The 66,500-nt window shown below is 54.7% G+C and overlaps 15 protein-coding genes and 2 non-coding genes across 17 annotated transcripts in view; 7 read left to right on the top strand and 10 right to left on the bottom strand.

Moving 5' to 3' along the window:
- The window catches only part of N656DRAFT_715855 (P-loop containing nucleoside triphosphate hydrolase protein), a gene marked incomplete at both ends in the record, with an annotated part of 2,571 nt that extends 609 nt beyond the window's left edge, over nucleotides 1-1,962 (bottom strand). Inside the window, 5 exons of the mRNA XM_064812085.1 lie at nucleotides 1-1,042; nucleotides 1,098-1,290; nucleotides 1,355-1,558; nucleotides 1,635-1,809; nucleotides 1,873-1,962. The exon at nucleotides 1-1,042 is cut by the window's left edge and continues 609 nt beyond it. Of these exons, the coding sequence (XP_064667161.1) occupies nucleotides 1-1,042; nucleotides 1,098-1,290; nucleotides 1,355-1,558; nucleotides 1,635-1,809; nucleotides 1,873-1,962 (1,704 nt within the window). The remainder of the gene's footprint in view (nucleotides 1,043-1,097; nucleotides 1,291-1,354; nucleotides 1,559-1,634; nucleotides 1,810-1,872) is intronic.
- Nucleotides 1,963-2,574: 612 nt separating this feature from the next.
- On the top strand, nucleotides 2,575-3,418 carry N656DRAFT_686027 (uncharacterized protein; the record flags this gene model as incomplete). Its single annotated transcript, XM_064810618.1, has 2 exons — nucleotides 2,575-2,659; nucleotides 2,715-3,418. Coding segments are annotated over 2 exons (789 nt in total), but the record flags the coding sequence as incomplete, so codon positions are not given.
- Nucleotides 3,419-3,696: 278 nt separating this feature from the next.
- Nucleotides 3,697-5,541, bottom strand: N656DRAFT_800817 (general substrate transporter; the record flags this gene model as incomplete). Its single annotated transcript, XM_064818048.1, has 4 exons — nucleotides 3,697-4,409; nucleotides 4,468-4,740; nucleotides 4,804-5,373; nucleotides 5,427-5,541. The coding sequence occupies 4 exons, from the start codon at nucleotides 5,539-5,541 to the stop codon at nucleotides 3,697-3,699; spliced, it is 1,671 nt and encodes a 556-aa protein (XP_064667159.1).
- A 1,154-nt stretch (nucleotides 5,542-6,695) lies between these two features.
- On the bottom strand, nucleotides 6,696-6,769 carry N656DRAFT_t118. The gene has a single exon. It is a non-coding gene; the product is annotated as a tRNA-Val (tRNA).
- A 1,094-nt stretch (nucleotides 6,770-7,863) lies between these two features.
- N656DRAFT_759242 (uncharacterized protein) lies at nucleotides 7,864-9,007 on the bottom strand (the record flags this gene model as incomplete). The annotated part of the gene is made up of 3 exons (XM_064813190.1): nucleotides 8,394-9,007; nucleotides 7,991-8,324; nucleotides 7,864-7,954 (listed from the first exon to the last, which is right to left on the bottom strand). The coding sequence occupies exons 1-3, from the start codon at nucleotides 8,683-8,685 to the stop codon at nucleotides 7,864-7,866; spliced, it is 717 nt and encodes a 238-aa protein (XP_064667158.1). The 5' UTR covers nucleotides 8,686-9,007.
- Nucleotides 9,008-14,770: 5,763 nt separating this feature from the next.
- On the bottom strand, nucleotides 14,771-16,287 carry N656DRAFT_791745 (P-loop containing nucleoside triphosphate hydrolase protein; the record flags this gene model as incomplete). The annotated part of the gene is made up of 6 exons (XM_064817013.1): nucleotides 14,771-15,106; nucleotides 15,156-15,478; nucleotides 15,537-15,812; nucleotides 15,872-15,924; nucleotides 15,972-16,167; nucleotides 16,230-16,287. 6 exons carry the CDS (start codon nucleotides 16,285-16,287, stop codon nucleotides 14,771-14,773), a joined length of 1,242 nt encoding a protein of 413 aa, XP_064667157.1.
- Nucleotides 16,288-16,582: 295 nt separating this feature from the next.
- On the bottom strand, nucleotides 16,583-16,673 carry N656DRAFT_t117. The gene has a single exon. It is a non-coding gene; the product is annotated as a tRNA-Phe (tRNA).
- A 4,777-nt stretch (nucleotides 16,674-21,450) lies between these two features.
- Nucleotides 21,451-23,620, top strand: N656DRAFT_791744 (uncharacterized protein; the record flags this gene model as incomplete). Its single annotated transcript, XM_064817012.1, has 2 exons — nucleotides 21,451-21,465; nucleotides 22,376-23,620. The coding sequence occupies 2 exons, from the start codon at nucleotides 21,451-21,453 to the stop codon at nucleotides 23,618-23,620; spliced, it is 1,260 nt and encodes a 419-aa protein (XP_064667156.1).
- A 5,408-nt stretch (nucleotides 23,621-29,028) lies between these two features.
- Nucleotides 29,029-29,816, top strand: N656DRAFT_328176 (uncharacterized protein). Its single transcript, XM_064809259.1, has 2 exons — nucleotides 29,029-29,134; nucleotides 29,191-29,816. Exons 1-2 carry the CDS (start codon nucleotides 29,131-29,133, stop codon nucleotides 29,766-29,768), a joined length of 582 nt encoding a protein of 193 aa, XP_064667155.1. The 5' UTR covers nucleotides 29,029-29,130; the 3' UTR covers nucleotides 29,769-29,816.
- A 4,516-nt stretch (nucleotides 29,817-34,332) lies between these two features.
- On the top strand, nucleotides 34,333-36,610 carry N656DRAFT_782817 (Bromodomain-containing protein). Its single transcript, XM_064815831.1, has 4 exons — nucleotides 34,333-34,625; nucleotides 34,750-34,891; nucleotides 34,963-35,831; nucleotides 35,898-36,610. The coding sequence occupies exons 2-4, from the start codon at nucleotides 34,755-34,757 to the stop codon at nucleotides 36,209-36,211; spliced, it is 1,320 nt and encodes a 439-aa protein (XP_064667154.1). The 5' UTR covers nucleotides 34,333-34,625; nucleotides 34,750-34,754; the 3' UTR covers nucleotides 36,212-36,610.
- Nucleotides 36,611-36,625: 15 nt separating this feature from the next.
- Nucleotides 36,626-37,451, bottom strand: N656DRAFT_715647 (TIM21-domain-containing protein; the record flags this gene model as incomplete). Its single annotated transcript, XM_064812063.1, has 3 exons — nucleotides 36,626-36,820; nucleotides 36,874-36,928; nucleotides 36,991-37,451. 3 exons carry the CDS (start codon nucleotides 37,449-37,451, stop codon nucleotides 36,626-36,628), a joined length of 711 nt encoding a protein of 236 aa, XP_064667153.1.
- A 441-nt stretch (nucleotides 37,452-37,892) lies between these two features.
- N656DRAFT_791741 (ArfGap-domain-containing protein) lies at nucleotides 37,893-39,658 on the top strand (the record flags this gene model as incomplete). Its single annotated transcript, XM_064817011.1, has 5 exons — nucleotides 37,893-37,964; nucleotides 38,055-38,190; nucleotides 38,257-38,440; nucleotides 38,492-39,222; nucleotides 39,297-39,658. 5 exons carry the CDS (start codon nucleotides 37,893-37,895, stop codon nucleotides 39,656-39,658), a joined length of 1,485 nt encoding a protein of 494 aa, XP_064667152.1.
- A 327-nt stretch (nucleotides 39,659-39,985) lies between these two features.
- On the bottom strand, nucleotides 39,986-41,881 carry N656DRAFT_737630 (uncharacterized protein; the record flags this gene model as incomplete). Its single annotated transcript, XM_064812750.1, has 2 exons — nucleotides 39,986-41,707; nucleotides 41,786-41,881. The coding sequence occupies 2 exons, from the start codon at nucleotides 41,879-41,881 to the stop codon at nucleotides 40,271-40,273; spliced, it is 1,533 nt and encodes a 510-aa protein (XP_064667151.1). The 3' UTR covers nucleotides 39,986-40,270.
- Nucleotides 41,882-46,186: 4,305 nt separating this feature from the next.
- N656DRAFT_782812 (uncharacterized protein) lies at nucleotides 46,187-46,881 on the top strand. Its single transcript, XM_064815830.1, has one exon. The coding sequence runs from the start codon at nucleotides 46,222-46,224 to the stop codon at nucleotides 46,576-46,578; it is 357 nt and encodes a 118-aa protein (XP_064667150.1). The 5' UTR covers nucleotides 46,187-46,221; the 3' UTR covers nucleotides 46,579-46,881.
- A 6,961-nt stretch (nucleotides 46,882-53,842) lies between these two features.
- Nucleotides 53,843-55,629, top strand: N656DRAFT_715665 (p53-like transcription factor; the record flags this gene model as incomplete). The annotated part of the gene is made up of 2 exons (XM_064812065.1): nucleotides 53,843-54,033; nucleotides 54,114-55,629. Coding segments are annotated over 2 exons (1,707 nt in total), but the record flags the coding sequence as incomplete, so codon positions are not given.
- A 2,750-nt stretch (nucleotides 55,630-58,379) lies between these two features.
- On the bottom strand, nucleotides 58,380-59,139 carry N656DRAFT_327088 (uncharacterized protein). The gene has a single exon (XM_064809258.1). It carries the CDS (start codon nucleotides 58,965-58,967, stop codon nucleotides 58,416-58,418), a length of 552 nt encoding a protein of 183 aa, XP_064667148.1. The 5' UTR covers nucleotides 58,968-59,139; the 3' UTR covers nucleotides 58,380-58,415.
- A 5,041-nt stretch (nucleotides 59,140-64,180) lies between these two features.
- Nucleotides 64,181-66,204, bottom strand: N656DRAFT_782797 (Dihydropteroate synthase). The gene is made up of 3 exons (XM_064815829.1): nucleotides 65,689-66,204; nucleotides 65,415-65,623; nucleotides 64,181-65,357 (listed from the first exon to the last, which is right to left on the bottom strand). Exons 1-3 carry the CDS (start codon nucleotides 66,118-66,120, stop codon nucleotides 64,364-64,366), a joined length of 1,635 nt encoding a protein of 544 aa, XP_064667147.1. The 5' UTR covers nucleotides 66,121-66,204; the 3' UTR covers nucleotides 64,181-64,363.
- Between the last annotated feature and the right edge of the window lie 296 nt (nucleotides 66,205-66,500).

Genomic DNA, 66,500 nt, shown 5'->3' with positions numbered 1-66,500 from the left:
GTAGTAGCCTAGCTTCAGGCGCGGGTGGTGGGTGATGGTGCCGTGTTGCAACACACCGGGGGTGGTGTTGGATGGGTTGACGAGGAGGCGGATCAGGGTGGATTTGCCGGCGCCGTTGAGGCCCAGGATGCCGATGCGATCGCCTGGTGACACGGTTAGAGTCACGTCTTGCAGGACCGGCGGCGGTTGGGGTTTTGGGCTTCGATGGCGGTGGTGATAGCTAAAGGTCACCCCCTCGAGGGAGATCAGCGAGCCTGGGAAGCGCAAGTCGGACGGGTCGGGAAGGGAGAGAGTTACGGGCCGCTCGTCGTGCGGTACCTCGATCTCGGCGCGCGTGGCGTAGTGGTAGCCGGCTAGATCGCGGTTCAGCTTGAAACGCCCGCCCTTTTCGTTGACTTGCATGCCCATGCGGTCGTCCAGGCGCTTCTGGCGGCTCTTGGCCTGCCGGATCTTGTTTAGGTCGTCCTTCTTGCGGCCCTGGGCCAGGTTCTGCCGGATCGTCTCCTGCATGTGCGCCTTTTGCTTGTCCTGGGCTTCCTTCATCTTGGTGAGGTGCACCTTCTTCTCGGCCTGGGCCGACTCGTAGGTGGGGAGGTCGCCGTGGAAGTAGGTCAGCGTCTTGTCCTTGAGGATAAGCAGGTCGGTGCACACGGAGCTGGCGAACTCGCGGTCGTGCGAGACGACAATGAGGGTGGGCGGCGCTGCGGAGTCCTCGAGGCTTTGGAGATGGCGCTGTAGCCAGATGATGCCGAGCAGGTCGAGAAAGTTGGTCGGCTCGTCCAGAATCAGAATATCAGTTTCTTGGAGCAGGGCCGTTGCGAGAGAGCTGCGCATGCGCCAGCCCCCTGAGAGGCTCCGCGCAGGCTTGGACATGGAGGCTTCGGTGAAGCCGAGACCCGCCAGGATCTTCTTGGCTTGCGACTCGGTATCGGCGATCCGTGATGGCTCGACTTGAAGTTGAAGATCGGCCAGCATGTCAACTGCTTCTTGGATTTCTGTCTGGAGCGTCTCAGCCGAGATGTCCTCTGCTGCCTGCTCTTTCCTAGATGGGGAATCAGTCAGCATGTGGCAGTCAGGGGTAGCCGGGATATTCGTACAGCGAGGCCGACTGAGCAACCAGTTTCTCGTACTCAACCAGTGCTTTCCGGGCCTGCAATCCTCGTGCGCCGCTCCGCAACCTGGCGTCCTTGTCGAGAATGAAGAGCCGTTTTTGCATCCTCTCATGGCGCAATTTCCGCAGTGCTTGAAGCGCGGCATAGGGCTCGGTGCTGCTTACCCCCGCGGAGAGCACTGGTCCAAGTTAGATATTGTTTTACTTTGTACATATTAATACAAGACACTCGCAAACACTCACACTCGATTTCCTGCTCCAGCTCGCTCTTGGCTGTCGCTTTGTCGACGACATCCTCGAGAACGGTTGGGCCGCCTCGACCTGAGGAGCCATCGGCGGGGAGGTCATCCGAGTTGGCATCACTCAGGTCGGTCTGCTGCAAGATAGACACACGGGTCTCTTCGGGAATTCCGGGTATCAATTTTTCGGCGATGGCTTTGAGGAGGGCTTCAATGTGTGAAATGATGAAGGTCAACAGGGCGCTTCCGGATTCATGGTTGATGATCCAAACAAAACAACTCACTGGACTTCCCCGATCCGTTCCGCCCTACCAATGCATACCTGCTGCCGGCCTTGAGACGCAGCTTGGCATTGTTCAATATCTCGGTGCCTTCGGCCGCAGCCTTTCCCTTGCCCTTTCCCTTTCCAGTTGCGGCGGCTCTAGATGTGACGGTAATGTTGAGACCCTCAATGTCCAGCTGAAGCAGGTCAATCATCAACGCATATCCCAAGATTTCCAGATCCTTGGTTTGCAGTCTCACCTCGCGGTAGTTTGGACTTTCAATGTGGAAGCGGGTCTGCTTACACGACACCAGGATGGTCGAAACGGACTCGGCGGCGATGGACGTCATTGAGCTCGCACTTGGCAGTATACTAACTTGGCGTTGTCGTGCACCAATTGACGAAGCAGCAGTTACACTGTTACAGTAGTCGTGAAAACGCCAACAACGCCGTCTTGCTGTCTCTCCTTCCCAAGGCTAACTCTACAACAAACAGTCAGAGACATTGCAGGTCTTTTATCCATCCAAGCTGGTGGGATCTGAGCAACCTGCGCCATCAAGAGTATGCAATCGTATTCCTCGCATTTTGGCAGTCACGATGTGTTAGCACCGTGTAGCTGCTTCTTCATTTGGGCAGTGGAATAATGATCAATTGCCCAGAACGGCCGTTGCTTTTCCGGGTGAGTCACGCCGAGTTACTGTACGGAGTACCTCCGTACGGGGGCGTTTAATCCCACTTCGAGTTACAGTACCGTGCTGATGTTGGGCTTTTGAAGTGAAAAACGGCAGGTTCAACCCCGCTAAAAAAGAAAGGTGACCTTAGGTACCGGTACTCACATGTGATTGAGCTTCGACCACATTTCCAGCTCAACCTGTTCCACCTCGAATCCCATGTCAACGATGGCAGCGTCGAAATCATCTCCCCCATCAAGCTCTTCCTTGGCTACTTCAGTAGCATCACAGGATGAACCGACCGTACAATTCACCAATATCAAAGAGCTCTTCCAGGCAATCGATCGCGTTTCTGGTGATCATCTCGTCGTTACAGGTACAGGAACATCTGCTTGATTTTTCAATAGGTATGCTGAATACTAATTTATTAGGTGTTTCGCATGCCGCATATCAAGAAATCGGACGAAAACGAACCCCTCGCAAATTTCGCTTTCATTACCGCGCCAACATAGGCATCTTGATCGTAACAGTTCCAACTCGGATACACGAAGCACTCCACAGGGGGATTTACAACGCCTTGCTATTTGAGCTTTCCCGAAGAGGGATAGAGAGCAGTTGGTGTGATATTGGCGCTTCAACCTATCGAGGCAGAGGAAATGACAGAGACGATCGTGGGGAAGCCGACTCTGCTGGCGATCCTGACCCGGAGCGTGCCTCTCTCGGCGGTTGGCCCACACTTGTTGCTGAGGCTGGATTCTCTCAGTCTTTAACCCGGTTACGCGCGCGGAAAGATTGGTGGTTCTCGGCGTCCGATCATCAGGTTAAGATTGTTCTTCTGGTCAAGTTTGGTCACCAAGATCGTCCCGAGATCTTGATCGAGAAGTGGGAAGAAGAACCACGAGATGATCGACCAGGCGTTACAACAACACGATTTGCTGCTGTCCTACAGTCTCGATTACGGCAGTCTATCACTATTACCCGGGACACGGCTATGAACATGGTATCGTACCAAGTTGCTAGAGGCCCCTTGGTCCTATCATTCAGGTTGTTGTTCCTCCGAAATCCAAGCATCCAAGAGGGTGGGGATATCATTATTACGTTTCCTCAGTTGGTGGAATATGCACGTCGTACTTGGTGGCAGCTCGTTCCGGAGTAGGCGAGATTGTTGGCCAATCAAAAATCGGCATACATGCTCGACATCGACACGAAGATTTCACCCACCCCTCGTCTTTGCAACACAAAAGTTACAACCCCTGATTGGACCTGGAAATTCGCTGCTTGACAACGTCACTCGGCCTGTGTATTGTACTTGTACATGAGCCCGGCTCCCCTTACTGCAAGATTCTGCACATCACAGCATACAGTACTACGAAGTACTGTACTGTACATCCAAATAGTTTTACGGCATTGACGCTACCACGTCGCATCTCCTGTCACGGCCAAGAGGGACTTCCGGTCGCTAGACGGCCTTCTCCGGACCCGGCCCATCTGGGCTGCAAACGTTCTTGTCGGCTTCCAGCGGCCTGACTGGCGCGGCGTCGTCTCCTCCAGCATCTTGTCGATCTGCTCGAGTGACAGGCCCTTCATCTCGGGCACCAAGAAGTAGGCAAATAGCAACGAGAGACTGCAGAGCGAGCCCCAGATGAAGAAGATGCCCGGCCCCAGATTGGCCGATCCTGCCTCGCGGCCCACCATGTACGGAGTGATGGTGGCCATGATGCAGTTCCAGAACCAGTTGGACGCCGTCGAGATGCCCACCCCGCGCGACCGTATTGGCAGCGGGAAGCACTCGCCCACAATCACCCACCCGACAGGGCCCCACGTCGCTGCAAAGAAGAAGATGTAGATGCATATGAAGGCGATCATGGCCTTGACAGACTCGTCATTGTGCGCCGCCGCTCGCCCCGCCGTGACACCGACCATGGCAACCACGAGTTGGCTGGCAATCATACCAACCGCTCCCCAAATTAGCAGCGGCCGTCGTCCCAGACGCTCGATGGCAAAGAACGAGAAAGGTGTCGACAGGACATTGACGAGCGTCATGACGAGTGAGATAAAGAACGGGTTGGGGACGGTGCCGAGTTCTTGTAAAAAGGTGGTCCCGAAGTAAAAGATGAAGTTGATTCCTTTTGGTTCCCTTCAGGTAAGCCGGGGAAGGGGCATAGGGCCACTCAAACCACTAACCTGTGAGTTGTTGCATCATTTGCAAGCCCGCGCCGAGAAGCGTCCGGCGGAGATTGCAGTTCCCCTTGCGAAGGCGCCCCTGAAAACAAGCCATCCATGACCCAACCCAACTGGTCCGAGGAACAATCTGCATCTCGTACTCATGGCTCGCCACGATCTCGGCGAGTTCGTCTTTGATGTAGTCGGAATCGAGCGTCTGACCTCTAAGTAGCGACAGGGCGTGTGCTGCCGCGTCCAGCTCGCCTTTCATGACATGGAAACGGGGAGACTCGGCTACAGATTGGCACCATGATAAGCCCTGAGGTCGATGCATTCGAGGGGATTGGGTCAACCTACGCAAGATAACCAAACCAACGCCCAACACCGGAGCCCACAGGAATTGGACGCCAATGGGGATGCGGTATGAGCCCGTATCGTTGCGGTTCGCCGTGGCATACACGACGCAGTGGGCCAGCAGGATGCCGAGCGTGATGAAGAACTGGTAGCCCGATATCAGCGCGCCACGGACCTTCCTGGGCGCCACCTCGGCCATGTACAGGATGATGGTGGCAGAAATGAAGCCGACGCCGACCCCTGAGACCAGACGGCCCAGCACAAAAAGCGCCAACTGATTCGTTGATATCATCTCGAGTATACAGCCGATCGTGAAGACAAGACAGCCAATGATGATGGACGGGCGGCGTCCGATTAGGTCGGCGATATCTCCAGCAATGAGCGCCCCGAGAAAGGTGCCGCAGGACAAGTTCGACGTGATGAGAGCCTTGGTCGACGACGGCAGGCCGAATGCGGCACGGTCGACACCAACCGGCTGTCCGGCTTCGTAGTCATACTGCAGGCCGGTGTATAGGGTGATGAAGTAGGGCATGCCTAGCACGCCAGACATCCAGCTGGTATCGTATCCAAAGACTGGAGACGGTCAGCGTATCCATGTATATGCCCTCCGAGCATTACACACTCACATATTCCACCAAACGCGGCAAAGGCGCAGAGTAGGAACGCCTTGAAGGTCACGGGCGCTTCTGTCCTCGACAAATCGGCTGTGCCCGACACTGGATAAACCGAAGAACCAGCCATCATCCCCTACTCGAAGGCTAACACAAGCGGATCTCAAATATGATTGATAAGGGCGACTTTCTGGCGGTTCTGAAAGAAGAGCTGTGAGGGCAAGAAAAGGATAAGAGGGAGGACAGGAGGAGCCTTGTATAACTGGGAGAAGCTTCGGCGTTCTAGAACGTACAACAGAGCAGGGTTCCTCTCAATGCACAGTCTACGACTCTACGTGATCTGCACATGGTGGGTAATGGAAGGATAAAACCCCGAATCGAACGCTACTTCAATGAACTTCATACATAATGCTAACGGTTATGCAGCAGCCGAATCTGGTACTGGACTCTTAGCCATGAATCCATCATGGGGGCGGCCTGCAAAACCGTTGAAATGCGCCCTTGAGCGGCCAGGGGTATAGTATGGTACAAACCAAATATGGAAAGAGATGTTCGCCGATTGCAATCAAAATGGAAGGAAAAAGAATGGGATACTCCGTCGACTCTACTTTAGCAGGGAGCAAACATCGTCACTCAACCCCTCGAAACCAGCTTGTAGAGACTTCATACGAAGCATCCTGGCAGTTCTTGATTTGACGGAACAACTCTGAGGCTCGGGCAGCTCGTGTTTGGGTCAATGTCCCCAGGATAAATAGGATTTTTCTAATCACAACAGTTTCCACTGACAAGATGGCAGCATAATTCCCGCCCATTGACTGCAAACACCGCCATTCTGCATGTTCTTCTGTGAAGGAGACTGCATATTCTGCACGATAGAGTCGTTGACATATTCGACATGGCCTGACTATGCAATAAGCACTCTATAACAGCAAAAGTCAAAATCCATGTGAAGACCCGGAACGTGAGACTTCCTTGGCGCCCCTCTGTCCCTAGCAACGTTTGCCGGCCGTTATGCATCCCGGCCTCAAACCCGACCCGTCACTAACCCCCCGGGCTCCCGCGACCTCCGTCCCGCCGGGCCCTGCCCTCGGCTTCTGCTATGGACCTGTTGACACCTCGTAACACAACATCGAGCAAACATTGCACGTGTGCAAAGTACAGAGTAAGGAGCCTCCAACACTACAGTAACACCTCCAGGTTTGCCCAACCCGGCTAGAAGGACTTTATGCAACAAAAAATAACCCAACTTTGTGACAAGAATGCCAGGGCAAAATATAACATTCATGATTTCGTCCAGGTTCGAACTGGAGACCTTCAGTGTGTTAGACTGACGTGATAACCAACTACACCACGAAACCCATGCATTGATTACCTAGCAAATTACTACAATACTATAGCATTAGAACATTGGAGCAAGCACTTACAAGTTCGGCTCTCGTAACTGTCGCCGCAGCAGAGATATCTATTTTTTAAGAGAGAAGAGTGAACACGGTGCTACCACTTGGAAGGAGAAAGTGAGTAAGAGGAAGAAGAATAGACTTGTATAGTCGACGGGGCTGCGAGAAGTAAACATGTGCCACGAATCCCAGGCAGCGGCAGCCGGCAGCAGAAAACGTTCTACGTTGCCAGATGACACGGTTAGGTGCTGACCATGTCCTACTCTGTATACCTCAGGGATGAGTCTAGTGGTGCGTTGATTAGTCCCATCCGGAATGCCAATGCCCACACAGACCCAACTCTCATTCAAAACCTCCTTGACACAACTGTGCGGAATCTTGCATGACAATATCCCAAGGCAAACATGGCCATGTACTAGTACGTTCTCGCCGGCATCGGTCAAGTTAATGAGTAATTGGGAGCATCTGCGATAGTCTGTTTAAACGTGAGTTACTGGTGATAGGAACTTGCTGTGCTCCTTCTGTCCATCGCGGGGAGGTCTGACGATCGACGAGATGCTATCACCCAGTACCACTTCACGTCAAGACTTCCACAAAATGTGCAAAGTGGGTATGATATTGTGCCTGCCTATTAAAACCAAGAAGCCAACCTCCCGTCTCCATAGAATAAAACGCACACAACGCAGAAAAGCACCAAAGCCCGAGCGTCTCGTCTCGGTAGAGTATCAAGTCGAAGCAGATTTAAATAAACAGCCGGCTGATGGACAACAGCAAAGCCCCTTCCACCCTCCCTCATCTTGATTCGCATGCCAGCCATATGTCGGTCATTTGTCCACTCCGAAATCCCAGAGATAGCGGCCCGGCCCGGAGCGTAGCGGGGTGGCAACAACACTCCCCAACTCTGCACAAAAAGAAAAGGGTGGGTTAAGGGTAGATTATGCTTGTTTGTGCGCAGGGGACTGTCCTGTCCAGTCGTCTCTCATGTCTCGTAAAACGTAGCTGTACCCTCGGGGAGGTCCCCGCCTCAAGAGCAAATCTACGCAATTATGAGGCCTTTAGAGAAGCGCGGCAAGACCGGCTGCCAGGAGGATAAACGCGCTTGCGGGTCCGACAACGCTAGCGGCGCCGGTCGGAAGAGCGGTGCCGCTCCCGCTGCCGCTGCCCGGGCCGCTGTTGGTCGACGTCGGAGCGGGGGGCGCGCCAACCGAAACGGTCGTCCCGTTGGTAGGGGCAAAGCCGGAGCTACCGCCAGTCGGCTTGGCGGTGGTCTTGACGCTGGAGGTGGTGGTGGTGCTGTTCTTGGAGACGACCTCGCTGGTGATGCTTGTGGTCGTGGATGGCTGGCTGGTGCTGGAAGGGCTGGCCGAGGTGGAGGTCGCGGGCGGAGGAGTCTGCGACACCAGTTTACCGGGAATGCTGTAGGCGGCGGCGCAAGCGACCAGGTCCATGCCCTCGGGGCAGCACCATGTCTCGTTCTGTTCGTCGGATGTGCAGTAGTAGCCGGCTTCGCAAGAGGCTGGGAGGGGTGGTCAGCAACCGCAAGAAAGCCGGACTTTAGACCCTGTCTTGGGATGTTTCCACGTACCGCCAGACTTGTTTGGGCAGCAAATCTCTCCGGCATTCGGGTTAAAGCAGTGGATTTCGCTGTCGCTAGAAGAGCATGTCTGATAGCCCGCGCCGCAAGCCTCCTCACAGGTGCTGCCGCTGTTGCAATTGGCCTGCTCAGGTTGGTATCCCGGGGTGTCTTGACGACGCATCACACCGAACAGCTCGCGGACCGACATCTTCATTGCATGGGGCTGATAAGGCAATCGCTCGGCAGCGACGTTTGCCGCGAGGGCGAGAACCGCCATTGCGGTAAATGATTTGGCAAGCATCTTGGTCGATTGATTGAAGCTCAGTCAATTGAAACGAGACGCGCGAGGTCGGTCGGTGTATTTGCGACAGGAACGGGCAAAATGGTGCAAAGCGCAACGGCTGTAGAGCTGAAGTTGCCGGGTATCGCAGGAGAAACGAATGGAACGAGCGCAAGACTCTGTTAATGAGCGACTGGTTGTTCCGGGTGAAGAGGAATGGAGGCCGGATGGGAGCGGAGGAGAGGAAGGGAGAAATGAGGGTGGTAAAATCGGGCACGAGGATCTTGGGGGGATATATGGGGGCGGAGGAGGTCTCGTCCCAGCCAATATCTGCGCCTGGGGTACATTTCATGCAGGCCAAGCAACCCAAGCAGCCACTCGTTGTCTCCTTAATTTTAGCGACTGACGCCGCTCTGGGCGCACGGCGCGGTACCTGCGTCGTTCCTGACCGACCTGCAACCAATAACCTGCCGTATCTCCTCTCTCCAACAAACCCAAACCAAACAGGCTCCTCCAATCGCCAGCACGCCACCGAAGCCTAACAAACGTGGAATGCTCGTTGTCGACAACAGGTGCTGATTCGGGATGCTGTCGATGTCTGACGTGGGCTCCTTCAGTTTGCCAATGCCATGCATTCGGGCCAGGACTTCTTTTCGGAAGCCCCCTAACCTAACGTTACTTGGGATCGAATCAGATGGCGTGTGAACACTGAACACTAACTTTTAGACCCGGATGTGCGAAATGAGCCAAGCATCTCAGTCTGGGCATTTCGTGCAGCGATCCCAGCTTGAAAAGATCGACAGCACCAATCACTCAGAGAACCGCCCACGGCAAATAACTGTCAACAAACAATTTCTACTGACAAGCAATACCATACTGCACGATAGGACCGGTATGTACAGACAGCACATCTGTTAGCACTGCCTCTGCCGCGTTGAAGCGGCGTCAGAGACACAATCGAGTTATCGACTGGCTCCGTGGCTCGCATTGTGGCTGCGAATTCAAAAACCGACGGGAGTGCAAGTTCATCTAAGTTACATGGTCCGTGCTTTCGAGGCGGATGCAGACCCACCAACTCCAAGATCAAAAGGCCATCCGTTCAAATCGGACGGCCGTCATGAAGACAGGACCTTTTTTTGCCGTTGTTGTGGGGCCAGTTTTGGCGAGGAAACCCGCCTGCTCTACGCATGAGGATGGGTTAACAGAATGAGGTACAGCATACGCACTCGACGGACAACCTCTCTAGATATGACGACTCGGGACCGCGGGCAATAATACCGTGATTCCCTTAACGATGGAACCTGTCCACGGTCTACGTTGGGCTTGGACGACCCAGTTCAGCGTCTTCTGCTTTAAGATCTCTCGGCGTTCCTGTACCCACCGTCCTGCCGGCTCTAACTGCTTATAGCTAACCTTTCCAGGAATGGCATCATTGGCAGCGAGGGTCGACTCAAAGTCAATCCGGGGCCAAGACAAGTTAGACAACGGTCAACCTTGCCCTGTACCCGAGCGAGAAGCGTTGGGTACATCAGCCTACGACCTGATATAAGCACCACCCTCAATTACCCTCTGAACACTGAAACTTGAACTGCTCGTCTCCATTTCTTCTCCATGCCCTGGATACAAGCCGTGTATCTGAGCCTCTTATCAAGTTTACAGTACATTGCTTCAAATCCGTCTTGTTCCAGTCTATGTACATACCTAGAAGTCTGTGGCGCCGAACCCGTCTCAATAAGCTAACTTGGAGACTAGGTACTCTTGCTTGCCGCTCTCGCATGGTTTCCGAAGCATGAGGTGACAATATCATATCTCCCGACTATGAGGCCAAGAAATCCATAGCTACCTATATATAGGTACTACAAGACGTGACCAGGGAGATATTGAAGTTTCGCTCTGGAGTTTCCAGTCTAGCGAGTCTCTATCAGCTGGACACAGGCCCCTCTAGAAAAGGGCACAGGCGAATTCATAAGAAGAGGTCCCATTCTTTGAGAAGGAATCCCAGGAGCTGTCTAATACTATTGATAGAGACAGTACAGGTATGTACATACATTCGGTTCACACGCTACTAAGGCACTATGTTAAGCCACGAAGCTGAGCATGACCGCACCGTGACAGTTACGGTTCAAGTTGTTCTCACTTCTCTTCCAGTCATTTTCCTAGCTGGAACGTGATTTGACCCGAGTCAGCCAACGATGCTAGTATCCCTGTTCCCCTGAGGCTTGAACACCGAGGGATTCGCAGCCCTTGGCCAAGAAAACTATCATCAATTCAGTTGTATCATGCTCAACTTCCAATTCAGCACACTTCCATACCACTAGTCTCATTTCAATGACAGAGAGATTGTATAATATGCATTCATAGATTCAAAACCACCTGGCAAATCTCTAGGGATACATGTTGCGTTTTAGTCACTCTGTATTCTCCTGGTCTCTTATTATATGGACGGAACGGCACTGTCCCTCAGTAGAATCTGTCGCCCGTTCTTAAGTTAGCTTCGTAGAGGTACGTAAGTAAGGTACCCACGTAGTTTGTCACGGTACGGGCCGTGTGCTGATAGAAAACGGCAGAAATACGAGTACCGTCCACAATTACAGTTCTATTTCCAAGCAACTCATTCATCGTTTACGCTCTATAGAGGGGAATTACTTACGCTCTCTACATGTGATTGCCATACCCAGATATGTTAAATAGCCCCTCTTCTTTTAGAATTCCAGCCTGGAAACCTTGGACGCTGGGCTCTGGCCAGGTTTAGTCTAGGTTTAGTCTAGGGTCAATATCTGAGCATCCAACACCAACTCTTGTGTCACGGCCTATCATGAAGTTGAGTAGGTTTACACATGTTGTCAACTGTAATGAGGGGCTAGTAACTGGATTTGTCTGGAACTGGTACTTTCAAAGTACTGAAGTAAAACCATTAGCCCCTAAGGCAAGGAGACTTATGGGCAACGGCGGCAGTTTCCTCGTTGCCATTTTGTTTCGGCTCTTTTCAGTTTCGAACCCTTTCTCCTAGCTGTTGTGGCCCTTTCCCTAGGCTCACTATTGGACTGTGCCACTGTGATTTGTTTCCACAGCTTGATGCCATAGAGACTGTATGTGCTGCCAGACACGCTCCTACTTCCACTATCATCAACTGTTGGAATAACTCCAACGATATCCAGATGGAAGAGATTCATACAATCAAACGGCTTAAACAGCGAAACAACCACAAGAGTGTAGAAACCGACGCTGGCACTATCACATAGAATTAGAAGAAAACTATGATGATGTCCTAGTTGCCCATATGCATGTACTTCAAATACATCATTCGCAGGCCTTGTTTAAGCTGTGGCTCAGACTCAGCCCGGATATCGAACAACTTGAACTCTTGAGAGTATGCTCCTCTAGTCCATCGACCACCTTAGGTAGGTATGTTTACTTCCCGGTTTGATCTTACCAGCGGCGAGGGTATCCTCGGCAGTGTTGCCTCAATCACATTTACAATAGAGACTCGACTTCCAATAACGGTTATTCCCTTAAAGCGCGATTTCATTTGAGGCTTCAAATGCATAGGTACCTATCACAGCACTGCAGAGACACAACACAAGCCCCTAAGACACATTCCCCTTATTACATTGAACCAGTTTTCTCTGAGCTCCTAGCCAATTAGGGCATTGTAGAAGTGATATACTGTCTGGGGGTTTCTGGTGCTTCCATACGGATCAGTCTGTATTTCTTGTGCGAGTGTTTGGCCCCCCTGAGGCCTGATGATGGTGAAGTATCTCAAGCCCCGTTACTCATACCACGCGTAACCTGAGTGATAGCGACCTCAAAAGCACATTAAGGTTCGGGCCCGGCCTGCCCGTAACTGTGACACAAGCTTCATCAACATGGCGGCTTGAAACCGCTACACAACTATATGTTGCTACACAGTCATTGCGGGAACAGCGTAGTAGCGACGGGAGTATTCGCATTCAACGCAAACTCGCCCAGGCATGTCCTAGGTATCTGGCTCTGCCTTGCGCAAACAACAGGCAGTTACAGGGACCAATGAACAAGCGGCCCCTTGCCCGAGGCGGCTGGCTCTGGCAAGGTGCCTGTCATAAGGTGAAACGTAGCCAATACAGCAACCTACCACAGGCAACGCAACTGAAAATGACCTTATTACTGGTAACACTTCAAGGAACAAGAACATCATGTTTTGTCTAAGCTCATTAGGTAGCCTTCATAATCTCCCCCTCCCTGTTCGTTCCTTGACCTAGCTGGTTCTACTGCAGCATAGCATTACAGCATTGCGGCAATCGAGCCGGATGGGAGCGGGGTTTGGAACAGGGTAGATATCATGGATTAGAATGGGAAGGCAAACGGAGGAAGGAAAATAAAATAAGAAAAAAAAATAAAAATAAAGGAAAGAAAGTAAAAAGGGGTTAAAAGGGGCAAACGCACTTAGAACCCGCCAGATCAAAACCAAACATTGTACACCGCCTCCGCGAGTTGCCCTACTCAAAGGTAGTATTTATTATCACCAAGTAGTAGTACACTACTACGTCTAAGGAAATCTGCCAGCATAATCTGACGACCTGGGGCCTCCCAGGTACAACCATCATTCGATCTTCTGGCCTCCACGTGGGGTAAATGGTTCGACTCTGGGAGGATTGAGTCGACACATGTAGTCGGCTCCGCCCGTTGGTACATTGCTGTACAGAGGGTCGGATGCATAACATGTGCTTATACTTCGTAGCTGTGTGCGGTTCAAGAAAGCGTTCAAGCTGCTACCACGCAACCCCGCCTGGGGTACGAGGGTCACATACAGTCATACACCATCACCCGAGTTTTACCACAGTCAAATCTCGAACGTTCCAGATGCACTCGGATCGACGGGGATATGGTGGTATCTGCAGTTGGCAGTTTCGAGCTGTGCAATTCCCCGGCCTTTCTCGAGGCTATGTTCACCCATGGGGCTCCAACCAACTCTGGTCAACGCCTAGATGGATACTACGGGCCTTTGTACCGCGACAGGAAAGGGGGTGTGTTACTGGGGTGTACTTTTGAGCGGTGTGGTGGTGTGGTGGGACTCATAGGGGAAGAAGGCCTGCATATCCGCTGCAGATCATCTATGCACGCGAACGATCCGGGTCGAAACGTTTCAATGGCTGCCGCTTCCGACATGCGGGCATGGCGGGTCCGCGATAGGACGAAATCCTTCGAGACGAACCATGATCTGTACGTTATTCAAGGTATCGGCTGTTGGATGGAGGATCCCGCCCGCCCGAGTAGTGTAAACAGACGGCATTGATCTCGATCTCGCTTCGAGAGACAGATCGATGGCGCACGACTGCCCCAGAAAGAAAGTCTGCCGTTCGGCCGTCGGCCGTACCGCCGCACTCCTACCTTGCATTCATACCCTTCTTAAACCTCGATTGTAGGCTGAACCGGCTTGATGTTCACCGGCTGCAGTTCCCACCCAACTGGGCGAGTCTATCTGCGCATCAATAACGATTTTCCCGGATTGCTGCAGCTGTCGTGACGAATCTTTCCGCACCCTCATCTAAAACTCCGATTGATTGTCATTGCATCCGTTCCGCGGGCGGGAGCTAGCTCAATCTGGGTTGGCATACCACCATGGAGATCAACGGCGCCGAGAAGGCCTTCAGAATGTCAGTCTGCAGTGTTACCCCACCCTCCATATGATATTGGCACCCCATGGCTAAACTCTCATAGTTACGCCCATCTGCTCTGTTCGCGACCCTTATGCAGACGCAGATGCTCGCATTGCGACAGTGATCGGACTTTCGAAGGGATATCCTTCGCCTGCTACCGAGCGTTACAGATCGAGAAACTCGGCGCATGTGCTCTTCTCAGAGATGCCTGACGGACGCGTCCGGACCGAAGACTAGCGGCTAGAGAGAATTTTAACGCTGATAGCTTGCTGCACAACTATCTGGCGCTCGAACAACTCACTTATCCCGACAGCTACCGAGCGGCCTGCGACTGGTTCAAAGCGCGTATCCGACCGCCTTCGCAGTCACGAACGGCAGACGAGCCGCCTCTGAGCAGTGATTGCGAACTGGTTACTAACGTAGATAGTCGGGAGATGCCGTTGTCGCTGCGCCAAACACTCCAACCTTAATCAGAGCGTCTCAGACCCCGGCCCATCAGGTGTAACTTGTCCTGCCTCGTCATCAGATACTCGGCTCTCGGCGTCATGGGGACCGGCAGCATCTTCTTCGCCGACAGGGTCTTCGTCGCTCTGGGAATGCGGGACGAGCAGGAGGTCCTCGCTCCCTTGCCATTGCGATGGCATTGGCGGAATCGCGTCCTCGTCATCGTCCCAACCGTAATCCTCGTCGTCGCTATCAGCAATCTCAAAATCGGTATCCCCAAGCTTTCGCTTCTGTGCAGGGGTTGTTGAGAGCGCCCTGGAAGGTTGGGTATTATCGTAGTCCACAGACATCAAGCCGTACTTCTGTCAGTTAGCAGTGAGCGTCTTAGACTAGAACTCCATCACCAGTTACCTCTTCCACCGTGAAAGCACAGGCGCTGTTCACCGTTGTAGGCACGGCCTTTCCGTTCAACTTCTGGATTCCAGCAAAGTGCAAGCCGCGGGTCTCGATGCCATCCAGGAGCCAGTCACGGAACAAGACAAGCCTAGTCGATATCCCCTGATCCCAAATGCTGGCGTTGATTGCGGGGATCAGGGTTGCACCGCGTTCAGCCTGCATCTTTGTGGCGCATTGCGTGAGAACTACAACGGCTAGATCTCGCATAGCCGCAAGCTTCTGAAGACTGCTGACAATGTACTGGAGCACTTGAAGCCTCCGCGCGGACGATGAAGGCCCTTGATGTCCAGGTCAGGCTCGTCCTGCGGGCCGGTTCTGGAACAAGCTGCGGCATACCTTTATTGCCCTTGGCATCCATGACGACCCTTGTTTCGGGCAACTTGGGGAATGCATAATTCACGAGGGCAGACAGCGAGTCGACGACTAGAAGTGCGGTCCCAGGCGGGGTGCACAAGGCGGTAGGCCTGCACAACAGCGCGATCAAGTACGGCAAGCTGGGACATGTGTAATGGGTGAAGGCCTTCAGTTGATCGAGACCCTGATCATCGACGCTGTCCAGACTCGCCCCCGCAACGGCGCGCAGGCGGTTAATGGGCACTCGGTGGAATCCATCTACATCCTGTAAGCAGCACGCCGCATGAGAAGCCACAATGTAAACGGATAAAACGGACCTACCCAGACAACGCCCCGGCCTTCAGCGATGCAATTTGCAGCAAGCTGGATTCTGGACGAGTTAGCAATGTTCGGGCAGCCGGGTCTGAACATGCATACCCGAACGCCGTCTTTCCGACACCCGGAGGACCCCAAATTTCCGTGACATGGCCCCTCTGGATACCGCCTTGATGGGCAGTGCCCAGCTCTGACTGCAGCGATGCATCAAGGGCCGTAAGCCCGGTGGAGATGAAATTGCACTCGTTGCCTTCAAAATCTCGCAGAGCCTCTGCAGCCGACACGGTAGGGAGACGGTCTGGGGTTGTCAGGTCGGTCCAGAACCGAGTCAATTGTGAGACACGAAGGAACAGGACGCACGTGTTGTCGAGAGATCAAAGCTTGAGACGTCGTGACCATGGATTGCATGATAGTCCATCACGCCTTGCTTTATTAGTTCAGGTTCCAGGCGCCGGCGAATTCTTCAGGGTTCTGGCGCGTTGTTGGTCGCAGCTGTAGGTTGATCGAGGGACGGCCCGGGATGTTTGAAGGGGCGGAAACTGCGACTGAGGACAGCCTTATCTTATCTTGGACCCTTCTTACACTTCTTCAAAAGCGCCAGCTCGGAACACAAGCCAAATGAAAACTAACCTATGCATATCTCTAAAAACGGGGAAAAGGAATCCAGGCGGTAACTTAGGGCAACAAAGTAGGGTCAAAAATTCCAAAAAAAATGCGGTTTGTGTGGATCGAACACACGACCTTCAGATTGATTGCCCGAAGTTTGACTTCAGTCTGACGCTCTCCCAACTGAGCTAAACCCGCTTGCTAAATTTAGGCTCAAAACCGTGATATATGTAGGGGTCCGAAAATACGGTGACCGTCGCGGCCGTTACTGTATGTACACAAACTCAGATAGACAGAACACAGAGAAAGAGACACCAACCATACAGGGCGCTGCCATAGGTAAGGGAACTTCATCTTAGCTACCTTACCTACCTACCTAACTACCTGCAGGAGCGACTTTCTATGTATGTATCCTACGACCAAGTGAAGCCACCAATTTCACATGCAAATTCAACCCCACCTTCCCCGCCAGCACTGTTAAGCTGCCAGCTCCCGCAACCCTCCTCGCACATGATGTCATAGACATATTCAACCGACGAAGGACCTTCTGCTTTTCAATGGCAAAACATTTCTCTTTCTGTATAATGTGTACCGTAGTAGGTTTCGATTTCACGGGCGGTCAGGCAAGCTGCTCAACGGAACGCAGATGTGCAGGGTCATCATGATCGCAAACTGCGCAAAGTACCATTAGGACTGAACTTGGCCGGGTCAGTGATGCGCGCCAACCGCGTTCCTCGCTGATATCATTGCGGCAGCACCGGTATCCACCAACTTGCTATCTTTCTCAAACAACACGCTATGCCCTCTGGCCAGACTAACATGCGCTAGCATCACTACGAAAACGGAGAGCAGGCTAAAAGAAGATTTCGCGATTCACATTGGGCAATATATCGCGCCCTTGCATTCCCGGCTTCTTGCTCTTCGTCCTGGATCGGCCGACCATCAGAAGCTTATGTGATCAGAGCCTTGTGTGATCATGGCCAGCCGCCTTGTCTGTCCGTCTGGGGACATTTCCTAGACTGCCGATGCCTAGGGCCCCAGCCACCACAGTTCATGGGAGTGGAAGAGAGCGGACTGGAAATATACCAGCATACGCTAGATTCCGAGGGTTAAGCTTTCCCGCAGAGGATATTCTCCCTCTCAAGACTGCGGTCAATGGTCATAGGGTTGTGGGATACGCGGACACGAGGGACACAAGGAGGCTCATCAGGGCCGGCACGATGGCTTCTCGGGGTGCCGACGGAGATTAACCTCTTCCGTTAAGGGAAAATGGGAGTTTTCTACCAACGCTGTCCACTCTGCATTTGGATCTGTCCCATGTGATAGGAGGGGTAGTTCCTGGTCGCCCGTGCATTTCGGCACTCAAACGTAACACTGGGGGCTGATCAGACTACGTGGGGGGTCGGCAACCTTGAGGGACTCCCTTTTGAAGGCTGATGGTGACTGCGGCCAAAGGGTTTGCAACACCGAGCACACGTTTTCGGTGCGCCTGGTTTGGACCTGTCAGAGAATTTTCCGGGCCATCACCAAGAATGACGTGCCCAGACTTGTTAGACCCGACAGTCTCGGTTTTCTAGGCCGAGGGAAATGCCCCCGCCTGTCCGGACCACGGGAGCCCCATGGCAGGGGTTTGGCCGAAAAATTCCCGCTGCGTTCCTGACCTGATGATTGTTGTTCAATGTTACGGTGTTGAGGCAAGATCCGTGCCCTCCCCTGAAGCGCACAGTCTTCCATTGCTACGATCTCGAGAACCGGGCTGCACGGAATTCTGATGCGCAGAGTTGACGAAGAGCTCCATTCACGAGCTTCCAGGATGAGATTTTTGAGGATCCGATCAATCTGGGCGCAGGCCCTGTCGCCCACCGGGGACAGGGCGACCAATGACGACGGCCAAACCGCACCACTGCAGATGTCACGATAATTTTTTGCCTTCTGTCAAGGCTCAAACACCAAAGAGGGCACATCTCTTACCGGGTTTTCCTCTCTTCTCTCCCCCCTTTTTTATGCTTCGCGTTTGCGTTCGTACCCCAGGGTGGATCTCGGCCTTTCTGTGGATCGCGGCAGTTCCCGAATTTTGGAATCTGCGCCAAAAATGACTCGCGAGGGTCGGTGGGCATTCACCTCGCGCTTCGGGCTCTGTTCGGCGAGAGGACGAAACATAAAATTCTGTGCCTGAGAAGCATGCTTGTGCCTTGTCCGTGCCTTCGTGTCAACTACACATCGAGTAAAAGTTTGGTAGTGCAGAGTACAAACAAACTACAATTGCATAGCGGCATCCTCATCCGAAATTTTTTCTTGGCTCCCCACGTGTTGAAAACATCGGTCGGGAGGCGCCCAACGCCCCGGATCTGGAGACCTAGACCTACCTAGGTCCCTAATCTGAGCACAGAAGGAGTTTCGACAGTATGTACATACGTGTAAAACTGAAGTACGCAAGTACATACATAAGGTGCTTACACACAGAGCACCACGCTGATAACCACGGTCTCGCCCTAACCCGACGCTATCTGAGTCAGCCCGTCGGCTGTATACGGCGTGCAGGGTACGGGCGTTGGCACTTCGGCCCGGTTCAGGCGTCTTATCCTCACATCCGTGGAGTATTCTGGGGAGTTCGACCGAGTGAAAAAATCTCCAGCATATCTGGCCTCTGGACATATAGCATGGATCAAAGGGTCGCCTGCCAAAACATGATGAGCAGATTGTAACCTGGAACTAGAAATGGCGCGTGAAAATCCTCTTGACTTGTAACGGCAACGTAGGGCTCAAAGCGGGGCAAACCTTTGCTGAACCCGTTTTGTGGATCATGTTCAAGCCTCACAGTGTCTGATCATCTGATGAGAGGAACGGTGGGATGAAGGTCAGCCGGTAGCAGTCGCAGGACAATATTTGAAGACAAATACCAGAATATGTAGAGGGCTCCCGGTTTATCCTCAGGTATTCAATCCCAGAGATGGAAGACGTGTTCTCAGTTTTCGACGCTGCTGAAAGTGGTGGCCCCGCCGTCAACCCCCACGCCCACAACAGGTGAGAAATGCGGGTGAAGCGACAGGCGATGGGTACCCACGGTTGTTCGACAGTGTCAGGCGAGGGTCAGGGAGGCTACCACAGTACATCACGATACCACGCTCTGATATGCGACAGAGGGACAACCCCTGGTGAATCGGGGGCGGCAACCGAGTCGATGCTCGGCGGCCAACCGACTTCCTCATTTTGGCGCGCTTATCTCTGGTTTGGCAGGATGAAGACTAGCGTAGGTACCCCGGATTCTGGACAACGTGAGAATCCGGAGAGAGCTTGCCGCAGCTCATCCGCCTCATCCATTGATTGAGCAGGAGTGTGTTGTTGGAAACGCCACATAATGCTTATTGCTGCCTGCAACCCACGTAAAAACCGCAGCAGTCAGTGATGACGGGCTGCCTAGTGAAAGGCCGTCATCCCCAATGCATTTTCGGAGCCCCAGAGCATCACGTTTTGTTGTTGAGTGGACGTCAGCCGACGGTGGGCAAGCCAGTAGGTTCTGTGACCTCCCCGGTCCCCACACTCCGCACTTTGTGTTTTCGACCCTTTCTTATCTCTGCTTGGCCCACCCCCCATCCCCGAGATTGCTGGAAGCACGTCTTCGGCTCTTCTGATAGCGGAAGCAGCAGCAACAGAGATAGTGTAAATATTGCATCTGAGTGTACATACAGTACAATACATCAAGTAGATATCGTTGTTTGACATCAATAGGCCCGAGTCAAAATGAACTGGCTACCTTTAGTGTAATTTCTGCATTGTAGCGAGGCATGCAGGACGCCGGCCCCGGATCCGGATCCGTTCCGACGGTCCCGGCTCCCTGGCATACTCGGCATTGCGTGATCGGACGGGTTTGTTGCCACTTGGTTGCGCGTCGAAGTGTACAGTTATACAGTACAATACCTTAGTCAAAGGGAGGCCGGGCTGGGCCGTTTAGCGCAGCCAGTTCAAGCCTTTTCCCCAGGAGGTGATTGCATGTGCAAGCTGCCTTATGCATCCCCAGATGTGCGCTGCTTGGTCTCCCTTTGACTGACTACCTATTACGGATAGTGGAAAACTATGAAAAGGTCCGGCTAGCCCCGGTTAGCATGTCTGGTCTCTTTAGTCTGCGGTCACATTGCTCTGGGTAGTGAGTACTGTGTACTCCGTAGTGCCATGCTATATAATCGCGAGAGGCCCGTTATCATCGCCAAGCTTTGGGTATCAGCTCTGGGGCACGAGCTTCAGCTTCTCCAAGGCGTCAGAAAGGAAATTCCAAGACGCAACAAAGAAAAGCCCAAGATGCGGGTGAACCCAACCATTTTCGTACTCCGTAGACCGAATCTCAGCCACCACAACCCACACCGCCCAAGCTCTGTGGAATCGGCCTCATCCATACCAATTTTTATGCATCGTGTTGGCGAATGGTAATGTCACAGCATTACTTCACTAGTGTCTTTCCTTTAAGGCCTCTCATATTCATAAGCGGATGGCCAGAAGGCGAGACGATATGACGCTCTCACCGGGTAGAGCAGCCAAGGTGTGTATGCGGGTTTGAAGGACGAACACTCATGAAGGGCATCGACGTTGATTCCGAGCCAGCAAAAGTTTACACACACCAAGGTAGGTAGATACTATGTGCGCATTGCACACCTCGGGTAATGTATGCTAGTCATTGCGTGAGGACCTTCTCGGCTTCGCACAGAGACATGGCAAGAGCGCTTGCGCAAAGTATCTCGAACGAGTTTTCACCTACATCCTACCTAAGCGGACTTTTCCCTCGTCCCCTACATCCTGTGTACACGCTGGGTAAGTAGCATGGTATTTGTATGTATGTACAGTTCACAAGGCCAGCTACTTGGTTGTGTTCAAATTTACATTTACCTCAAAGCATTGCACAAGTTCTCACAACACCCTACAGGTTGCCGGACAAGCTCGACATCTGGTTGTCTAATGGCTCCCCGTGTCGGCCCCGACCACCATGTCTCGACGAGATGTTAAGCCGGCCGGAAAAGCAATGCAAATTTCCATATAGTACCCGCCTACCAAAACAACGCCACCGCAGAGCCTTGCCGAGCCCGCTTCACAAGGTGCACACCGGCCATATCTACAACAACCCGTCCCGGTGGAGGGGACGGCTGCAGAAAGCTGCAGGGCAATGAAATAGGTGGTTTGCGGCTGGAGGGCACCTAGGGATAGATGTATGTGTATGTACTGTACATACATAAGGTACAGTACCTACCTGAACTCTAGACAGCGGCTGAGAAGCGGTACCTTTTCGGCCAGGTACTGCTGACATGGGGCGTTCCTCTTGCTTTTCCTTCTCTCTTTTTTTTTCTTTTTCCCGAGATTTTCCTCCCCTGGCTTTTTCAGGCGGGTCTCCCTGTCACTTGCTTGCTCCCGAACACCCACTGGACCCGCGCCCCTGCCGTACAATCCCCACACCACACCCATCCCTGCCCAAGTCCTAACACACCCCCCTAAATGTCCAGCCCGCCCCCCATTTAAAACCAGTGCCGCCTCCTCCAAACCGACGCTTCCAGTTTCTGTTACTTCCCCATGCTACTTTAAGAGCTTCCCCAACAACGCCAAACCCCAGATCCCAGTGCTTAGATACGCGACTCCCCGCACTTCCACGAGACCCGACAGTCCAACGTCCAGTCAAGGAAGCTCGCACCAAGTCTCCGCACAACACAGACTTCACCTCACCGCCGCCCATCGAGCAGGAAAGGTCTACCAGCGGGGACAAAACAGCTCCCCGGTGACATTCGATCTCCCTTTGGCCGCTGCATGCATTGTGTGCAGCACGACTGGAGAGCATAAGGACAACATCAGGCAGACCCGGTGTGCCAGGTGGCAGTGTCAGGATCTCCGATTGGGAGGGCGGTCACATGCAACGCGCAAAGTCCGCAGTGGACTTTTCCAGCCTGCTGAACCCAGAGGTTGCGGCGGAAAGGGATCAGGTTTCGCCGCGGCAACAGCAACAGCAACAGAAACAGAACCAGCCATCGTCACCCGAAGGCGACATGGCCGCTGTCGGCCTTCTTCGCCCGAACGGGCCTCTGCCAGCGGGATCACAACCCGCCGACCCACCTACAGAGCTTCCGCGGCCGTACAAGTGTACCATGTGCGACAAGGCATTTCACCGGCTAGAGCACCAGACTCGGCACATCCGGACGCACACCGGAGAGAAGCCCCATGCCTGCACGTTTCCCGGCTGCAGCAAGCGCTTTTCACGCTCTGACGAGCTGACGCGGCACTCGAGGATACACAACAACCCCAACTCTAGGAGAGGCAACAAAAGCCACCCGCAACACGCTGGCATGATCCACCGGCTGCAGCCCGACGTTATGGCGCCGCCCCCGGCGCCCAAAGTCATCCGCTCGGCGCCTCCTACCGCCATGTCGTCTCCGAACGTGTCGCCTCCGCACTACAGCTCTTACGGGCTCCCTCCACCATTGATCCTCAACAGCCCGTACAACCGCAGTTCCCTCGGCAGCCAAAGCGGGCCGGACATGCTGACAAGAGCCGCCGTGCAGGCGGAACGGGATAGCATGCCTGGTCCCCACCATTATCCCCCAGCAAGGCAGCATCCTCTCTACGTCGCCAGTCTGCATTCGTCGCGAAGCCACCTGCCAGGCCTCGGGGCGTACCACATGTCGCGCTCGCACTCGCACGACGACCATGACGACCACTATGCCCACACGTACAGGCAGCCAAAGAGATCACGACCCAACTCACCTAATTCGACAGCCCCTTCGTCCCCCACATTTTCCCACAACTCACTGTCCCCTACCCCGGACCACACACCGCTCGCCACGCCAGCCCATTCTCCCCGTCTCCGGCCATACAGCGGCTGCGAACTGCCCCCATTCCGCAACCTCTCCCTTGGACCTGCCCCAGCGCTGGCGCCGCTCGAGCCTCAGCCAGAGGGCCAGCTGTCGCTTAACGCACCTCCCCAACCGGCCCCCAGGAGCAACGGCATCTCGCTCACCGACATCATCAGCCAGCCCGACAGCACGCAGCGGAAGTTGCCGGTTCCTAAAGTTGCCGTCCACGACCTACTGGGCCCGAGTGATGGGTACGTGGCGAGTGGCCGAAGCTCATCGTCGAACAGCATCGCGGGAGGGGACCTATACGACAGGCTGTGAAGACTTGCGCCGTGTCTTATTTTTTCCCCATCTCGGAGGTCTGCACCACCAGCCTTCGCCATCATGACTTGACGACAACTACCAGGGCTATAGAAGGACATATCTGGCGTTTGGCGATCTTGCCTTTCTATGTTTCAATCTTCCTGATCTTTAATACCGGGTTTGAAGCGTTGGACGGTGCACTAGCAAAGGGGAATTCTCGGTTTTTGGGCTGTGAAAGGATATAGACCTCGCCACTTTTTTTTTCTGTTTTTGGACGGATAGACTCTTCTCAATCACAAATCCCACCGACTATACCGGCGCCACGAAAACGACAACTATTTCCTTTGTTCAAACTTGGTGTTTCGGGAGACCCCCAATACTTTTCCTTGTTTCTACGGTTTGGGAAAAAGCGGACAGGATCTGATAGATGGAAGGCGGATATCTGAACACGGCGGCGAAGGATAGGACCTTTAAGTGTGGGCAAATCTCCATTTCCTATTACCTCCTTCTCCGTTCATTCGGACATGTAATCTTGGGCTGTCTGGCCTCATTTTCTTCTTGTCTAGGCCATCCGTGGCACGGTAGAGCAGACTGTGTGTCCACAATTCAACAGCTCTTGACAAGGCGACGTCGAGATATCCTGATACCTTACAGGTGTCCACTCTTAATCCCAGCCATTTCACCCCAGTGCAAGAACCTATGCGAAAGCACCAGCAGGGAATGTACACAACCCGAATAGAACCGAACCGTCGCATTGTGAAAACTCCCCACCTTGTTTCAATTCTCCACGTTTCACCAGACCGTGGCCTGCAGTTGTACAGAGATGGTGGGCCGCGGGGAAGTAGATCGGCGGCCGATGTTGGGCCAACTGGCGGCGTATGGTTTACGTTAGGTTAACGAAGGATTTCTTTCTTTTACTTTCTTTCCCCCTACTGGTCCCGGGCACGATACACGCAATGCGAGGTAACACGAGGCCACACAAGGCAACTAGGCACAAGCAGACGTTTTGTTCTTTGCCCTTCTCCTAATCTTGCGTCTTCCTATCCCTGAAAATACGATACATACCACTACCAGTGCAACGGCCTTGGTACACATGGTGCTTAGTCAAAGTCCCGCTCGCTTCGGCGATCTTACCTCTCGCTATCTTTCCCTCTTTTTCGTGTCTATGTCGCATAGCTGCTAGCTCGTGTTTCTAGTTTAGTTTGGGTTGCGTATGCGTGGGGAAAGGGGTGTGGCATTCCGTTATCTGGGGAGGGTCACCGCCGGCAAGATTCCCGGCATGCGGGTGGGCAATACAATGCCATTACAGTACCACTTTGCACCATTCACCTCTCACCGATTTTGAAAAGGGGAAGGATTCCTTCTGGTTACCTTCTAGTGCGGTTGCAAGCATGCGCCTACACCACGCAAGCTGACGGCTGGGGCGGCGTCGCCGTATGGGCTGGCAGTGGATGCAACGCTGGCCTCACGACAGCACGCCATTGCCGTTGGTGCGGATCAGGACGATTGTGTGCATGACATGTATTGACTGTATCGTACACGGTCTCGCCGATATACCTGTGAGTAGACGGGATAAGTAGAGCCTGGCGTGTTTGTGTATGATACATTGGAAATGTAGATGGGATTCTAAACCTCAGGTAAGTTACAGCTAGCATGCCGGTCAGGCTGTGCAGTCCTACAGCACTGATGATTGTGTGAATGGTGTCAACAGCCTACTGGTCAGTCATGTTGACGCCCTGCCCATCTCTGGAGCCGCACTGCCTCGAGGTCAGGCATTGAGCGAGAGAGAAAACGCCAGCTGTCATGCTTGACAGCACGATGCGCAGAGCGGAAAACAACCCCTTTGGAACATTTCGAGTGGAGTCATTTCTCCCATCACCGTAAAAGTGGGTGCACCATCGATCAGTGAATCCAGTGCTGATGGAAGACGTTTCTGGTTGCCTGTTGGCTCAGCCTCCTTGCCGCGAATAACGTCGCGCGGCCAAGGATGTTGGAATTGCCTCCAACAGCACCAGAGACAGCGTAGCAGCGCCGCAACTCGGGATGAACGAGAACCACGAAGGGCGCCTTGGCCCTTGGCCGCGACGTGTTGTGGGGAGGGTGGAATGGTATCACGTCAGCGTTTGACCCGTTGTTTCCGTAATGCCCTGCTCCCATTTTTAGTGTGCAAAACTGCCCCAGGAAAATCCTCCGCCGGCTGCAGTCCAACCGAATTGTGGGGGTTACCTAGTCTGGGGAGAGCGATGCCGGCGAGGCTTGATAAACGAGATCGGCGAGAGGCGCCGAGCGATTCCAGGTTCCTTATCAGCGATTCTTTCGATCCTCGCGAGTCCGAGTTCTCTTGCTCCGATATCTAATATGGTAGCTAATTGTACCTCCATACCTTTATTATCACTATTCCAGTTACCATCGCCCGTTGACCCTGTCAGGCGGCCTTGTGCTACTCGACTTGTTTATTGTACGCCCTGGTCAAAGGAAGGCCGTTTGTAAATTTGTGCCTGGCTCGAGCCTGGCAACCTGGAGCCTGAGGTGCTGGCGCAGAAGGCTCCAAACAGCAACCGCGTATCGCGCCACGAGGAAGCCGGCTGGATCAGCCTGGGTGCAGACGCGGCCGCCAGTGGTGCCAAAACCAAGGTACGCCCTATAGGACTGCACCGATTCTCTTTCACGCGCAGGCACTCACATCATTTTACCTCACCGCAACTTCGGGTGATGGAGACACATAACACGGCACGGGCTACTAGTATGCTTTACTAGGTAGCTAGACAGCAAGAGCCAATGCCATGTCTCGTTACGGGGTGATGCAATCGGTAACTTCAGACATCCCATGATTTTCCCATACAGACTGCCCTGAACATGTTTCGGCAGCCAATGAGACTCGCACTGGGGTTTCTGCCGATCCCAGAAGGAGCTGATTTCTCTGATGACCCAGCAGCTGCAAGCACTCCTAGCGTACCGTAGCACGGCTGCGGTTTCCCCACGGCAGGTCTGCACAAGAACCACTCGCGTCTTGATCAACGTCAATCACAAACACGAACTACAATAGTCCTACGGGCCCCGGCCGACTTATTGGGCTGCTGGAGTCAGTGAGAAACCTTGCAAAGCGTCCTGACGGTAATGATGGGATCCAGTAATACATACTAGAGTTCGGGCCCGGCTCATGGGGCCTCAAAGACCCCTGAGCAGCCCACCCCCGCAAACGCCAGACCGAGATTTTCCAAAGCTCACTCAAGCCATAGGGTGTACCGGAAATGGATGGGATCCTTCTTTTGCGCGCCCTTCCGGAGTGAGACGTAACAAGGGGCTCATCCAGATGATGGATGGAGCCGAGAATTGAGCTCGTTTTCTTTTGGGACGTGGGGGGATTTACGTGTAAACGCTCTCGCACTGCTATCAGAACCAACTAACCAAGAATTAGAAGACAGGACATCAGCCGGGCGCAATTGCTTTGCCCTGGCTTATCTCAAAACCGGGTGCTATTCTCGGACTCAACCTTGTAAACACACTGAACTACTGGAAGCTCGATATAGGTTGGCACAAGGTACGTTGACTCGCATCACCGCCAATGAGTGTCACCTTTCCTTAGTGTATCCGTAGGTAGGTGCCATCCATGATCTAACCGGATGATAGCCCCCTGTCGTCCCCGAATTGTTGCGCCATCCGAAGTTTGGCTGGGCTTCCCGTGTGGAGCCGACCCCCACGCCCCATGGGGTTCCGAAGCTTAATGCCAACCCTGGCCAAGCCGCTGGGCAAGCCACAAGGCGCCATATGGCACCCTGTGCACATCATCCCTTTTGGACCATTCGAGGAGAGTTTATGACATACCGGTACATATAACTTCGTGTATGTACAGAATATACGGAGGATGGGGCCAAATGTATTTGGCAGCTTCATGCTGGTGCCAAGCCTGTCAACGTGTGAGAAGCCAGAGGAAGAGAGACGCACTGTATTTTGCATGGGGATAGCGTTCCCTCGCAAATCCCAGACTTAAGTGGGTGCTGAAGTGGGCACTGATGTGGCCCTGTAATTCGCCCTATTAGTGGGCTTGCCTACTGGATTACAGTGGCCAATGTAGGTGGCTTGGTGGGACTGTGCCAACATTACTGTGTTGAGAGCTTGGCAGTCTTGGCAAGGGGAATCTGCCAAATACTTTTGGCCCCATCCTCCGTACACACATACAGTATGCCGCCCTTCTCAATTGACCATTGAGCGATAGTCTAGCAATTCGATAGAAATCGAGACTCGCTTGAGGCTGGGTGCAATTTAAACAGCACCCGGGGTAAGCATTACCGTACTGCACGTTACAGAGAGACTCAATGTAGCTTCGTGGAGTGTCTCTGGAGCTTGCATGTTCGCGGCTCCTTCCTTCCAGGTTGGGCAGCAGCCAATTTCAAGGTTTGGCAAGCTTACGGGTCCTTGGAACTTGAGTCCTTGATGAATAAGGAGACATTCAGGCTTCTTCTACACTAGACATGCACTCAAATCTCTTCCCTCGATAGCCTTAATCATTGTCAGCCACTCTACCAGCCGCTATTAGGCGGCTATCCGTTCCCGAGTCTGGTATCTGTTTCCAGTAACTTATCGGAAGCTGTCGGGACAGCTAGTCTGGCATCTAGCGCCATGGCACACCATCAAGCCGCTAATTTCTGGAAGAGAGGGGTTTGCCGACATATTGCGATTCGGCCATGTTCTAGATCGATTGGCCTTCAGCCTCTCCTACATCCCCCTGTTTTCAGGCACGTGGGCTGGCTTTAACCTAACTTCCAACCTAAGTAGGTACTCAGGTTTTCCTCTGAGCTCCATCTCCAAGACGTTCAGCAGGGAGGCTCTCGCTTCTGCCCTGATAGCGCTATCTTGGGCGGATGTGGGGTGAGTCGCGAAGCCCCTTGAAGTTTGATATTAATTGATTGATTGACTGCGCGCCGAGAACTGCACTGGATGGACGGGCGCTTCTGCAACCCGGCTGCGGGCTGGGTCGTGGGGTTTCAGGCTATATTGCATGGCAGCTACTAGTTACCACTGAATGCCAACATATGGTCCTCACCAGCAACAACCACGAGAGCAGTGAAATCGATCTGGCTGGCTTCGCGACGCATCTCTTTAGGTTTTTACGGACGGTCCTCCCGCTGCTCGAACCGGGAATCGCATCGAGAGATGACTTCAACGGCCAGAACATATTCGCCCAGTGTCTTGGCTTGCTTGGCCATATAGACTCCTGCCAAAGGGAGACTGCTTCAGAGGAGAATCACCGCACAAGCATTGCGACTATTCGTCTCCCAAGCGTGGCACAAGTTCTCAACTGCCTGTCCGGGCGCCGGTTATGATGGGCTGTGCCGAAGCGGCCTTGGTCAACGCATCTAGCCGTCAATCTGGCCGCCATGGAGGAGTCATTTGACAAAAATGACACTTGGAAGCTTTCTCAGGATTCAATGATCGGGCTAAGAGACTGGCGCACCACAGAAGAGCAAAGGCCAGCGCGAGAGGACCCCTAATAAATTCGGCCATTGTCAGTCAGGTTGGCAGGGTTTATGGGTAAAACCCCTTTCCCTGCAACCGGAGAGCCGGGACGCGAGTTGCTGACACAATAGATTGGCTTTTCCCGAGCCCGCTGTCAGCTCTTATCTCTTCTACTCTAGCGCAATCTATTCCTCCTGCTCAGCAACTTCTGCGGACGTCTTTGTTATCTGCTCCTGACGTCAACTCGGAGGTGGCCCCGGGACTATTCATAGCTTGCTTTTGGTCGCCAATTCCAAGACATCCGACCGACCAACAGCTGAACTTAAGTTATCCACAAGGGTGCCCCTTGGCGGCATCGGGACCTCCTTCCGCCGGGCTCGACGTATCTTGGCCCAACGCCGAGCCGAGGAGAGCAATGGCCCGCAAGCTCCCGTCTTCCCTCACCTGCCACCGGGGGAAACCTGCAGCACCGGCACAACGTGTACTGAGATACCACTCCCTGGACGACGCCCTGTTCTGTCTGGCATCCAGTCTAGAACTACTTTCCCTCATAAGAAGCAGTTTGGTGGTTAACATCGAATTGGGGCATCGCCTCATGCGGAGCGTACGACCAGCCTGGTTCGCTGTACACCTGATCCTGTTGTCAACGAAGGTCGGACACGGGGCCAATCTACGACATTTGCGTTTGCTACTCTATACCCTTACATGACGGGAAGTGTCAAAACTGGACACCTTTGCAGCTTTGCAAGCCGATCTTCTTCAGGCACTTCGGTTAACTGCACGTTCGTCTCCTTCGTATTAACCTCTACTTCGCCGCTGCCGATGCTTGTGACAATGCCGGAAGAAGTGTAGAGGACTTCGGTCTGCCTGCCACAAAACCACCCTTGAGCGAATCCCCGTGCGGCTCGTCTGGATCCTGCGACAATTGAGCAGTTCTCGACTCATCTTGACCGTGAGACGGTAATACCCGCTGGAGAAGCGCCGTGGGGAGAAATCGAGAAGCGGATGCGCCCAGCAGACGCGTGCCGAGCCGTTTCGTATGCAGCCAGGGCTCGAGACCCGCGTCCATATCGGCCGCGTCTATCGTCCTCTCATAGGCACTGCTGCCCGCATAGGCGAGGACGGCTCGCATCCCCTTTTGGATGCCTTGCATACACCGAATGATGATCGGTGAGCGTCACTTTTTTTCTTTTCTGAACTGTTCAATACGTTGGCCGAGTCTGGGCTCAACTTAGTGCTGGTCCGTCTTCGTTATCTGGCATGTTGCCTCCACTCAAACTTTGGTTAAGATGGCCGGAATATGCACGAGTTTGCCCTTAACGTCTAGATTGTTGTGGCCATTTGTTCAGGAACCACTCAGGCAGACTGCCGTGGAGTCTCGGGCCGAGAGGGGAGTTTTCGGCTGCGCCCAGACAGTCGCATTGTGGGCTCGAACCAACGGTTCTCGTCCTGTCCTGTTGCAGTGGATGAGCACTTCATCCGCCCAGGCATTGTATAGCTCGGGGTTCAATTGTGCCTACGTATCGGGACCTTTTCCCGAGATACAGTTACATTGAAGGATCGATTTGCTCCTCGCTGACGGCGGGCCCCCTCCGCTCTTCTTGCCAGGTATTCCGCTTTCATGTCTGAGTGGCGGTGTTAGTGGTGAAGATGATAATGATGAAGCGTTCAGTTGAGTGTGCGATGGGACTTCCGTGACAGGAAACCTCCCCTTTTCCTTATCCTGCCCTGAAGTCCCATACATTCTTGTTTATCGTCGCCATCGTCATACACCATCCAAGCCGGTATCTATATGCGCGTCGTAAGCCGCATGGGCACGCCTCGTTGCCGAGAGTCGGCATCGATTACCGCCTCGACGGCCGTACAGCCGCTTATTTGCATGTGCCGTTTTGGCAGGCCCATCTAGCCACTCGCTTCCGCTCAGGCCGTCCGCCCGTCCATGCTTTGGTAAGGTTAAGTGTTCCCATGGACACCTCCCCTTACCCCCTGATTCATCCACAGTGGACAAGCCGCGGAAGACAATTCGGCCCGTGGTAAAGCACCCCAGTCCTCTTGGTCGGGTTCAAACCCGTTCATTCCCTTCCTTCACCACGGTGTGTCTCACCGGAGGGGACGGGCTCTCGGGGGGAATTCGTGTCCGACTAGGCAAGGCGGAATTGGCCTGCAGGTTAATGTAAAAGACCATGTAATTTAGTGAGAGGTCGAGACCGTGTGATACTCCAACCACTCGTCACATCTTCGAAGGAAGTCTCGGAGCAAAGCTGCCTTAATGAAGTGAATACTCGGTATGCTGCACGCATATTGACGATTTGCGGACCTGCAGGATCGAAGATCGGTAATGTCTTCGTCCTACCAGGAGGTAGAGTAGGCACGGGAAGAAATGATATCTGCCATCAAGCAGACACATGGTAAACAATTCCAGAAAACCTGCTTTGTGTGTTCGGTGAGGAGGAATGGACGGCACGGTGTGTGCTTTCCCCTCATCTGCATCACCTTGTCCTCTGCCTTTGGTTCTAATTCTCCGGCTCCTGGTTGCGCTTTGCAGTACGATTGCTGTGTCGTCATGTGGCTCTGACTTCTTTTGCTCCTGTTGCGTTGCAGGATTCTGACACTCCCCCCTTGCCTCTCTGCCATCAGCCATCACCCCTCCATTTTCGCCCGTTTTGTCCGATTCACGTTGGATTCATAGGGGCAGGGCTGCGCTAAGACTAGGACGTTGGGCTTGGTAAGTGCCCAGCGTCGGAACGGGGCGAGGACTCTGCTTTCCGCGGTGCAACGGTCCCGGATTTGCCCATGTATGTTGGTGCAAAGCAATGCTATAACGCGGGATCGCCTCCTCGTCTCCTTCTAGTGTGTTCTTCGGTTTGCCTTTCTGCCGGTAGACGGTCGAGACAAGTTGAGGTCGGGGGCATCAAGCCACGGTTCGGGCGAGGAACCCTGCTCGAGGTCACTAGTACTGTCGATACTTTCAATGCGATCATCTCTCCGAATAGTGTCTGATGCTCTAGACTAGACGGACGCCCCCCTTCCTCCGGGCCGAGAAACGACCAGGAGGGAGCTTGCTCGGCTAGGCTTGCGGAGGCGCTTCGATTTCGGGAGCTTTTGGTTCCTTTGCTTTCGATCCCGTCCTGCCTCCCCGTCTACTCACCTCGCTCGGGCTTGATGGCTGGTCGTGCGTGCGACTGGCCGACTGCCTAGACGGGGGGCACGGGAGGTCGAAGCACAGTGCCGTCAGAGCAAGCCCCTGAGGCTCTCTGCTAACCTGAGAGCTTGACGTCCGTTGTCTCGCGCGAGGGCAGAGAGAGCCGCGGGGTGAGGAGGTTTCCTATCCTGGCGTTCGAACCTTTGCGTGGCGAGGAGGGAGTCGATGAAGGGGGCAAGGAACCTGCTTGGGCACCGAAGAGACAGCACTGACACCAATGGACCTCTCCACGAGAATGTTGCGCGGAACGGTCAGCCGGGTTGAGCATCACAAGCTCTTTATCCCGACCAGGTGGAGAGTGTGGTAAAGGAACCCCTGACTTCAGAGTCATTGTTTACCACCCGCGGACGAAACTGATATAGAATCAAGCAATTCAACCCGCTCTGGTCTCCGAGGTCATTCAGACCATGCGTTGACCCTCCGTGAGGTGTGTAGTTCGGTATACTGCTGCAGCGCTCCAGGTCAACCTCTACGTCCTATGAAGCGGTAGCTGAATGTCCCTCGACATCCCTACAGACCCGATGACCGTGAGGCGGCCCTGCTGCACGGGCGATGTTCGAGTCGACCGAAGCTACACATGGCTGTTGTTTCCACGATGTCCATCATGATTGTGCCCACTGAAACTATCCCATGCCTGATTGCTGGAGGATTCGCATCAATGAAGCGGGCGGCAATGGTGCGCTACAAGGAGAGGAGGGCCTTGTAGTCCGTCTTGACAATCTCAATGGCTGATACTTTCCAATATCCTTGGACAGCAGGCCATTCAGCTAACTGTCGGATATAACAATGTGGACGAAACGGGTACAGTGATCCTCGGCAAACCTATCCTCATTGTCCGCTGGATACTTTCGAGGAGGGAGCGCGATCCGCAAGTTGACTATGGCCTTTGCCTGCTGCGTCACCTTGGTCTAGTCGAGCTCGAAACTTTCTCGATGACACAGAAGCGTGTTGAAGGCCATGTCATGACCCGCGGGTGTAGATCCTTCTTCAGCCAGCCCTTCGAAGTTCGAACGCTATGAGTTTGCTGCTTTTGCTAAGAACGAGTAGAAGGGGACGTATGCTCGTAGAACTGGGCCGACGGACTCGTTGACGAGAAGCAGGTGAGGTGATAGTGATTCAGAGATCCTTTCATTAGGTAACCGTAGTTTGCTAAGCATCATTATCTCAGGATCGGCCCGAGACGTTTCTGACGCCGAAGCCCAGCGCCCTCGACGTCGTATCCAGTGGTGCAATCCTCGCTGTAATGTCCGACGGGCAGACGTCGATTGCTTTGCGAGCCAGCACCGAAACGCAAGTTTGCCAGCTCCTGACGGAAGGCGCAGGTATCGTCTGGTATGCCATGCGTGCCTTGTATTTGGCAAGTAAAAAGGTAGTCTGTTCTGTTAAGAGGGGTAGTAGAGCGAGGAACTTTTGTATGTAAAATTTGCTCCGCACTAACAGCAGGTACATGTTACTGGTCTTGCAGGTTGCTGATGGCGCAGGTGTCTCAAAGGACATGAACTACCTTAGCTGTGGCCGCTCTGCTCTTCAGAGGTTGAGAACAGCGATCACCCTGCCCTTATCTCGACTCGGCACAGCTCAATGAGATCCAAATAGATCGGCTTTATTCAAATCATGGCTGGCGATTAGGGGATCGCAACTCTTCGCCATGGTTGAAGAGGCTTCGCGCAATTTATCATGATGGATATGCGAAGACAAAACTCGCGAGTGGGGAGCAAACGCTGAGATGAGTCCGTCGAGCATCAGGATTCAGGAATGCCAGGAATGGAAGCTAAATTAAGAACAATGGAGCAAACGAACACCAGTGAGCCGGTTGCACGTACAATTATGGCATTGCATTTTCCCTCTGTTATATTTGACTTTGATTAGAGCTGTAGGAGCCAAATATCGCTCATTGGCAGGGCGGAAAGGGGTGAGGTCGAGAACTCGAAACGACGTCCGACGGGTCGTACAGTACGGAGTACTGTACTAATAATCCTGCCGCAAGAGCCCCGCACTGTGCGCAAGCGTTACGGTTGGGTCCCGGTGCCAAGCCCTCACAGAATCAACCACAGCAAGTGCCCTGACCTGAATCTCATTCGCCAATCTCAGTACGACATTCAGACCTCACCACCATTCATTGTCACCGCGAGTCGCGGTTAGCCATTTGGGTTGTCTCCAGTAATCTCATACACACGCTCTTTCCAATTCTGATGAACTCTCACTTCCCGGATCGGCTAGTGACATTTGTTTCCCTCTCCGTGCTGTGAACGGAAACTGCAAGAGTCTAAACCCTAATGCCAGCGTATGAGCGTGGAGCGGTGCCAAGTTCGGCATACCACTAAGTCGTCTCACGGCCACCTGTCAATCTGAATAAGCAAAGTGGTATGCTTCACTCCCGCTTGTTTTGGTTGGTTTGTTATGATGATGATTTATCATTGGGATGAGTAGAGGTGAACAGCTGGCTCATCAGGCAACAACCCATGGCTAACAGCCCGCTTTCTACCAGACAAGATGGCCGATGAGCCAGAAGCCCAGCCAAATGGTGTCAGCGAGACCAACGACACTAGCGAATCCAACAATATCGAATCCGTCAACGACACCATGGTAGAAGCGACTGGCCCGGTGAAAAGCCCGCCATTTTCCTGGCTGTGAGTTACCAAAATATAAAAAGGACCAAGAGTAGGACCCAAAAAGCAGAATCAGGGCTCACACGACTTAGACAACCGCATCCCATTTTTGTCATTGCCCTAGTCGGCCCAGAAGAAACACCGTTCGGTATCCAGAAAGACTTCCTATGCTCCAAGTCGACGTATTACAACAAATACTTTAGCGAAAACCCCAATGAGGGCTCGATTGAGAATCTTGTGAGGCTACCAGACACACCCGTGGAAGTATTCGCCTACGCCCAGAACTTCCTTTACACAGGCCAAGTCTTTCCATCTCTCGACAACCTCCCGAGCTATGAGGTGCTCATCGGTGTCTGGAAGCTGGGCCATGATCTGGGCATAGCTGGTCTTTGCGATGCCACCCTTGAAGCCATGGCCGAGTGCCGCCGCGTGACCCAACACATTCCCGCAACACCGCTGCTCGTCCAGGTATGGAAAGACACGCCCGAGGGTTCTTCGATCCGCAAGCTTCTCCTCTCGTGGGCCGCAGAGTATATGAGATCGTCCGAGTCCCGAGCCGAGTTCGCGCGGTCGCTGCCACAGGAAGTGTTGAGCGAGCTGGTTGTAGCTATGAGCTCACTCGACAGTCCCCCAATCATGCCCATCGATGGCGGGGCTGTAGCTCCCGCTGCCCCTACATCCGGAGCCCAGCGTCGTGCCGCCGAACCGGACGAGGGCGAGGCGCGTCCGACGAAGAAGCGGCGTGCGTCAGACGCCGGGATGAACGGCGTCTCGTCAGCTGGTACGCTGTCGTCCGCCCGGAAGCAGGGAGCCAGGATGTCACTGCCGTCGGCGAAGCCGGCGTCCAAGCCCGGCCCAAAGCGGAGGGTCAGCGCGGCCGCCGGTGGCAATCAACAGTTCTCTACAAACCAAAAGCTGAACTTCTGCGCTGACTTGCTGACAAGGATGCTTTCCGGCCCAGGTTGGCCCCTCCCCAACGTTTTGTCCCCAACTTATGTTACAGCCCACTGATACCGATCCACCGCAGGGTTCTGGACGCGCGTTGTTGGGCCCTTCAAGGATCCCGTCGACCCAGAGCGGGACGGCGTGCCCGACTACTTTGACGTGGTCAAGAAACCAATGGATTTGAGCACCATGAAGGCCAAGATGGACCGGCGTGAGTACGCCGATGAGACCGAATTCCTGGCCGACATGAACCAAATCTTCACCAATTGTTACACGTACTGGAACGAGCAGGACCCGATGTGGGCCGCTTGCGAGAAGCTGCAAAAGTCGTTCGAGGACAAGTTCAACCAGATGAACAAGTGGATTGCCAAGATGGAGGGGGATGAAGGGAACTAGTGTGTGGCTGGGACCTGTTATTGATAGCATGGAGTTTGAGGGAGCGGGCTTTGGCTCTTTCTTTCTTTCTCTTTCGACGGGCGGCTTGCAGGCCTGTCTGGTTCTGGGTGGGTTTCATGACGGTTCGCTGGGACCGCGGTTCTGCCCTATCCAGACTGGGATGACAGCGAGGTCCGCTGAGTTGTATTAGCCTGGAACGGTAAGGAAAACAGATTGTAAGATGACGATGTTGTATAGTAAGGTCGGCGGGATAACACTACATTCGGGCATATGGGTCTCGGTAGATAATGGACACCCTAATGATGGGGCCCATTGTAATTGATTGACCCCTAGGGCAGAAGCAGTTGATATCAACCTGCTTGCAAGCCTGTGGCCAAGAATACGGATACAGTCATCCCTCATATCCTAGATTCGTTAACCCCAATTGACGCCAAACAGCTTGAAGCCTTTTTTCTCTGTCGACTGTGCGCGCGACGCATCGGCATTCTCGAGGTATATCCTCTGATGGCCCCTGACATCGACGAAAAAGTACTTGTATTGGTACTCGTGCTCACCAGCGCGTTTGATGAGGTGCATGTTGACCCTTCCTGCGCCTTTCGGACCTTGGACCTATTCAATGTCAACCACCGTTCATGAGCGCTCCAACATCGTCTGCCACCTACGTTGAAATTGATCATCATGTGCTCATTTCCCTGCCCATCCTTCGTAACCGTCGACCTGAACGCCGAGAAAAAATCAGCATATCTCCTACCATTCGCTCAGAAAAGCCATAAACATACGCAATTGGCCTGGCCCGCCGCCACTTGTTGTACGTCTCCTCGCCAAACGCCGTGATCTTCTTGCCGTCGCCCAGCAGCTCCACGCATCGGGGGTCCTTGCGGATCCGGTCTACCGCCCGGTTGAAGTAGGTCGTCTTGCTGTCGGGCGAGAAAACCTCGGAGTAGAGCACGTATCCAACGCCACCCGTCAGCGCAACGCCCAGAATGACCATGCCAAAGTTGAACGTCTGTTGCGCCGCCCGCGCCGTCTTCTCGCCGGCTGATAGCTCCGTCCAGGGAACGTTGCCGTCATCGTTGAACAGAGTGACGGCTCGCCGTCTGGCTTCCTGCTGCGTCGTGGCATACCCGCGACGACGGTTGTGGTAATCGTGGTGGTGGTGGCAGGGGAAAATCACGAGCTGCAGCGGGTGTGCGTTGTTGAGGGTTCGTAACGTGGAACGAAGTCGAAGCCCCGAGACCATGGCTTGATTCATCATGGCGGCTTTCGTGTGCCCATTGCGCGCCCCTGTGATGGACAGGTTGTTGTCAATCGTAGTACAGTGTTGTTTCGACCTCGTGCTTGGGAGTTGGAGGAATTGATGAGACAGGTCCGAAGGTTGGAGGTTCGAGGTGGGGCCCTGGACCCATGTCCGTTCTTGTCAGTGGGGCTCTCGAGGCCAGTGAAAACGGAGCTTGCTAGTGCAGATTAGGCTTAGCACCCTCTGGTTGATGCCACCTGGATGGCTTCCAGGGCCTGGGAGGGAAATTGTGGCCCTTTCACCTGAAACGGTGGATTTGGCATTCAACGACTCCCCCCTCGCTTGTCTTAACACCTCGACGGTCCCGCGACACCGCAAGACTGACTCGGCGCCTCTTCAACCATACCATCTTGGCCACAAGGCGGCAACAACTCATTGGCCAAGATGAGCGGCCTCGCATCCAAGCAGCAGTCGCTCAAGATATTTGAGAAACTGAAGGCGAAGCCGGCAAACAAGGCAAGAAACTCCCAAGCTAACTAGCCCATTATGCCAGCGCTATCGGGCGCATCCATCCTGCTTTGTGCTAACGGCTACGCGCGCCTACAGGTCTGCTTCGACTGCGGTCAAAAGAATCCCACCTGGACTTCTGTTCCGTTTGGCATCTACCTGTGTCTAGACTGCTCGGCCAACCACCGTAACCTCGGCGTCCATATCTCCTTTGTTCGGTCTACCAATCTCGACCGTGCGTCCCTGTACCACACACCAAACGCGCTATCCGCCGCCTAGCTAACCCGTTCACCTTGTATAGAATGGCAATGGGACCAGCTGCGGGTCATGAAAGTTGGCGGCAATGAGTCGGCCACCAAGTTCTTCCAATCGAACGGCGGCTCAGCCGCGCTGAACAGCAAGGATCCCAAGACAAAGTACACGTCGGCCGCCGCGACCAAGTACAAAGAGGAACTCAAGAAGAGAGCTGCTAGGGACGCCAAAGAGTACGTGTTTTGTTCGCGAGATCCGCCCACGATTACGCGCTAACGGCTCAGGTACCCTGAGGAAGTGGTCATCACCGAGGGAGGCGAGGCTGCCGAGGGAGGGGACACACCGGCCGAGGAGGAGGACGACTTTTTCTCATCGTGGAGCAGGCCGGCTGTCAAGAAGCTCAGTCCGCCCATCTCGAGGACTGCCACTCCCCCTGTTGTCGGCCGCACGCCGTCTCCCTTCCTGAACGCCCAGGCACAGAACGGCAAAGACACTGGGCGGTCGCCGTCGCCCCTCGCTAAGGGCAGCGACAGCGAGTCAAAGCCCGCTGCCAGCCGCATCACCACCTCGGCAGCGCTGCGAACGTCGGCGACCGGTCCGCGCAAGGCCAACATTCTCGGCGCCAAGAAGGTGGGCACGAAGTTGGGTGCCAAGAAGCTTGGCGGAACCGACGTCGCCATCGACTTTGACGAGGCTGAGAAGAAGGCAAAGGAGGAGGCCGAGCGCATCGAGAAGCTCGGGTACGACCCAGACGCCGAGGAGGAAGCGCCAGCCAAGACGAGCAGCACCAAGTCCGAATCGAGCGCCGCCATCATCTCGCCCACGCCCGTTAGCCCCGCCGCCCGGGGAGGCTACGGGGCCTCTCACACGCGCGAGAAATCCGCCGCCGAGATGGAGCGTCTCGGCATGGGGATCAACCGGTTGGGCTTTGGGCAGGTGGGCAACAAGCAGGCGGCGCAAAAGGCCGCAGCCGGCGGGTTCGGCTCAGTCGGGCCCATCAAGGCGTCTGCCGCTGGTATGTCCTGTATCCCCTCATTCCGCCTCATTCCCTCCTTTCACGGTGCATTAACGTCCCATGGTCAATACTAGATGACGAGGAGAACTACGCGCGCAAGAAGTTTGGCAACCAGAGGGCCATCTCGTCGGACGAGTTCTTCGGCAAGGGCATGTTTGACGCGTCGGTCCAGACCGAGGCCAAATCGCGCCTGCAGGGCTTCGAGGGCGCCCAGGCCATCTCGAGCAACGCCTACTTTGGCCGTCCTGAGACGGACGAGCGGACAGGTAGCCGCGGCGGGGGCATGGATGACTACGGCGACCTCGAGTCCGCCGCCAAAGACTTTGTCCGCCGCTTTGGTATCACTGCTGCCGACGACCTCGAGAACCTGACCCATCTCCTCGGCGAAGGGGCGGGTCGGCTGCAGGGGGCTATCAGGGCTTATCTGGGCAGCTGAACGGGATGGTTGGCACGGGAAACGGCTCTGTAGGGGTTCGGTGAGTGGGTGGGACGTAAAAGGCCAGCATCCAAGCATGTGTGGATTATTGCATCGCGGATTGTTGGCGCGTGGTGCCTATACAGGAGTGGGTTTGGGGAGGGATTCGTGCGTTAGACGAATGAGATTTGGGTTTCTGCGCTCGTTGGGGCTTTTTGCGGACGGGTTAGCTGGGTTCGTTGTCCCTGGTATGTATCCGATTTCTTGCTGACCCCTTCTTCATTACCCTGTAGCCTACCTGGTGAATCGCGATTTGGGTGGTAAGTTGAGGGTGCGTGCGAGTTTTTTGGGAGTAAGGTGAGATGTAGCGTCGTTGAAGATTCAATGAATGTGGTAGTGGTGGTCCGGCAGTTGTGTCGGAAGAAATGCTCCACTGGACGTTCGATGTTCTCTCCCGCGCCAGATTGCCATGCAAAGAAAGGTAGGGCCGTGTCCGGAGATCGGGAGAGACGGTATCATAATAACGTGAGGACACGAATAGCAATCAATGGGGATATAGGCCCAAGCGGCAGTCAGCCGGCTAGTCTGGATCTTCACTTCAAAGCGCAAATCTATATGTGTCCGGCCTCCCGCCTACGTACCCTCCCTACTGACCGTCTCAACCCCAAAAACGCTCCCTTTCCCCTGTCTCTGGCCCCTGGCATGCCGCTCCAACCTCCTCGCGTGGTCTACGACCCGCCAGTAGCTCTCCGTCTCTGCCGCCCCGGCGTCATCACGGAGCCCGTACCCGGGGTACAAGACCAGGCGTTGCATCTTGCCCCAGGCGCCCACCCAGTCAACCATATCCCTGCCTCCTTTCCCTTCTCCATCAACACCACCGTCCTCCCCATCCACTGCGGGAGCCTCAGCCCAGAGAGCGGGCGCCCATCCTCCACAACCTGTCAGGTCGAGGTACTCTAGACGGTATAGGCAGCGACTGAGCCTGCGGAGGACGAGAACCGCCTCAGCCCAGTCATCGTCGAGAGAGTGGCTGTAGAAGCCGGTGCCCCCGTAGGAGATATTCCTGCCCGTGTGTGGGGAGACGACGGCGGCGAGCCGAGCGTGCGCGTTGGGGGTGAGGGTCGGTTCCGGCCAAAAGGCGAGGCTCAGGTGCGTTAGACTTGGCCCCAGATGGCTTGCTAGGGACAACAGGTGTCGCCAGGATGGTAATGGTGATTGCGCGGTGGAGGAAGACAGGGCGTTTGGTGCGGCTGCCAGGTCTGGGCTTAGAGCGAGAGAGAGGTGCGTCAAGTTGGGAAGCAAAGCGCACGGGATGGAGGGAGAGGAAGAGGGGGGTTCGTCCTCCAAGGCGAATTCTTGGTCCCACGATTCTTGAGGATCCATCGGGGAGGTTGGCTGAGGGGGAAAGAGCAGGTCTGAGAGCTCGCGCAGGCGGAGGGAACGGCCGAGCAAGTTGGACAGGTCGAGATGGCGGAAGGAGGCGTTTGCTATGCTGGGGGGGATGACAGGGTATGCATCCTCCGGTTCGAGGTCAGGAGCAGGGAGAAGAATGATTTCCAAATCATGGATGGATACGCCGTCGCGGGCATATCTGACTAGGTAGGCGAGTAACGCCACGCGGAGGTGAGTTGGGAGGTCGTAAAGATGGTAGCGGCAGTATGAACGCTGCCACTCCCAGTCGAGAGCGAACCGGCGGAGAATCATGTCGATTAGATTACCCCGTCCGGGGAGGGTCATTCCCGGAAGGGGCCGGTGCTCATAATCTCTCGCATTTACGGGGCCGCGCTGATTACTAACGTGATCGACGGTGCGGCCGGGGCCAGACAGCCAGCTGCGTGGCGGCGCCGGGCCCGCGGGCAGCCTTACTCCGCCGGGGCCAGTCCGGACGGGACGGCGCGGGCGGGGCGGTGGGGTCTCCGGCAGCTGGAGAATCTGGCGGATGGCGGGCGGTACACTCGGACTGACTAGATCGGCCACATGGTGCTGGCGGTTGGCGCTCGGGCCGGCGCGACGAAGGTCAGCGAGGAGCTCATTCACTTGGCGGCCATGGGATTGATGGTCTGCACCGCCCTTGGTTTGGCAGTTAGCACTGAACATAGCCATGTAACGTTCTAACACAGGGGGTGGTGTAGGTTGGTGTTGGGTGACGTTACCGTGATGGGAGCTGGTACTGCTGCTGCTGAGCGACGCTGGGGCAGTGGACTGTGGCTTGGAGTACTTGTTCTGGTGCCTCTTTTTCGGCATGACCCAGCGCCTGATGCGGTGATGTTAGATGTTTTCCTTTCCTTCCTTTTCTGTTAGCTACTTGCCCGTCGCGGTTTCCGTTGCGCCCGCAGGTCCCGCGTGATTGTGATCAAGGAGCACGTCCAAGAAACTGACCCGAGTTCTGCTGCAAAGTGGCAAATGTGTCGGACTATACCTAGCACTTTACGTGTAAGATCGGAGATACCGTACTTTGGTGCCTCTGCCTGCAGGTTTACTGCTATGTATTGTATGTACAGCAGTATAGTAGGTACTATACTGTACATACAAGTACAATTCATGCCTGCCTATGGTGATCGGAGTGGTTTTCTCGGGTATCCTTCCCACCGTGCGTCATGCGGCGAGATCGGGGCAAGTGTAATTGCTGCCCCGTCTACACACCCACTTAGAGTGTGTCACCCCTCATCAGTCGGTCACAGGCACATTTGTAGATCACATCATTAAAAGGGAATCTTGGGTTACTTGGGTGGATGTGGGGATTGTGAGAGGGTTCAGGTTGTGGGGTGGCAATCCCTGAGTTTGTGGGCTGGTGGAGGGAAACCGATGGTCGGTGCGTCCCTTACTTTTCCACTGGAATGGCGCAGAATGGGAACACCATGATAATTACAGTACTGTAAGTGTGTATGTACAGTACAGTTCATACAAAATGGCCCGGTAGCATTGAAATACCACACTAAGGTACGTAAGGTATGTACTGTACATACAGTTCTACCTACATAGGTACCTAGGTAGGTAGCTATGATGCCGTCCACGCTTCCACCCTCTCACCAACAGGAACCCTACAGTAAACCACAAACATGCCTACCAAAAGGGCACCTTCGCCCGGACCACACCCAGAGAAAACAAGGCTGCCTTCCCGACTCAGCAACTGAGATCCGTCCCTATTACACATCGAAAACAAAAACAAGCGCTGCCATTTTCGCATCATGCCGGACACAGGACCATGCCACGGCGCACACAGTCAGGAGAGCCCGTCAAAACAGCTTTCTCATTGGATCAATAGCTTCGTCTGCTACCTCATCAATCTCGGCGCTCTTGCGCAGTCCTACCCATCAGCCTCATCTCCGCGAGCCAGGATATCCCGTGCTCGGTCCCAAGTGGATCGGGATTCCGCCCAAGCTAGGCCATTGACCCTGTGTCCAGCAGGGAGACAGCCGATCAAATAGCTGGGCGTGTGACGCAACACTCCCCATGCGGTCGTGGTTGTCGTACTCAGGTCCCCCAACATTGCTTTCTCTTGTCGAAAGAATCCTCCGTATTCGGTCAAGATGCCAGGACAGACCAGCTTTCGCTGCTGTGTGATCAGGCGTCAGCCTGCGAGAAGGGTGTGCGATCGGGCTCCGTGGAGTACCTACATCACAGCTCTGGCCATGGATGTACTATTTTGGGCACCTCCAGTCATTCATTCATTCACCAAACACCCGCAGGGTACTCGGATAGCGTCGCCAGGCCCAGGCCCCAGGCAGCCATTCCCCTGATCTACTCGGTGCCGGAGCTATCCTATTCTTGGGCCATCCCTTGGCCAGCTAGCTTGACCCCTAGACTTTCAAGAGATTGAACGACCTCCATGTCTGCAGGGTCAGATGCCGTGGCTGCCATCCACAGCACCGCTGCCGATATTTCTAATGCCCACGGTTTGCGAAACAACGCTGAGGCCACCCAGGACAATGGCGCTTGCGTGCAACTGTGGCGTCAAGGAGGGAGTAAGAAGCGGTTCCCTGTCCAACTAAGAACACGCGGTAGATGAGGACAATCAAGATCGCCCAGCCGTCTGTGGTCAGTGAGGTGAATCCGGCTTCAGGATGTCATATCGTCAGGCCACGGCATCGATTTTCACCACCAATTTCCCGGTAGCCACAGCCGGTATCTGTTTGGCGAGGCAGGACTCCCTCCACCGGACATACAGGAGGTGGAGACCAAAGCTTAAAGCCAGCGACTAGGACATCGCGACACAAGCTGGGCCATTTGCCGCTTGCGGTAAACCTGCCGCCTTCCGGGGGCCTTGTGCAGCCCATCCAGGTGCACACCCGCACGCTGCATGTTTGTAGGACAGACAATGCGCACACCTTCGCAGCCAGTCATTGCTGCCCGCTCATCGCCCTTGCCTCCATCGTACATTGCCCGTAAGTCTCTACCCAGGGACACGCGCCACGTATCCGACGAGCTGAGAGTGGTCTGAGAAAAGGGGTATTCCGATGCCTCGTTATCGTGGGGCCCATTTGAGTCGCGAAAGGGGCCGTATCGAGCTGGTAACAGCGTGAGACACGCTTTCATGCTGTGGATCGTTTCGACACTGGGGACCACTTCGTGGCAAAAGGAACGGTTCCGTCTGCAGTGACAGTTAGGTCGGACCAGGAGGAATACTGACAGCCCCCAATTTGGAAGCGGTTAGCAAAACAGATCCGGGAAGCAAGGTCGAACAGAAGCCTACTTCTGGATGAACTGGAATAGTTTGAACAACCCGAGTTGACCCTCATCCAGCTGCAGAGCCCCTTTTAGCACCCGTCTATGCCTGATCCGCTGCGTTCGTCGGACTGTCGGAATGTACAAAGCTGAATATCGGACGGCGGCTCCCGAAGGGCCGGTTTCTTCGTCTTGAGGCTCGCGATTTCCGTCAGGGGTTGTCATCTTCCGCTGATTGCGCGCCGGGGTGTATGAAATCACCCGTGACTGGTGCGACACGAAGCAATCTGCGTTCGGCCCGGGCTGTGTCCGCTGTTTCTTCTCAGAAAACTCAACTAGGCCAACGATCGCTGGGTCTCCAATCTTTGGCCGATGTCGTCAAAGGCCAGGGGGTCAAGGTTTGGTTTACTTCGAGGGAAATGGCTCGACAGAGGAAATCTCAAGCTCCATGCAGCCTTCCAGGACTGTCTGCCTGGTGTAACCAGCGCTGCCCTATGAGCTGATTGGCAGTTATTTGGTTTCTCGGAACTTAACCGAACCTAGCTGACCGGACAGATCGTGGAGACACGGCCTCTCGGTCAGCAACGCTGCCATCTACTGCCATTACCTAGCGTAGAGGTCTCGAACACCCTAGCCCGGCCAAAGATCATCACGAGGTCTCGCTACCTTCAATGGAGCCCAACACACCGCTGACGCCAATCAGTCCTGGTGCTTTTAGGGCGTGGGCTTTGACTCATCCAATATCAGCATCGGGGTGTGCATGTGGGGCACCTCTGCGGTTGAGACGCAGTGTGAAGGAGCGAAAGGGTGAAGTAACTGGGCCAATACGCCAGAGCTTCGCAGCATTTAGCGGCATGTACATTGACACAGCACCGTGTCGACGAGATACTGCGGCCCGAGACAAGTCATAGGAGGGTAAGAACCAGTCAGGATCAACCCACCTCCATAACAGTGCTGAAGAAATCCACGAGAAGAATCTCTGATAGCAGTTTACTGAATGGCTCCGGTTGCCCACCATCATTCCGTGAAGGGATAATTTGACTTGGGCGAGGGAACCGAAAGCCAGCGGTGTTGGGTGGAATCTGGGTTCGGCAAGAAATCAGTATGGCAAAGGATACCCTGTCCCTCAGACACAGCAGGCGGCACAATCCGCCGACCGTTCGTAATTCCTCAGCCCGTTTAACGCCTGAGCCAGAGCGTGCCGCACTGGGGCTGATAAGTACCTGTGGGCTTCTCGATGTACCTGCCAGTACTGCCCTGTCCCAAAGTCCTTCAAACGTTGCAGGACATCGCTAGCCCTCCCCTCGACTAAGGGGGCCCCACCATCTGCATCTGCAGAGCGAGGCCGGCCACGACATGGGTATCCCGTGCTCCGTAGAAACAAAGTCGTCAAGCGCGGGAATCGAATCCAGCAAGGCGAGCTTAGCTGATCGGGCAGCAAAGACGCACCCGAGGGGGCAAGCTCGCAGCGCCAGACGCAGGGCGAGGACGACAAGCTACGGTTCCAAAGCGTCCACACCGGGAAGGCAGGCTCGAGGAGGTCTTAGAAACGCGCGTGCCGGGGCAACAACAAGAACAGCAGGTGTTCTGTTCAGCCATGAAAATAGGGGCCCAACAATTTGATCAAGAGCCGTGGGCACCCACTCTTGCCGAGATGCGAGGCCGGACATGGTTTATGCCTAACTTAGGCCGGTGAACGGCGCTACGAAATTTTTCTGGCGGCAGGGTCGTTGAGATCGCACGTATGGCTGGCCGCGTTGGCTGGAGGCTGGCTGTCGGATGTGATAAGCAGACACCAGAGAATAGGTGCGCTAAAGGGAGGTACCTGCTCAGCCAGAATCGACCCATAGCATCAGTAACGTTGCCATGGCCCGGGCCAGCGGCCAGGAGCCAGGAACAAAGTAAGAGAAATATGGGCAATGGGCATTAATCGAGCAGTTGGCACCGTTTTCTGGGCAGCCGTCTGCACCACATTCCACTGTATCCAGGCTCGCCCTCCACGCACCTCGGGCTTGTGCAACACCCCACCAATTGCCTCTATTACCGCCAGCTCAGGGCAGGCCGAATCTGCCGCAGACAGTACCCGGCGAAGTCGACCGGATAAGGGTCCATATAAGGCTACAGGCTACCCTATGGTTGTCCATTGGGCGCTGTCCCTTCCCTTCGACCGTCTTCCTGGGCTTTGTGGTCAGATTCTTATCTGGTCGCGAGGCGCTGGATGCCAGAAGCTCGTCACCTGGGTACCGTTTTCAATACGGGCCCGAGGACCTGGTTAAGCGGGTGCAACGGTGGACAGAAAGAGGCAGGTAGAGGTACAGGACAGTGCCAGAAGAAGGCAACGGCATGTTGGCGCAAGCAGTCGCGAATTGTTGGACGAAGCACCGGTCGAATCAGGCTTAGCCTCGCTGTATCTCGACGGGACCGCAGCCCGGCGGGCAACTCTGTCGCTCGTATGTATCTACCTCAGTTATGTAGTTGCTGTATTTGGCGCTGTCGGAGATGCTCCATGGAAACCCATTGCAATTAATTTGCATTCGTCGAGCAGCGTGGCAGCAGGACCCTCTTTCTGCACCTCAAGCCCCTGCAGAACTGGAAAGAGAGAGCTGCAGTGAGTGCGGACTGTCCATGTTATTCGATTTCAAATTCACTTCATCTAGCAGGGTAAGTGCACCCTACGTAGCTGCATTGAACCCCGAATTCATCATCAATTGTTTGGTGTGGGGGCACGCCCAGTTTAGTCTCGCAAACTCGATCGTTCCTACCCTGGCTCTGCGGTTACGCTAACATATCCCTGCACATCGAGATTGGCCAGACTCCACAAAGCGGGGGAACAAAAGAGGCATGGGACGGAGGCGCTTGGCGTTATCCACCCCCAACACCACTCCAACCAGGGACGGGAAAGCGAGCGCAGAACCACACTACCGTGCATACCACTTCGTGCATACTCACATTGCACTTACCTCCACCTGCCTGTAACGCTTAGTTACGGCCACGGTACTGTACCCTCGCTATAATTCCAAGAGTCAGGAGAGGGGGCCAAGGGGATTGAATGATGGAGTTCGATCCCTTGCCAGAGGACGGGACTGGAACGGCCTTCGGGACCGTGTGCAGGGATGTCAAGGCTATCCTCGGGTTCACGACCCTTCCTTCTCCGAATCGCTCCCGTCGCCTTCCTCCTCCAGCAGCCCGGGGGTCGACCGCAAATCTCACAGAGATCGTCCCCGAAATCTACCGAGCCAAGATCTGCTCCCGCGGGGACGAGTTGCCCTCGATGGTTTGATGGTGTAGTGTGTGTTGTAGGAGCATTTTGGCTCCCTCAGCCCCAGTGCAGCCGGAAGCCGTGCTCGGCGATGGGCAATTGACTGCCGACAGTTCATGCAAGTCACAATGCTGGGTTCGCCTGACGTGCTGGTTGACCGACCGCAAAAAGGTGAAACAAAGCTGCTCGACCCCAGATTACATTGTGGGTTAGCCCGCCGATGTTGCTCAAGGGCGGCCGTCATGTCTGTGAAAAGCTGGGAGACGAGATGAGATGTCACATGGCACAAGATCTGGAGACCGCAGCAACATGTAGCATCGTCACAAGAGGCGGCCGCTGTGTTGCAGTTGCCGCTCTGCGCCCAACGGCCGCGGCAACGGTCCGGCCACCGGACTGAACCTCGCAGAGTGGCAGCTACGGCAATGTGTGAGACGTCCTACCTGCCATGCTGTCTTGTATCGCGACACGCAGCAACCATCGGCCTGGCCAGGTGAATTTCTCTGACAGCAACGGCCCGATCCGAGTCAACTACCCCGTGAGTATCGCCGCCCTGCGAATTCGTCAGACCCGACAATCATGGCCACGCCATCTCTGATTACTCCGCGCATAGGACGCCTTAGACCGAAGCCATCGAGATTTCCGGGATTACCTGTAGCCAACCGGGAAACAGGAAACAGACGGTCGTCGCAATATCTGCCGGTTGGAGTAGACTGCAAGCTCACAGCCAAAAGTATCGCGAGCACTCACTGCGCCTCCATGCCTCGGCCAATCACCATAGGCGGCTTCCGCCTCTGGAGCCTGACGCAACGGCCGAAAGACTATCGCATCTGAAACAATGGGCCAGTCCGCCTCCATCTCGTCGTGGGCAAGCGCCCAGTTGCCATCGGATTGGCGGGTCGTCGGGTACGTGGATTCGAAGCAGACGGGAACCTGCACAAACGAACCCTCTCCCGATTCACCCACTCAATGTCCATCAGCTCATATCCGTCATGCATCAGAGAGACACGAGAGTCTTCCAAGCTTTTCTTCTTTGAGAAGGCCCAGCGGTAATTGAGATTTATCTCGAGTCGTCTCTCACTCCCCGGGAGATGACGGGGGATGGTCGGATGCTCCAAGCGTCTATTGGCCGTCTCATGTCCGCACCTAGAGAAGAAAAGGAAGTTGTGCGCTTCACGCAAGGCTGGACCTGCCAAGAATTGGCTCGTTGTCTTCCGAAGTCAGGGTCAGCGATACCGGCTTCCATCGGACAGTGTACATACTCTGTCACTCCGGTGACTTCCCTATGAACGTGCAGCTAAATCTAGGCCCGCCACTGGGTGTTGCCGCACGAGGGAGCTGCAGGAGATTGGCCTGGTACGATGTTAAAAGAACGGCCCAGTCGCCGAATTTCACGTGTCGGGTGAAGAACCCGCTCCTCGGGTGGGACAATGCTGGATGGCCTCGTCTCTGGTCTTGCATGGCTCTGTCGGCCGTTGCCGAAACACACCAAGACTATAGGGCCGAAGGGTGGAGAGCACTGGCAACGAGAATTCTAGTTTGCTGCGTTCCAAAATGACTGCATCGGGCACGTTGACTCGGCATCCGCCGTCTCGAGACAACACAGAATGGGTACATTCTCTGGAGGTTGGGTAACGCCGAGTCATCGGCTGGCTTACCCCTTTTTGTCGTCGCACCCTCGTCCAGGGACAAGGGGTGCTCCCGAGCACCTCCCCTCAGGGCTGGGCAGTACTGAAGGTGACACCATGAATGGCTGGAGGAACTTGACTTTCTGATGGCGAAAAACCTGTCATGTGTCTGCAGCTACCCGTGTGTGGATTATCCCCTAGTCAAGGCGGATCGTTCTACTTACACTCAAAGATGTATGTGGGCCGACCATTCTATCCAGCACGGTAAGGGGCCCTTACTAGTAGGGTGCTTGCATAGCTGATGCATGAAAGGCGAAATCGCAGGACTATGGGGCACGGTGCCGATTAAGCATACCTTTACCCTTTACCACCCATCCCTCGAGGCCGGCACTCACTGGCTGCTAGGGTTCCGTTTTGCTCGAGTGGATCGGGCAGGACTGAGCGCAGTAGCCGTGACACTCAACCTGTCCTGCCCTGACAGGGCCAACAGAGCTAGATGCGCTCCGAGCTATCAAGGACCAGGCACGACCCCTTGATGCCGGAGAAGGCCGTGTTGAGCATCTGGCCGGGTTTGCTTGGCCGAGGCACTGGCCACCAAGTCCACACGACTCATTGATTTGCAACTCGAGCGGCTTGCTGCTTTACCACTTCGGTGCGGTCCTTTGCCCAGCTTCGAGCTGGCCGCTGAGGATTATGTAGTCCACAAACTTACAAGGTCCACCAATGGGCCTCAAATACCAGTAACTGGGCAATGACCCGGATAGGCGCAATCTAACCCCTATCAGCTCTTGCCCTTCTGAGTCTATTAAAGTCCGGTCTGGACTCGTTTATTTATGAAGACGAGGAAGAACTTTCTAACACCGGCCACCCTGTCCGCCTCTTGCTGTCTCTCAACTCTCGCACAGTCTCACCTGCTGATCCAGGATAAGAAGGCGGAGAATTCATCTCCCCAACTCCGCCATTCTCTTGCTGAGCGTTCTGTTTTCCTTCCAGTGCTGGATGCGCTAGGGTAAAGCCACATCTCCGACTCGCTGTGCTACCACACGGTGCCTGCTAGCACTCCGGCAAGCAGCCCTACGTACCCTTCGCGCGTGTGCGCTCTAGCCAGCCACTACGCCAGGATCTCGACGACGCCTTCCAGAGAGCAGCACCATCGGAGATCCTGCAGTCGGAACCGTGTGCACCGCACGCTTACGTCGACGCAAGGGAAGACAAGAGCGGGAAGAAATTAGCAACCTGTCATCACGACAGTCACAGGCTTCTGGAAGGACACGAACCATCAGCTTTCGGGAGCCCAATAAGAACACCTCCGGTTACCAGTACCAATCGAAGACGTCCATTCGGGGGTTTCGGCCATCGGCAACAGCGATTAGTCTTCGACGAGCTTGCCTTGCTTTTAACGGTGTATGTTCTGAGGAATACTCCGAGGTAAGCAGAGTTGTTAGCCTTGCTTCGCTCCGCATATGTGCTTCAGGCCTCTTCCGTCTGGACATCCCTACGGCGACTGCTGGTACATTTGATCAACACTGCGGATTCCGACTTTCGCGCGGGAAGTACGGTACGCCGAACAAATCAGAGCGAACGTCGAGAACTCAGGACGAGTACTGGACCCGAGCCGGCAGGTACTTGCCCACAGCTCAGGGCGCAGAAGCTAACAAGACTGACACATTGGGACCCAGAGAGTCGACATATTCCGAGAGGCGACTGCGCAAGGGCGCTGCGTGCTGCAGACCCCGAACCCGGTGGTTCTCGTCGATCCTCGGCCTCGTTCGGGTGCTCCTATCAATCTCGATATTACAGGGAGTGATAGTGCCGATCCACCTGACCTTACAGGTCACTTTCACCGAGCCTCTGTCACAGCCGCCTGGTGGCTTTGCGAAAATCGATTCTGGCCCGGTCCGCTGACGCAGATTGGGACTCGTCAGTCAGGTGAAGAAACAAAGACCTCCTCAACAAGATACAGGGGGTTGTAAATTGTGGCCTTGGCAGACAAGGGCCCCTCCGGTTGTAAGTCAGCCAATCCCCTCGTTGAGAGACTCTGTCGCAAGGCAAGCAGTGGCAGTTTGGGAAGGAGACGAAGACGGAGAATTCGAAAAAAAGAGCCCTGCAGGGTCCCCCGTTTCAGCAGCCAATGATCCAATCCCGTCGGCCACTGTTCGGGTGGCTCTCAGCGCCTTGCCTGGTGTCCGCAGGCCGCCGTGCCCAAATCACCGCTAAAGCTAGCACACACTGTCGAGTCGATTCGTGACTTGGCTCGGCCCCGGATGGCAGACTGATCGGATCGCTACGGCTGGCCGTACGGCACAGTTGAGCTGACTATGGTTTGGAGCATATCTTGCAGGCGCGACAAACGCTTTTCCGACTTCTTCGACGGCAGCGACTCGTAAGTCGCGGCCGGAGCGGAGACATCTCGCATGAATCAGCAAATTCCCAAGGTAAATACCGTTGTCGCTTGCGTTTGTGACATTTTTGTTTCTCCGCAATCTTTGTGCCTCTACCATCGACGACGACCATGGCTTCCCTGCTCCGAACAACATCGATAATCTTTCTCCGAATCAATCAAACGTATATCAAGCGTATGCGCTATGGAGCGGGGACGAAAATAACAATTGGCAGAGCCTGCAGCAATTGCGGGCCACCTAAAGGTCAGTGACAGCCTCGAGCCACAATCACAACCCTGCACAATGTACTTTTTTTTTTCGATCTCTGTCCTGGCCTCGACCGACAAGGCTGGAACCCACTGCGCACCTGTGTAATTAAGCACATCGCATTTGCGCCGTTTGCTAGGCAGTCCATTTATTTTAGCTTGGCCCCGCCCTTTCCGATCGTCGGGCCAGGACCCGGGGAAAGCGTGACCCTTGCTGCCAGGACGATGCTCCGGCACACCAGTGGGGGAGGTTTTTCGTTCATATGAATCCCAGGTTTCCAGCGATTACCTTGAAATTTATTTATACTCCGCCGTGCTCTGCGGCCATTCTCCGAAGGCCCCCGGTACATGGCAAATATATCCCGTCCGCAGCCGGGCGCCAACAACACCAGCGGAGGGGGGTGGGTGTGGTCGATGAGCGACGGGGATGCAGGTCTTCAAAGTTGAGGAGGGGGGGATCTGTGTGCAACCCACAAGGGGACCCCGGCCGGTCAAGCGCGCCTACTGTACCCATGTTTTCTCGATGCTCGAGGCCGGCTTAGAATGGTCCCGGCATGTACCCCTGCAGGTGCATCGGTACCTCTTGGTACCAGATGTACATACAAGGCTCGCCTACCCAAGGTATACCACGCACACTTGCCTCGACGTTACAGTCGTCCACTTTGGCCTGTCAGCCAGCAGCAGGAAAACGGCATCAGCACAGAGCAAACATTTTGTCTCTTTTCTGCCTTACCCATATTCGCTCCCCGGTTTCAATCCCATTCAATGTCCTGCCTCTTCATTTGCCTAGCCCCCACCGCTACTCTTTGCTCACTCTCCTCTTTTTTTACTTTTTTACGCGTCTCAGTTGGCCATTCCATGATTCCTCTGGTACTGAGGCCGGCCTGACATTGCTGCTACTGCTAACTAAGATATTTATGCGCCACAGGTTTCAATTCACAGTCCACGCCCTCTGACCGGCACGCCAACTACACGCAATCAGACATGCCCTGGAATCGGCGCTTCTTGGGTTGAGCTGAGAGGAGATTCTGTCGTTGTCGCAGGCGCCTGAGCACCGTCTCGTTCTGTTATCTACTGAACTTTGCTCCCATCGTGCTGCAACCCGTCGCGAGTTCCTTCTTGGCCGAGGAACAACGAGACGTGACCAACTAGCCAGGCGAAAGGGGAAAAGATAAAGAGAAACCAATAAAACATGGCATCATTGCTCTAACAGGTGCGTCTTCACTGCAGGACTTTGTCGAGCCTTCGCCGTCGTCTGGTTCCGGGCTGGATTATCTCGAGATACCAGCCCCGACTGACATGTGGTACGTAAAATCTGTCCCTCTTCTCTCATTGGTTTCGCTTTGGACCGCTGTACGGATTCAGGACGAGCCCAATTCTCAAATACCTGGCCTTCCATCCGCAACTTACACCCTTATTTTTCCTGCATTATGTCCCCTTCAAAGGACCTGGCCGCGATTTACCCCTCGGAGGCACGCACCCTTCCTCCTAAGATCCTAGATTCCTAAAGCAAGTGCAAATTATAAGCTCCCACAGACACCACGGTCGACAGTCCAGAGTCTCTTCCCCCCTTCCCCAGCCTCCACAACCGTCTGCTGGCTCCAAAGTTTTCTCTTGCCAGTGCTGTTGGCGTTGTCCGTTCCCCTCGTCACCCACCGCTGCAGTACGGGGACCATGGGTGCTTCATCGTGTTCTAGAGGTGCTACCTAGGATCGATCTCTAGTGAGCCTTATTCCCGCATCCGTTGCCGCATGCGCCTATGTTCGTTCTCCCGAATACCACTAGTCGCTGCGTCCCCTTGCAAAACACTCGTGCGCCGGTATTACGACACCGTAGTACCGCCAGCACTTGGAGTTGCACAAGGACCAGCATGGAAACACAAGAGCTGGGGAGGCCCAGCCCGGACGGGAGCTAACCAGCTTCCCTCCACACACACCCCTCCCTCTTCTTACGCCGTGCATAATCCTGAAGCCTGGCTGCGTGAATGCTGACCCGGTGTGCGCCTACACAGCTTTTCCCAGGGCTCCACTGGCTCGCTATCGACACTAGAAACACCGACCCAGCCTTCCTCATATCTGAACTTAATCCCACCGATCCCCGCGCCGTCCGTCACGCCGTACTCCCCTGAGAGCGGCCACTTTTATAGTCCCGCTCCCCCCGTCTTTCCCACTCTGGATGTCAGGTCTCGACTGGGCACCAAGTACGTCGCACTTACATCCCGTCGTTATGATCTCCCCGTGCCATGGCGCACCCGTTCTCCTCCAGCGCTTACAGCTGTAGCAATAGCACGTCTGGCCAGGGCATGGCACATGCCCCTCGGCCCGCAGCATTGCCGCATCCAGGAACGCACTTGAGCGCCCGAGACCTCTACTCGTCGGCCACACCGGGCTTCAGGAGGCCGGACCATCACGTCCAGAGGGCTCCGTCCTACTCGACCTTGCGACGCCACAACCCCCTCTCGCCAACGGGCAGCTCGGCATCATACGCATCGCTCACCATGGACGCCGGCTACCCCGGGTCCAAGACCCAGCAGAACATCCCGCCTCTGGGCTCCGTCGTAATGCTGGGTCACCTCTCGTATGCCGACTCGCAGGCGACCGCAATCAAGGTCGAAATCAATGGCCTTATTGACAAGGGCTTCTTTATGGCCGACAACGATTGGACGTGCTATCGGCGCAACTACTTCTCCTGCGTCTGCTCGTATTCGATATCACCAACAATACATAGCGCACCCATACACTTCATGCCGGACGGGTCCACTCAAGTGTATATCGTGTACGGGTTCGCCATGTGCATCTCGGCCGTCGTATCGGATAATGACAGCCACACCATCGAGCTGGTTCAGCACACGCCCAAGCGGGACAAGGGTCCCATCGCCAAGCCTGAAAAGGTACGTCTGACGGCAAGGCCGCCGCAAGCCAGCCATCACGCCCTGACGAGCCTCTACGCGGGCCCAGACGGAAGCCTGGGCTCGTCGTCGAGGTACGAACAAGGGTTCGGGCCACCGTCGCAGCAGGGCTCAGCGCCAACCGAGCACACGTTTGAGCGCATCCAGTTTAAGCAAGCCACAGCCAACAACGGAAAGAGGAGGGCAGCCCAGCAGTACTACCACCTGCTTGTTGAGCTCTGGGCCGATGTCGGGCAGCAGAACGGTGGCGAGCAGTGGGTCAAGGTTGCCTACAGGAAGTCGGCCAAGATGATTGTGCGTGGGCGCTCGCCGGGTCACTACCAGTCGGAGAGAAGGGGCAGCGCGAGCAGCGGCCCTGGCGGCTCCGGCGGCGGCAGCATTGGCGGCGGCGGCGGCGGCGGCTACTCCACGGGCATACTCGGTCCCACCGAATACTCTACCGGCTCCTCCATGCTCGGAGGAGGATACGGACAGGGCTACGACCCGCGCTCTAGCGGTTATGGTGGCACGCGCCACCACCACGAACTGACAATGGAACCTATGATCTCGGCCGAGGAGGTAAAAGCCATTACGGATACGAAAAGCTACCAATACTATCCGGCAACGATCTACGAAGGCGAGCAAGACCCGAGGCATCACCAGCAGGTGGAGCTCTACTCGCACGCACGGAACGACGTCTCCGAAGGCAATACCGCGAACTCGATGAACGGGGCTTTCGATCCCACCAAGGTCAAGCCTGAGATGGAAAATGGGCTGCCAAGTCTGTTCTACCATAACGGGCCATACTATTCACCGCGTTGTGGGCGCTTTGAAGGCAAATCGGCTTCGAACGGCCAATATCCCACCCTCATCCCACCACCGTCGACGTCGACTATGAGCATGACGTAGGAAGGGAGCGGCTGGCTGTCCACATGATTGGTTTATCATTGAGCACCACCTTGATCTGCGATGCATTAAGGGTAACGAGAAAAGCAAAAGGAAATGAGTAAGGAGGAAAAAACAAAAAAACAAAAAGCCAAGCTTGCCCACCGCAGTATGGGAGAACAGGTTTATGTTGTGGTTATCGCTTTAGGATTTCTGGTTTTTTTGTTTTTTTAATTTTTTTTTATTTTATTTTTTTACTCGGACGGACACGCACAGTATCACTTAGACGGACGGAAGACCAGGGAGTCTGGCGCGAAGAAACTGGGCTGTGTTGGCGCAATGTGGAAATCATGGAATCGAGATTTAGGGACCACTGCTACGAATAATGTGAAGGAAATGGGTTGGGATATTGGCGGCGCATTTGGACTCGAGGTTACACTACGCTTCAGTTGAATTGCAGCCGATGCAACAGCCACAGTCCAAAACCCGGCGCCTCTGAATGGCAGAGTTCCTTACCTCTCAAGATCGGGACTTGCTAAACGCAATGTTTTTCTTTCCTAAGGTACATGGAGATGGGGACAAAGGGACCACAAACGAAACAACATGGCAGGCAGCATTGCGAGGGGATACCCGGTGCATCATCTCAGTAGTCGAGTCGTTCGCGCCCACTCTGCTTTTCCACCCTTCTCGGCTCCGACAATCGGTCTTTTTCAGCTTCATGTCGCGGTGTCTTTTGTTTATTTCACCTTCATGTTGACGACATCCAAAAGACGGACGGCCATGGCATGGGACAATACTACTATTTTCGTTCACCCTTTCGGCTGAACTGGGCGCGCCGGGCTTTACGTCGGAGGTTGGGCTCACAGGGCCACGGCAGTCCCTCAACGGTCAAAGCAGACAGACAAGCCAACCACTGCAGCAAGGGGGAGGTAGAAGCCACCTGGGCTTATGCGCACGATAGAGTCTGGGAATCAGGCGGCAACCCCCCTAATCCGCGGTCCTTTTAGCTTGTTTCTTGTTTATTGTTCACTTCCTTTTCTTTATCACCGTAGCTCTTTTGACCTTCTTCCGATGTAAGTCATTGAACTCCTTTTCTTATGAGGCAGCTACCAAACTCACCTTTCTGTCCCCTTTTTGTGTACAATTCCCTTTCCCCCTCTGCGAGTGAGTGTAAGTGTAATGCCAGGGCCAACGCCTGTCTGAGGACCAGGGTTATTGTGGCAAATAATGTTACACAGATGAGTGAGAAACAGAGACGGCAAACAAACTCGAAGGATTCGAAACTACACTAAGGTAGACCCATTTGGCTATTGTTGAAGCAATGGACAAGCAATACCAGTGTTTTCGGGATAGTGGCGTAGGACAGGGTATCTACAGTTACCTAAATCACATGCTAATAGTAGGGCAAGAGTCTTAGGTAGGTAGACAGGTTTCGTCTTCTTTAACATTACGCTAGGAAATACAACTCCCCTTCCGCCCGCTGCCATCTGTCCCCAACGTCCATACCGTAATGGAACTCACCCTCGACTCGACTCGCCGCTTCCCATTGGGTAACTATGCGGAAGGTCCCGTCTTATGTGGCGCTCCTCATGCACCGCCAAGCCGTTGCTAACGCGGTACTACCCCGCAGCGCCTGCCGTAGTGTAGTTAGGTACTTCCTTTCTCTGTATCACCGGGGAGTTACACAAAGGTCAGGACAAACGCTCTAGGAGCAATCTGGTTGTCTAGAGAAGCTCAATTCAGAGGATCATGTTGCCCTGTGACTTAGACATCATAGATCTAGGAGGAGACAGGAGTACATCGTAACACCGCTGTCCGCATCTCGTCTCCCTACAGCTTGCCGGAGGAGAGGGTCATGAACCAAAATGCGCGAGGAGGCAAGCCCACGGCGCGTGCCTGTAGCTAAGGCGCCTTACACAGAAGGACGAAGAAGGAACGGAACGCTTAACACCCAGCAGTTTGTTATGTAAGCAAGGGTCGCACTTTCCATACGATGCTCAGCTGAGAGTGCCTTGCCTGCGGAAAGAGGGGGGATAAGCTGCAGCAAATGGATAGTACAGATATTCCCGCATACCTCCGTCCTAATTCCTACAGTGGCAGAGACGATGCAAACCAACACACCGAACGAAACACAAGCTCCATAGATAGCCCAGAAGGGAAATGCGGCCATGAAATCAGCAAATCATACTAATATCCCCACTGCCAGACCCTTGGAGGAATGCGCATCGGTCTGCCACACCCTCCTATTTTCCTTCTCATCGGTCCTCTGTCTGACCTCTTAGCACATTCTCCAAGCCCGGTCCCGCATCTGGTCCCGCTACTGGGGCGCCCGGTGATGCACGTTGACTGTGTCACACCGCTTATCCGCCCATCTGCCGAAGGCGCCGGGCTGACCCCCGTAATGACTTGCATGAACCGAGCTGGAGCGGAATCAGACGACGTACACTAACAGTACACACGTGCACCAGCCCCCATCGCGCCAGAACAGCTTTTAGAATGCCTGAGCTGCTACTGCACCGCCTCGATCTTGATACGATTGCTATTCAGGTGGGAAACACCCGCAACCCGGCGCTCATTGGGGGGGTAGGCAGCCAAGATACCACCAGAGCTTGGCCAGGACCTCGCAGATGGTGGATGGGCACGGAGACGGCACAGACGAACGGCTGTTTGCTGAGCCTGCCAAGAAGCAAGAGCAAGACTGAGATTCAATCGCCCTCAACCTACGCAGAAAGGCGGTAGAAACGTGCTTCCTGGCCGCTGCCTTGGTCATGTCGATGCTTGTTCGCTGATCTTAGCGCCGAAAAGCGACTTCAGGCGCACCAAAATGCCCTTCTTACCCCCCAGCCAGTCCCGACAAACTGGTAGAAGGGCGTTAGCGTCCCCGCAGACGAGAGCAATTGGGAGACACAGCAGCGACAGCCACAGAGTGGCGTCGGTGTGCGGGTGCAGGTGCAGGGGGAAATCGATCGTTTCGCGTTTTGGGGTCCAAAGCTGACAAGACTCCCCGTTTCCCTGGTTCTTGAAACGCATGGCCGTCGCCAGGCAGCAGGAGCAAACAGCACAAGAATGCGACAGCGGAGCGAGGAGCGGACCTCAGCCGACACGGACCCGAGATGCCCCACCCGGAGACCCGCAGCTGTTGCGAGCTGAGCACTGGCAGCTCGGCGCTCGCATTCCGGTCGTCTTGGTTGTGCGGCACATGGCGCTGCTTGCCCAGCGTTGCAGAGGTAAGGATGCAACATCGGCAGTACCCGGTCGTCTTGGGCCAGCTGGCACTGGTCTGTTGTCTGAATAAAGTTTCGGGACTTAACAGCCGTCAAAAGGAAGACAGCGATCACCCAAATTAGTGTCCGCAGACCCATGCTCACTCCACTTCGCGCTGGACTCCCCCGTCGAACCCCACTGTGTCAACCATGTCACCGAGGAACGCCCGGTTGGTTTCGCTCGTCGCCGCCAAGACCCGCCGTCAGTGGCCGTTCCACAGTCACAAAACCTCCCTTCCCGCGACCCTCAATCTCTACCTCGCCCCATGGAGGTTGATTAGAGTTCATGATAGGAATCATGGCTGGGCGGGACGGACGAGCCTCGGCGAGATTAATAGGCAACCCTGGCATCCAAGCTAGAGGGATTGATTGATCTGCTTCCACACTCGGCCGACACGCCGTGGAAGAGGAAAACGGTGCTCTGGCTGGCGTACCCATGGGCCATGGCTAATCAGATTAAATTGTCAGCGTCGCAGCGACCCATGTCCTAATTCCCAACATTTCCTCCATTTTCAACGGCCAATCTCTGCTGCAGCACGGTAATTGACGACGAGATTGGCCAACAGCGAGCGAAATGCATTCTAGAGGCATCAGCACGGTTGGCACTTACGCGTCTGGTTCAGAGGCCGAGAGAGCCGCGGTCTGCCAAGAAGGCGCGCTTCGCACCACGGCCCGCTTGACTGTCAAAAGGTGGTGACAGCTATTCGTGCAACATCAGGTCTGCGGGCACCCGCGCGCCGAAGCGCTTTGGCAGATGCTCAATCAGACGCAGAGTCCTTTCAGGCAACATCACCCCAGCCGGGCGGATCAATGTTGGTGCACCTCATCCCCGCCCATCTTTCTTAGTTTTCATCCGGCACGATCCGCCGCATTTACTAGTGTACGGCCCATGCCATTTCCTGTTTTCGCCTTTACACTAGAGGTTTGTTTGTCTCTTTGTCACACTACCGTTCTGTGCCCCCTCGGATCGGCCCCTCGCCGTCAACTGTCGATCCCGCATGGTCCGGGTTCCACAATGTGGCTGGAACTCGGGTTTCGCGAAATACACCACACATGTGTACGAAGTATACGCTACATAGAGATTTGTTGGTGCGACGCGGGAAGCAGATGCAACCATGCGCATCATTCCCTCCACACACCGAAGTCTGCCACTGCAAAGTAAGGTATGTATTGTACTGTACACGTATAGTACATACATCTGGGACAATAGGAGGCATACCGTAGGTGAACAGCCAGGCCCGATGGCTCCCCAGTCTCTCATTCTCTCTTCCCCCTTAACAGGGAAAGATTGTGCACGTTGCAGAGCCCGGCACGGTAGGGTGCAGGACTTTCTTCTTTCCCTCTTTATTTTTGAAAGTAAAGCTTTTCTCCAAGAGAGAGGAAAACCCTCTCTCGCTTTCCGTTGGGTCTTTTTGATTTCAGCCAAGTGGGCCCTCGTACACTAAAACCACGCTTCCACTGGCGCGGGATCTGTCTCACCCAACCCCGAGGTCCGCCCACTCTTTTGGTATCACTGGAGGCGCTTCTAAGCTTTGTCGTCGAATTACTGGTCACACATCTCCGTAGTGAGATAGTCTTGGGGAAAAAGAGGCTCGCCAAACTACGAACGATGATGGCTTCAGAAAAGAAGCGCTGCTCGCTTAAAAATTGCCACTACGCACATGGCGGGTACAGTACTGTACATTTCGCACGTTCCGTATCTGGTTAGCGGTCCGTTAATGGGATTGCGTTCTGAAATACTCCACCTATGTATTATAGTGTACACGTAAGGACCTGTTTGTTTCTTGCTCCCTCGACCTTGAACAGCCGTTTTGTATGTAACTTCGGTGGGTTTTCTTCAGCCCTACCAGTGGCCGTGCGCAAAGAATGGCCGCCGAGCGTGGCTTGGCCTGGGCGATCGGCTTGGTCAGTCGATCCTTCTACACTACGCTACGCTAGTATACACTAGTGTACATGTCCACATGGCGCTGATCATATTTCGTCTCGTATCCCTCGTTTTCTGATTCGCGTTGGTATTCCAACGTTACCATATTACGCTAAGCAAGGGGTCTGAACCAGAAAATGCTCAACGGATTGGGATCATTGGGGCGCTTCCGGTTGGCTCTCGTCTCGCCTCCACAAGAAGACTGCATGGCCGGGGTGGGTTGCGTTGCAGAAATCTACCTATGTATGGCCATGACACTACTCGACATGCGCAGTTAGATATGGGCCTAAGGAGGTACATATTGTCCGTATGTATACAAAGCACTTCGTGTACAGTACAATATGGGGAAATGGGTGAATCCTAACCCAACTGCATTGTGAATGCAGTTAGCTAGGTGGCTCCTGCTGTGGTGATGTGCGGTTGGGAGAGAGAGGGCTGCTACTACTAGGTAGTAGTCCTCCTTCTATTCTCACTACTGCTCCCATTACTACTTACTACCTGTATCTGTATCTCGGCTTGTCGGCCAATAGCGGTGGTAGGGGAATCAGCTAGGCATACAATCCTCTATTTCTACCGGTCTGGCATGCAGTCAGCCGTGCTTGGCCCTGCAGCGAGCTCTCGCCGGCTTTCCTCCTGTCTCCCCTTTTTTCTTCCTCACCATTTTGTTTTTTTGTCTGGGTCCTTGGACGCAATCTGCGCGAATCGCACCACCGGGGGCTTCATCAATCCATGGCCTTCAGTTCTGGCAATAGACGGGAGATACTGCACGGCCAGCGCGGTACCTATGCAGGCACGTGGCTGGGATCACAGTGGGTTTGTTGGGCGTGTTGGCTGGGTAAATGGATGGGATGATCGTCGAGTGGCTGAGATGCATCTGGGTATGCTCTCCGGAATTACCTCCGACCAAAAAAGGGTGGCTGTTAGGCGAGGCTGATGCCGTTATATCTCGGTCGGCCGCCTTCGCTGCTACTGTGATTTCTCTCCCTTGCTGCTGCAGCGGCTATCACTTGGTCTGCTTCGCGAGGCTGCTGGGGCCACAGTTGGGGGTTCCAGTGTTGGTACGTTAACTACTCTCTGGTATGTAGGGACCCGAGGCTGGGCCCCTAATTCCCACCTCAAGATGCTACAATGCTACACGGTTGCTGCGGGCTGAATCGAGTGCCCCAACAAGACATTTGTGACTCGGTGTGGATCGGGTGAGCAGAAGCCGGCCCCCAGCGCAATCATGTTATGGCACTCCGAGTCCTCCCGGCATTTACGGGCAGCTAGGAACGGCGCGAATGCTGTCGCCGTCTGCTTACATGCACCTTACTAGTACCTCCTGGCACTTTCAGGGCACAGCCTGTGTCTAGAAGTAAATAGGGGGGCAGGTGTATTCAAGCAGCATGGCGGAAAGCCAGGTGAATGGATTACGGCGCCCTTTGGCTTGTAGGTGTGCAGAACTGAAGGGGTAGTTCCAGTTTGTTTGCGCTGTTACAGGACGTGAGGGTGTGAGATGGCTGCTGCCGGGTTTGTTCCCGGTGTGGTCGATGCTGCTAGTAGGATCGGCAGAGTTCTCTCGGCAATGATTTGGATATCAACGGCCACTGAGCGCTGGCAATTGGATGCCTGCAAGGTTTGATCGGCCTACCCGGGAACGTGGAACAGCTTTCCCCGGGGGCTCGATCTGATGTCAGACAAACCCGAGCGTCGTACACTACACGTGCATGGCCGAATACTAGTAGGAGCCATCATGGATGAGAGCCACAACCCTCGGACTATGTCTTCCATTGACGCCTTTCGTAACCACAAGTTCGCCATACCCGGTTTAAAACCTGCCCATGCACGCACCGTCCTCGTTCAAAGTTGGAGCAAACACCGACCGCAAGCCGCCCCTCATGCAGTCCTGCCCCCAAACTAGGACACACAGATGATATGTCATAGATGCTGCCTGCTGCATGTGTTCCATTTATCGTACTTACCTTGCGTGCCTGTGCGAGCTCTCGAGCATGGAACTAGCAGAAGGATGCCTAGGTGTGGCTGGTCCGACGCGGCAGGTGAAATCTCTCGTCAGCATGGCCCTGTGGGTCAAGGAGGATACGACCGAGATTCTTCATTTGCCGCGGTGTAACGTTTGGAAGAGATTGGAAGGAAATTAGGCGCTTAGTCGCTTGACTCAGTATGCCAGGGGCAACTTGAAGCTGTCGGGTCTGCGTGGAAGTCCAAAACTCCTAGCATCCGGTATGTAGAATAGGGGTTCGGTTGCCATGCCCTTTGTTTACCGTTACTCAGATGCTTAGGTACGGAGTTCAGCCATGCTTACATGCAGAAAAGGTTGTGTGCAGTTAGAACATCCTGCGACGAATGCTTTTTAGAGCGCCCCGTAGGAAATATGTTGCTGGAGTCCGGCAGTCTGATCGTTCGTGAAGTCAATGATGCATATAGAGCGCTTGAAACGTAAACAAATCCCTGCTACACCTTGCCATGTTGGTGCATGGGATAATGACAGCAGATCTGGCGCCAAGTTCAGCAACAAGACAGAAAGATCCTGCTTCATGTTTCAGGACGTAAATCGTGGTGAGACGACAAGACAATACGGAGTTTCCCTTGTGCCATAGAGTCTCCGTTCCAGTCATCCAGTTCGGTTCTTAATGGCCACCTTCTGCTCTACAGATAGAGCAGTAAAGATCCGAAGATTGAGCAAGCTAATATAATCAAGTACTAACAATGAACTCTTAACCATACGAAGATCAAGGACTTGTTCTCAGGATGGAGGAGAGCGATCTGGGATCGCGAGTGAAACACCAGGATCATGTCGGCAACTTGGTACCCAGAGAAGACAATCCGCGTCTGTCGAAAGAACGGCCACTGTAGCATTCCATACAACGTAGCGTTCAGTTTGAACTGTTCAAGCGGACAGATATCATTGCCCTGAATTGTTGCCATTGCCAGAGTCCAAGGTGATGCTGGTGCAGGGCTCCTAAGAATTCATGCGTTCAGTACGATGCGGACATCATGATCTAAGACAGCCCGAATATAAAATCCTTCTCTTTCCTAGTCGAAGGTAAAATTTTATCATTATTTTCGTAGATTTAGGGCGAGCCCCTGAGCCGGTCAACACTGTTGATAGTCTCTGAGCAACGCCAGAGTCCACTCGCTCGGATTGATGGACGCAGCCTCCTTTAAACCCTACTTGAGGCCCTCGGGTAAAGTTTCCTGCAGCAGCAGAAGGTGCTAGCCAACTTACTCGAATATCGGCGTTCCATACTAGAGCGTTTACTGAGCAGTTCCTTCCAGGAAGATGCCAACCAGCTGAGATGATCCCAGGCATTCTCAGTGGAGGAACAGCCATGGAGTCCCAGCAGCGTTGATAGCGCCGATACTTCAGACAAACAATGTACATTATAATCGTGTAATAGCCGCGAGGCTATCCTGTCTGCCATTTGTTACCCTAGTGTCCCAAACAAATGACCATTTCCCACTTGCTACTAGTACTTAATCTGTTGAACCTTGCACTGTACAGCACATACAGCTTCCCCTCACCATACGAGGTCCGACCCGATGTTGATGAAAAGCCCACCTCTCGCTCGATCTAATACCGCCAGATCGCATCTGCCATCATAACAACCTGCGCCATCTCTTTCACGTCATGCACTCTCACCACATCCGCCCCTCCCTGCACAGCAGCCGCAACCGTCGCCGCGGTCCCCCAGATCCTCTCCTTGGGCGTCGGCACGCCGGTAACCCTGCCAATAAAGCTCTTCCTGCTGGACCCAACCAGCCACGGCAGGCCCTCCAAGCCAGGCCACCCCCTCAGCTCGTCAAGATGCCTCAGAACATCCACATTCTGCCGCCCAACCTTGGCAAACCCCAAGCCCGGGTCCAGCACGATCCGCCACCGCCTCACGCCGGCCTCCTCGGCCGCCTTCACCCTGGCCACCAGCTCCCTCGCAATGCCGGCGATCAGCCCACCCTCGCTGTCCGGGTACTCGGCCATGCGGCCCATGGTTGCCGGGGTGCCGCGCATGTGCATCAGGCAGACGGTGGTGCCGAGACGGGCCACGGTGGGGAGCATGTCCGGGTCCATGGAGCCGCCGCTGACGTCGTTGACTATGTCGGCGCCGGCGGCCACGGCGGCCTCGGCCACGCGGGCCCGGTACGTGTCGACGCTGATGAGCGCCGGCCGGTCCCCGCTCGCGGGGAACCGCGCGCGGATCAGCTCCACCGCCGGCACCACGCGGGCCAGCTCCTCGTCGACCGACACCTCGGGCGCCCCCGGCGCCGTCGATTGCCCGCCAATGTCGATCATGGACGCGCCCGCGTCCAAGAAGGCCGTGACCGTCGCCACGAGGTCCTCGGGCGCGCGCTGCGCGTTGAGGCCCCCGTCCGAGAAGCTGTCGGGCGTCATGTTGAGGATGGCCATGACGTGCGTTTTCCGGGATGGGTTGAGGGCCTGGATGGGCGGGTGGTGCGGAGAGAGCGGCGTCATGGTGGTTAGAGGCGTTGGGGAGCGAGGGAGGGCGTCGAGGTAGTCTCGCGTCACGCGCCAGGGCCGGTCATGGTCGATGGGCTTGTCCGGGATGAGCCTAGAATGGAAATTAGAAGGGGGCCGATCCAGTCAAGAGGAAAAAAAGGGGCCGTACTCGGCCAAGGGTCGCAGGACAAACTCGCGCTCCGGGATGCCAATGTGGGGAATGGTAAGACGCTCATGGCTGAATTTTATGTTCTCGTAAAGGAGGATGTCGAGATCAATGTTGCGGGGCCCCTTGTCGATGACCTTCTTGCGACCAAGCGACCTTTCAATGTCCTGGAGCGCATCCAGCAGCTCCAAGGGTTCCAGCGTCGTTTCGACCTAGCGTGCTACGGCTCAGTCAGGAAGCGCGTGTGTGGGTGTGTTTGAAAAGGCTGACAACAAACCTCGCAGGCGCCGTTGACGAATCTGTCCTGGTCTAGCACGTACATGGGCTCCGTCTCCCACAAATTGCTCGTCCGCTTCACCTTGATGCCCCGGGCGTCCATCTCGTTGCAGGCCTTCTCGATCCAGCCGATGCGGTCGCCCATGTTGCTGCCCAGCGCGATGTAGGCCGTCCGCCGCCGCGGGGTCTCTGGAGAGCTGTTGCTCATTCTGGCGGGAAGGTCAACGCCGGGACCCGGCTTGTACCCGGCTGGGAGGGTATATTTGTTGAAGGGGAGCACGTCAGAACGGCGCCGGGTTGATACTGAAAACGCCCTATTTTCTATCCCAGGTACGCGCAATCTGTGGCTGCAAGAGCAACCGTGGCGGACATGACGCTGCAGTGCTTGTGGCTGTCTAAATGCGCCCGCAGCCGAGAGTGTGAAGCGCTTCATATTTTCTCCAACATAATTACTCAGATGATGAGATCACAGCCTCACCTCGCTCATCAAGTCAGATTCGAGAAAGAGCCTTGCGTCAATTGCTGATGCCCCACTGGCGCGACGCACGTTGAGTTAAGGTGAAGGCCTGTGATGAAGAAGGGTTAGGGTTGGGTAGCTGCGGCTGACCTTTTCCGTTGGGCTGAACGCCTGACTCCCAATCAACAGACTCTCAACACCATGACCGGCCGGAAGGTAAATGCAGTACATACGGAGGTACACTGCATGCATACGAAGTTGATATGTAGGTAGTCTAGTGTGAGTAGGTGAACATTAGGGGTTGCCTCAGCTGCCTAGGCTGGGAGAAATAGCGGAAGGGTAACCAGCGTTCTCAA

The sequence above is a fragment of the Canariomyces notabilis genome, assembly GCF_033297395.1.
Source record: "Canariomyces notabilis strain CBS 508.74 unplaced genomic scaffold N656scaffold_24, whole genome shotgun sequence".
Taxonomy (NCBI): domain Eukaryota; kingdom Fungi; phylum Ascomycota; class Sordariomycetes; order Sordariales; family Chaetomiaceae; genus Canariomyces; species Canariomyces notabilis.
This window is presented reverse-complemented; position numbering and strand designations above follow the sequence as displayed.

Bases quoted from the DNA above. Each gene is read 5' to 3' on its own strand.
- N656DRAFT_782817 (XM_064815831.1), top strand. From the start codon at position 34,755: ATGGCCGATGAGCCAGAAGCCCAGCCAAATGGTGTCAGCGAGACCAAC. The intron at 34,892-34,962 runs GTGAGTTACCAA...CACACGACTTAG, and splicing joins AGCCCGCCATTTTCCTGGCT to ACAACCGCATCCCATTTTTG. The intron at 35,832-35,897 runs GTTGGCCCCTCC...GATCCACCGCAG, and splicing joins AAGGATGCTTTCCGGCCCAG to GGTTCTGGACGCGCGTTGTT.
- N656DRAFT_782812 (XM_064815830.1), top strand. From the start codon at position 46,222: ATGGGCATTAATCGAGCAGTTGGCACCGTTTTCTGGGCAGCCGTCTGC.
- N656DRAFT_327088 (XM_064809258.1), bottom strand. From the start codon at position 58,967: ATGGGTCTGCGGACACTAATTTGGGTGATCGCTGTCTTCCTTTTGACG.
- N656DRAFT_782797 (XM_064815829.1), bottom strand. From the start codon at position 66,120: ATGAAGCGCTTCACACTCTCGGCTGCGGGCGCATTTAGACAGCCACAA. The intron at 65,624-65,688 runs GTTTGTTGTCAG...GTAGCACGCTAG, and splicing joins TCGTCAACGGCGCCTGCGAG to GTCGAAACGACGCTGGAACC. The intron at 65,358-65,414 runs GTACGGCCCCTT...TTTCCATTCTAG, and splicing joins GTCCTGCGACCCTTGGCCGA to GCTCATCCCGGACAAGCCCA.